At 38.9% G+C, this 71,677-nt stretch overlaps 1 protein-coding gene across 2 annotated transcripts; it reads right to left on the bottom strand.

Annotated features, from left to right (window-relative positions):
* Window positions 1-23,679: 23,679 nt before the first annotated feature.
* Window positions 23,680-59,778, bottom strand: PPP4R3A (protein phosphatase 4 regulatory subunit 3A). Of its 2 annotated transcripts, none has more exons than XM_059373507.1 (15): window positions 59,294-59,778; window positions 49,385-49,440; window positions 45,898-45,996; window positions 41,390-42,007; window positions 37,935-38,012; window positions 37,735-37,851; window positions 36,979-37,134; window positions 35,091-35,222; window positions 34,887-34,989; window positions 33,504-33,662; window positions 28,368-28,537; window positions 27,380-27,522; window positions 26,302-26,492; window positions 25,676-25,902; window positions 23,680-24,406 (listed from the first exon to the last, which is right to left on the bottom strand). In XM_059373507.1, exons 1-15 carry the CDS (start codon window positions 59,433-59,435, stop codon window positions 24,296-24,298), a joined length of 2,502 nt encoding a protein of 833 aa, XP_059229490.1. In that variant the 5' UTR covers window positions 59,436-59,778; the 3' UTR covers window positions 23,680-24,295. The 2 variants fall into 2 exon arrangements, with proteins under 2 accessions (XP_059229490.1, XP_059229491.1); XM_059373508.1 differs by having other exon boundaries at window positions 37,018-37,134.
* Between the last annotated feature and the right edge of the window lie 11,899 nt (window positions 59,779-71,677).

Raw genomic sequence — 71,677 nt, 5'->3', positions numbered from 1 at the left:
ATGGCCAACAGACACCTGAAAAAATGCTCCACATCACTCGGCATCAGGGAAATACAAATCAAAACCACAATGAGATACCACCTCACACCAGTCAGAATGGCTAAAATTAACAAGTCAGGAAATGACAGATGCTGGCGAGGATGCGGAGAAAGGGGAACCCTCCTATACTGTTGGTTGGAATGCAAACTGGTGCAACCACTCTGGGAAACAGCATGGAGGTTTCTCAAAAAGTTGAAAATAGAGCTACCCTATGACCCAGCAATTGCACTACTGATACAAATGTAGTGATCCAAAGGGACACATGCACCCGAATGTTTATAGCAGCAATGTCTACAATAGCCACACTATGGAAAGAACCTAGATGTCCACCAACAGATGAATGGATAAAGAAGATGTGGTATAGATACACAATGGAATACTATGCAGCCATCAAAAGAAATGAACTCTTGCCATTTGCGACAACATGGATGGAACTGGAGGGTATTATGCTTAGCGAAATAAGTCAATCGGAGAAAGACAACTATCATATGATCTTCCTGATATGAGGAAGTGGAGATGCAACATGGGGAGTTTGGGGGGTAGGAAAAGAATAAATGAAACAAGATGGGATTGGGAGGGAGACAAACCATAAGTGACTCTTAATCTCACAAAACAAACTGAGGGTTGGTGGGGGGAGGGGGCTTGGGAGAGGGAGATGAGATTATGGACATTGGGGAGGGTATGTGCTATAGTGAGTGCTGTGAAGTGTGTAAACCTGGCGATTCACAGACCTGTACCCCTGGGGATAAAAATATATGTTTATAAAAAAATTAAAAATTTTAAAAATCTTATAAATAGATAAATAAATAAAGAAATGTATGTTTGGTAAAATTCACCTGTGAAACCATCTTGTCCTGGGATTTTCTTCACTAGGAGACTTTTTATTACTCATCCAATCTTCTTGTTAGTGCTTGGTCTATTCAGATTTTCTTTCTTTCTGATTCAGTCTTAGTGGGTTGAATGTTTCTAAGAATTTTTCCATGATTCCTAGGTTGTCCAGTTTGTTAGTGTATAGTTTAAAGTGCATAGTAAGCCTTTTAACGAACTTTTATATATTTGTGGTATCAGTTATAATGTCTTCCTTTTTATTTATAATTTTGTTGATTGGGTCCTCTCTTTTGCTCAGTCTAGGTAAAGGCTTGTCAATTTTGTTTACCTTTGCAAAGAACTCTTAGTTTTGTAGCATAGTAGGTTTTGAAATCAGGAAATGTGAGTCCTCCCAATTTTGTCGTTCTTTTTCATACCTGTTTTGGCTACTCAGGGTCCCTTGAGATTTCATGTGGATTTTAGGATAAGTCTTTCTATTTCTGCAAAAAATGTCATTGGGATTTTGATAGGGATTACACTGGGTAAATTTAGTAAATTGCTTTGGGTTAAGTCTTCCAGTCCATGAACATGGGATGTGATTCCATTTATTAGTTACCTAATAAAACTTCCATTTATTAAAGTATTGTTAAAATACAATGTTATCGGGGCACCTGGGTGGCTCAGTGGGTTAAGCCTCTGCTTTCGGCTCAGGTCATGATCTCAGGGTCCTGGGATCGAGTCCCACATTGGGCTCTCTGCTCAGCGGGGAGCTTGCTTCCCCCTCTCTCTCTGCCAACCTGTGATCTCTGTCTGTCAAATAAATAAATAAAATTTTTAAAAAAATATGTTATCTTAGTTTCAGGTGTATGACATAGTGAATGGAGAATTCTGTGCATTATTAAACTGTGGTCACCACTGTTTTAAGTGTAGTGAACATCTGTCTCCATACAATGTTATTTATTAGAATATTATTGACTATATTTTATGCTGTACTTTTCATTTTCATCCCTGTGACTTATTTCTATGTAACTAGGTAGGACTCTTAATTTCCTTCTCCTATTTTGCACATCTCCCCAAAACCCTCTCCTCTGGCAACCACCAGCTCTCTGTATTTATGATTCTGTTGCATTTTTGTTTTGATTTTTAGGTTCCTCATATAAGTGATATCATATGGTATTTGTTTTTCTCTGTCTGACTTAACATAAAATACCCTCTACGTCCATCCATGCTGTCACAAATGGGAAGATATCTGGTTTTTTTTCTTTTCTTTTTTAAAAGATTTTATTTATTTGAGAGAGAGAGAGAGAGAGAGAGAGAACAAGGGGAAGGGGCAGAGGGAGAGGGAGAAGCAGTCTCCTCACAGAGCAGGGAGCCCAGTGTGGGGGGCTTAGTCCCAGGACTCTGGGATCATGACCTGAGCCGAAGGCAGATCCCCAGTCAACTGAGCAACCCCGGTACCCCTCCATTGTTTTTTTTATGGCTGAATATGATCCCATTGTGTATATAAAGCACATTGTTTTTATCCATTCATCAGTGGACTCAGGTTGCTTCCATATCTTGGCTGTTTTGTAAATAATGATGCAATAAACCTAGGGGGTGTGTCTTTCTGAATTGTATTTTTATTTATTTTTGGATAAATACCCGGTAGTGGAATTGTCAGATCATACAGTATTTCTATTTTTATTTTTAATTTTTAGAGGAACTTCCATATAGTTTTCTGCCATGGTTGCACCAATTTACATTCCTACCAACAGGGCAGGTGGGTTCCCCTTTCTCCACATTCTCGCTAACACTTATTTCTTGTCTCTTTCAAAATAGCCATTCTGACAAGTGTGAAGTGATATCTCATTGCAGTTTTGATTTACATTTCGCTAATGATGAGTGGTGTTGAGCATCTTTTCATGTGTCTGTTGGCAATCTGTTGTCTTTGGAGAAATGTCCATTCGGTTCTCTGCCCATTTTTTAATCAGATTATTTGTATTTAGGTGCTGAGTTATATAAGTTCTTTATGAATTTTAGATATTAACCCCCTATCAGTTATATCATTTGCAAGTATTTTCTTCTCTTCAGTAGGTGACCTTTTTGTTTTGTTGATGGTTTCTTCACTGTTCAAAGGTTTTAAATTTGGTGTGGTCCCAATAGTTTGTTTTTACTTTTGTGCTTCTTGCCAGAGGCAGCCCATCTAGAAGATTGTTAAGGCTGATGTCAAAAAGATCATTGTCTCTGTTTTCTTGAAGGAGATTTATGGTTTCTGTGATCTCACTCATATGTGGAATTTAAGAAACGAAACAGATGAATTTATGGGAGGGGGAAATAGAAGGAAAAGGAAATAAAACATAAGGGACTCTCTCTTATTTTTTTTTAAATTTTAGTTAACATACAGCGCAATATTGGTTTCTGGAGTAGAATTCAGTGATTCATCACTTACATACAACACCCAGTGCTCATCCCAACAAGTGCCCCCCTTCACGCCCATCTAGCCCATCTCCTGCCCATCTCCCTCCATCAACCCTGTTTGTTCTCTGTCGTTAAGAGTCTCTTATGGCGTGTTTCCCTCTCCTTTTTTTCTTTTCATTCTTCCCATATGTTCTTCTGTTTTCTTCCTTAAAATCCACGTATGAGTGAGATCATACAGTATTTGTCTTTCTCTATTTCTCTTAGCATAATACCCTCTAGTTCCAGCCACATCATTGCAAATGGCAAGATTTCATTCCTTTTTATGGTTAAGTAATAGTCCATTGCATATATGCACCACATCTTTATACATTCATCTGTCAGTTGGATACCTCAGTTGTTTAAACGTCTGCCTTTAGCTTAGGTCCCAGGATCCTGGGATCAAGACCTGCTTTGGCCTCCCAGCTTAGCAGGGAGTCTGCCTCTCTGTCTACCTTCTAATCCTGGTTCATGATTGATCTTTCTCTTTCTCTCTCATAAATAAAATCTTTAAAAAAATGTTAGCCACTCTGACCAGTGTGAGGTGGTATCACATTGTGGTTTTGATTTGTATTTCCCTGACAAGTGACGTGGAGCATCTTTTTTATGTATCAGCCATCTGGATCTTTTCTTTGGAAAAGTGTCTATTCATGTCCTGCCCATTTCTTCGCTGAATTTTGTTTTTGGGTGTGGAATTTGGAAAGTTCTCTATAGATTTTGGATACTAGCCCTATATGAGATGACGTCATTTGCAAATACCTTCTCCCATTCTATAGGCTGCATTTTAATTTTGTTGATGGTTTCCTTTGCTATACAGATGCTTTTCAATCTTGATAAATCCTAATAGTTCATTTTTTTCTTTTTCTCTTGCCCCTGGAGGTCTATCTAGTAAGAAGTTGCTATGACCAATGTCAAAGAGGTTGCTTCTTGTGTTCTCTAGGATTTTGATGGTTTCCTGTCTGACATTTAGGTATTCTATCCATTTTTAATTTATGTTCATGTCTGGTATAAGAAAGTGGTCCGGTTTCACTCTTCTACGTGTAGCTGTCCAGTTTTCCCAGCAGCATTTGTTGAAGAGACTGTCTTTTTTTTTTTTTTCCATTTGATATTCTTTGTTGAAGACTAGTGGACTGTATAGTTACAAGCCCATTTCTCAGTTCTCTGTTGTTCCATTGTTCTGTTTTTGTGCCAGTAGCATACTGTTTTGATGACCACAGCTTTGTAATATAGCTTGAAATCTGAATTGTGATACCTCTAGTTTTGTTTTTCTTTTTAGAATTGCTCTGGTTATTTGGACTCTTTCAGGGTTCTATACAGATTTTAAGATTCTATGTTCTAGCTCTGTGAAAAATGTGATATTTTGATAGGGATTGCATTAAATGTGTAGACTGTTAAAATGTCTATACTACCCAAAGCAATCTTTGTTCTTCCAATCCATGAGCATGTAATGTTTTTTCCATTTGTGTTGTCCTCAATTTCTTTTGTAAGTGTTCTGTAGTTTTCAGAGTACAGATTTTTTACCTCTTTAGGCTTACTTCTGGGTATCTAACTGTTTTTGGTGCAATTGCAAAAGGGATCGATTCCTTGATTTCTTTTTCTGCTGTTTTGTTATTGGTGTATAGAAATGCAACAGATTTCTACACATTGATTTTATACCCTGCAACTTTGCTAAATTCATGTATTAGTTCTATTGATTTTTTGGTGGAGTCTTTTGGGTTTTCTACCTAGAGTATCCTGTCATCCGCAAATAATGAAAGTCTGACTTCTTCCTTACCACTTTGGATGCCTTTTATTTCTTTTTGTTGTCTGATTGCTGAGGCTGAGACTTCTAGCGCCATGTTCAATAGTAATGGTGGAATTGGACACCCGTGTCTTGTTCTTGACTGTAGGGGAAAAGCTCTCTTTTTTCCCCATTGAAGATGATATCAGCTGTGGGTCTTTCATATATGGCCTTTATGATGTTGAGATATGATCCATTTAACCCTGCTTTGCTGAGGGTTTTTATCAAGAAAGGATATGGTATTATTGTGAAATGCTATTTCTGCATCTACTGACAGGATCATGTGGTTCTTATCCTTTCTTTTATAATGTGGTTTATCATGTTGATTGATTTGCGAATATTGAACCATCCCTGCAACCTAGGAATAAATCCCACTTGATTGTGGTAAATAGTTCTTGTAATGTCCTGTTGAATTCGATTTGTTAGTATTTTATTGAGAATTTTTACATCCGTATTCATCAGAGATATTGGCCTGTAATTCTTTTTAGTGGCGTCTTTGGTTTTGAAATCAAGGTAATGCTGGCTTTCTAGAATGAGTTTGGAAGCTTTGGAAGTTCTCCTCTTCCTTCCTCCCTCCCCGCTCCTCTTTCTTCCTCTTCTTTCCTTTTCTCCCTTTCTTTTCTTTCTTTCTTCCTTTCGTCCTTTCTTTCCAGTTTGAGAAGAGTAGGTTTGTTTTTTTTTTTAAAGATTTTATTTATTTATTTGACAGACAGAGATCACAAGTAGGCAGAGAGGCAGGCAGAGAGAGAGGAGGAAGCAGGCTCCCCGCCGAGCAGAGAGCCCGATGCGGGACTCCATCCCAGGACCCCAAGATCATGACCTGAGCCGAAGGCAGCGGCTTAACCCACTGAGCCACCCAGGTGCCCCGAGAAGAGTAGGTATTAACTCTTCTCTAAATATCGGGTAGAATTTTCCTGGGAAGTCATCTGGCCCAGAACTTTTTTCACTGGGATATTTCTGACTACTGATTTGATTTCTTTGCTGGTATGGGTCTGTTCAAATTTTCTCTGTCTTCCAGTTTCAGTTTTGATAGTCTGTAGGTTTCTAGGAATTTGTCCATTTCTTCCAGGTTGCCCAGTTTGTTGGGATATAATTTTTCCAAAGTATTGTCTTACAGTTGTTTGTATTTCTATGGTGTTGGTTGTGATTGCTTCTCTTTCATTTGTCTTTTCTTTTTGATAAACCTGGCTAGGGGTTTATCAATTTTATTCATTCTTTTGAAGAATCAGCTCTTAGTTTTGTTAATCCATTCTGTGTTTTGTTTGTTTTTAGATTATTTCTGCTCTAATATTTATTATTTCACTTCTTCTGGTTTTAGGCTTTATTTGCTGTTCCTTTTCTAACTCCTTCAGATATAAAATTAGGTCATATAGTTGAGATTTTTCTTGCTTCTTGAGGTAGGCCTATTATATTTCAATATACCTCTCTCTCAGGACTGCCTTTGCTGCATCCCACTGGTTTTGGACTGTTGTGTTTTCATTTTCACTTGCTTCCATGTATTTTTTATTTCTTTGACTTCCTTGTTAACCCATTCATTCTTGAGGAGTATATTTTTTAACCTCCATGTATGTGTGGTCTTTCCAAATTTTTTTCTTGTGGTTGATTTCAAGTTGCATGGCCCTGTGGTATGAAAATATGGATGCTATGATCCCAGTTTTTTTGTACTAGTTGAGGCCTCATTTGTGACCCAGTATGTGATCTATTCTGGAGACTATTCCTTGTGAACTTGAACGTGTATTCTACTGCTTTAGGATGAACTATTTTGAATATATCTGTTAAGTCCAGTGCGTCATTCAAAGTCATTGTTTCCTTGTTGATTTTCTGCTTAGATGATCTGTCCATTTCTGTGAGTGGTGTTTTGACATCCCCTATTATTGCATTATTATCAATGAGTTTCTTTATGTTTATTGTTAATTGATTTATATATTTAGGTGGTCCCAAGTTGGGGGCATGAATGTGTATAATTGTTAGATCTTCTTGATGAATAGACTCCTTAATTATGATATAATGCCCTTCTTCATTTCTTGTTACAGTCTTTGTTTTAAAATCTTGATTTTTGATGAAAGAATGGCTACTCTAGCCATTAATGTCCCTTAGCATGATAGGTGGTTCTCAATCCACTGACTTTCAATCTGCAGGTGTCTTTAGATCTAAAATGAATCTCTCCCTTTTAAAAAAAAATTCTATTTATTTATTTGACAGAGAGAGAGAGATCGCAAGTAGGCAGAGAGACATACAGAGGGAAAGGGGGAAGAAGACTCCCTGTTGAGTAGAGAGCCCCATGTGGGGCTCGATCCCAGGACCCTGAGATGATGACCTGAGCCAAAGGCAGAGGCCCAACTCACTGAGCCACCCAGGCCCCCCTAAAATAAATCTCTTATAGGCAGCATATAGATCTAATTTTTTTATACATATGTTGCCCTGTGTCTTTTGATTGGAATAATTAGTCCTTTTACACTCAAGATAATTACTTTTTTAAAAGATTTTATTTATTTATTTGACAGAGAGAGACATAGGGGGAACAGAAGCAGGGGGAGTGAGAGAGGGAGAAGCAGGCTTCCCGCTGAGCAGGGAACCCTCCGCCCCAATACCAGGCTCAATCCCAGAACCCTGAGATCATGACCTGAGCCGAAGGCAGATACCTAACGACTGAGCCACCCAGCCACCCCTACACTCGAGATAATTATTGAGAGAGATGAATTTAGTGCCATTGTGTTACCTGTACAGTTGGTGTTTCTGATGCTGTTCTCTGGTCCTCTCTAGTCTTTGTTGCTTTGGGTCTTTTTGTTGTTTTTTTTTTTTTTCCCCCTCTCCACTCAGAGATTCTCCTTTAAAATTTCTTGCCAGGCTGGCTTAGTGGTCATGAACTACCTTTAGTTTTTGTTTTGGAAACCCTCCCCTTCTATTATGAATAATAGCTTTGCTGGATAAAGAATTCCTGGCTGCAGGTTTTTTTTTCCCATTCAACACATTGAATATTTCCTGCCACTTCTTTCTGTGGACAGCTTTGATGTGAACCTGATCTGTCTTACCTTGTAGGTTAAGAACTTTTCCCCCTTACTGCTTTTAGGATTCTTTCCTTGTGTATGCATTTAGTGAATTGGACTATGATATGCCTTGGTAATGGTCAACTTTTGTTGAATTTAATGGTAGTTCTCTGTGCTGCTTTGATTTTGATGTCTGTGTCCTTCTGCAGATTAAGGATGTTTTCAGTTGTAATTTGTTCAAATAAGACTTCTGTCCCCTTTTTTCTCTTTATGTCTTCTGGGACTCCTATGATATGAATGTTAGGATATTTTAATAAGTCACTGAGTTCCCTAAGTCTACCTTCATGGTCCATTAGTTTTCTTTCCCTCTTCTTTTCAGATTCATAATTTTAAATAATTTTATCTTCTATATCACTGACTCACTCCTCTGCTTCATCCATCCTTGTTTTTATGGGCTTCATTTGGGATTCCATCTCAGTTGTAGCATTTTTAATTTTGACCTGACTAGATTTTAGTTCTTTTATCTCTGCAATAAGGCATTCTCTAGTGTCTCCTAAGCTTTTTTTCAAGCCCAGCTAGTATCCTTATAATCGTTTTTAAATTCTAGTTCAGATATCTTCTATCTGTATTGATTAAATTCCTGGCTGTGGGGCACCTGGGTGGCTCAGTGGATTAGGCCACTGCCTTCAGCTCAGGTCATGATCTCAGGGTCCTGGGATCGAGTCCCGCATCGGGTTCTCTGCTCGGCAGGGAGCCTGCTTGCCTCTCTCTCTGCCTGCCTCTCTGCCTATTTGTGATCTCTGTCAAATAAATAAATAAAATCTTTAAAAAAAAAAATTCCTGGCTGTGAGTTCTACCTCCTGTTCTTTCTTTTGGGGTAAATTTCTCCATCTTGTCATTTTGTCCAGAGAAGAAAGGAAGAAATAGGAAAACAAAACAAAACAAGCAAACAAACCCAAAAAACTAGATCCTGGGTGTGTTTTGGTCTGCTTGTTTAAAGAATCTATATCCCAAAAGAAAAACACAAAATAAAATGAAGTGAAAATAAAGAAATAAATATATATAAAGAATATGTATAAAAATAATTTTTCCTCTTTTTAAACTCAATTAACAAATAATGTATTATTGGTTTCATATGTAAAGTTCAGTCAGTTGCATACAACCCAGTGCTCATTCCATCAAGTGCCCTCCTTAATGCCCATCCCCAGTTACCACACATCCTCCCGCCCATCTCCCCTCCAGCAACCCCCAGTTTGTTTCCTCAGTTTGTCTCCCTCTCTGATTTTTGTCTTTTCTTTCTCCCCTCCCTTCTCCTATGATCTTCTGTCTTGTTTTTTTTAAGTTCCACATATGAGTGAAATATATAATTATCTTTCTCTGCTTGACTTATTTCGCTTAGCATAATATCCTCTAGTTTCATCCATGTCATTGTAAATGGAAAAACTTTATTTCTCTGATGACTGAGTAACATTCCATTGTATGGCCATCTGTCAGTGGCCATCTGGGCTCTTTCATAGTTTGGCTACTGTGGATATTGCTACTATAAACATTGGGGTGCGGGTACCCCTTCGGATTACTGTTTGCTTCCTTTGGGTAAATACCTAGTAGTACAATTGCTGGGTTGTAGCATAGTTCTATTTTTAATTTTGGAGGAACCTCCATACTGTTTTCCAGAGTGGTTGTACCAGCTTCCATTCCCACCACCAGTATAAGAGGGTTCCCCTTTCTCCACATCCTCACCAAAAATAAAAATGTTTTAAATGAAATATTGTAAGAATTGAAAAAAGTAAAAAAATAAATGAAAAAGAATAATAAATGAATAAAAGTACAATGAAAAGCTAGATACTATTTCCCCTAGTGCTATAGCTTTGTAGCACTCTATGATTAGTAGACTTTGTGTGAGCAAGTTATTTGCTGGTCTTCTGGGAAAGGGGTGTACTGCAGGGATTCTCTGGTGGATTTGCCCTAGTGGAACAGCGCCTCCAGTGCACAGGGAGGCAGGACCCTATATAAGCAGCTCTGGCCTCCACCAGGTAGTGATGTTTTATTCTTTGAAAGCTTGCAGTGCTAATGAGTGGGATGAATATGGCAGTGCCCTGCTCTCTAGCTGAGGAGCTGAAATTTCCCCCCAAAACATACACTCTTTAGTGAGCCCTCTCACAGAAGGTCAATCACTCTTGTGTCCCTGGTTTCTGTCACAACCCTGTTTTTGTTCACCCTGCCTCTCCCCACTGCCTTAACCACTGCTTGCTCGCTCTCTCTCAAGACCACTTCTGTACTTCCTACCTTCCAAAAAGTGGTCGCTTGTCTACTTGTAGACTTGCAGTTTTTGTTCTCTCACCTCTGATTGATTTCTTGGGGGTTAGAATGATTTGATAACTATCTAGCTGTGTTCAAGAGATGAGACAAGCTTAGGGTCCCTCTACTCCTCCGCCATCTTTTTTTTTTTTAAAGATTTTATTTATTTATTTGACAGAGATCATATGTAGGCAGAGAGGCAGGCAGATAGAGAGGGAAGCAGGCTCCCTGTGGAGCAAAGAGCCTGACGCGGGGCTCAATTCCAGGGCTCTGGGAATCACAACCTGAGCTGAAGGCAGAGGCTTCAACCCACTGAGCCACCTGGGTGCCCCCTCCTCCGCCATCTTAACTCTTCAACCATAAGAGACTTGATGATAGTGAACAAACCGCGGGTTGATGGAGGGAGAGGAGTGGGGGATGGGCTAGATGGATGATGGGTAATGAGGAGGGCACTTGTTAGGATGAGTCCTGGGTATTGTATATAAATCATGAATCTGAATTCTTCTGAAACCAATACTATACTGTGTGTTGACTAACTAGAATTTAAATAAAAATTTGAAGGAAAAATAAGTTTTATGGTTTCAATTCTCATATTTAGGTCTTTAATCCATTTTGAGTTTATTTTTATATAAGGTGTAAGAGAGTGGTCCTGTTTCATTATTTTGCATGTAGTTGTCCAGTTTTCCCAACATTATTTATTGAAGGGGCTGACTTTTCTCCTCATATGCGATATCTTAATTGAGCAGATTAGTTAGTTGGTTTATTTTTGGACACTATCCTGTTCCATCAGTCTTTGTGTCTATTTATGCCCATATCATGCTGTTTTGATTACTGTAGCTTTGAAATGTATCATGAAACTGGACTTGTGATACCTCCAGCTTCACACTTTTTACTTAAGATTGCTTTGGTTACTAGCGTCTTTTGTGATTCCATACAAATTTTAGTATTTGTTTTAATTCTGTGAAAAATACTCTTGGTAGGGTGCCTGGGTGACTCAGTCAGTTAAGCATCTGCCTTTGGCTCAGGTCATGATCCCAGGGTCCTGGGATCGAGTCCTGCATTGGGCTCCCTGCTCAGCAGGGAGTCTGCCTCTCCTTTTCCCTCTGTCCCTACCCCCTTATTGTGTTCTCCTTCACTCTTCATCTCTCTCTCTCTTAAAGTAAATTTAAAAAAATACTCTTGGTATTTTGGTAGGGAATGCATTGGTTCTTTGGATTCCATTGGGTATAAAAGACATTTCGAAATTATTAATTTTTCAAATCCATGAACATTGTATATCTTTCCATTTGTTCTCTTCAGTTTCCTTCATCAGCGTTTTATAGTTCCGAGAATACAGGTCTTTCATATCCTTGTTAAATTTATTCCTAGGCATTTTATTCTTTTTAGTACAATTTTAAATATAATTATCTTCTTTTTTTCCTGCTACTTCATTATTAGTGTGTAAAAATGCAACTGATTTCATTTTGTATCCTGCAAATTTACTGAATTTATTAGTTTCAGTAGTTTTTTTTGGTGGAGTCTTTAGGGTTTTCTAGATATAGTACAATATCCTCTGCAAATAGTGACAGTTTTACTACCTCCTTACCTATTTGGTTCTTTTATTTCTTGTCTGACTGCTAACACTTCCAGTATTATATTGAATAAAAGTGGTAATAGCTGGCATCCTTGGAGCACATGGAGGCATCCAACCCTTGATTTCAGCTCAGGTCATGATCTCAGGGTCCTGAGATTGAACACTCGGTGCAGTCTTCTTGTCTCTCTCTCTCTCTGCTCCTCCCCCTGCACTCACTTGCTTTCTTTTTCTCAAATAAAAATAAATAAATAAAATCTTTAAAAAAAAAAATGTTGGCATCTTTTTCTTGTTCCTGATCTTAGATTGAGTGTGGTGTTAGCTCTTTTGTTCCACATATATATAAAATCGTACTTTTTTGCGTAATTTGTATTTCTCAAACTTATTTCACTTAGCATAATACCCTCTGGGTCAATCCATGTTACTGCAAATGGGAGATTTCATTCTTTTTAAGGCTAGATATATTACCATTACAGTATATCATTGTGTGTTTGTAAATATGTGTCTCTGTGTGTGTACACACACACACACACACACAGCACCCTATCTCTTTTATTCATCTATTGATGAAAGTACCCTTAAGTTGCTTCCATATTTTGGCTATTGTAAATAATGCTGCTATAAGCATAGGGGTGCATGCATCTTTTTGAATTAGTGCTATTGTCTTTTTTGGGTAATACTCAGTAGTGGAACTGTAGTTCATATGCTAGTTCTGGGTTTAATGTTTTAAGGAACCTCCATACTGTTTTTCATCATGAAGGTGCCATTTTGCATTCCCACCAACAATATGGGTTCTCTTTTCTCCCTGTCTTTTCTAACCCTTGTTATTTGTCTTTTTTGATACTGGCCATTCTGACAGGTGTGAGTTGGTATCTCATTGAGGTTTCAATTTGCATTTCTGCAATGATTATTTGATGGAGATTACATTGAATCTTTTAGATTGCTTTGGATAGTGTAGACATTTTAACAATATTAATTGTCCCAATCCATGAGCATGCTATGTCTTCCATTAATTTGTATTCTCATCAGTTTCTTTCATTAATACCTTATAGTTTTCAGACTACAGGTCTTTCACTTTCACTAAATTTATTCCTAGATTTGTTTGATTTGTTTTTTGTTTTGATGCAGTTGTGAATGGTATTCTCTTAATTTCTCTTTGGGTAGTTTATTAGTGTGTAGAAATGAAACAGATTTCTGCATATTAATTTTTCATTATTTTGGGTTTTTTTATTTATTTGTCAGAGAGACAGAGATTGCACAAGCAGAGCAAATGGCAGGCAGAGGGAGAAGCAAGGCTCCCTGTTGAGCAAGGAGCCTGATGTGGGAGTCAATCCCAGGACCCTGGGATCATGACCTGAGCCGAAAGCAGTTGTTTAACTGAGCAATCGAGGCATCCCAGCACATTTCTTCTCGTTTCAGTCCTGGAAGCTTGTATGTTTCTATAAATTTATCCATTTCTTAAAGGTAATCCCATTTTTTGGCATATAATAGTTTCTAGTGGTCTCTTGTCCTTTGTTTCTGGGGTATTAGTTGTAACTTATGTTTAATTTCTGATTTTGAGTCCTTATTTTTCTTGATGACTTTGCCTAAATGCTTTTATTTTCAAAGAACTAGCTCTTAGTTTCACTGATAATTTCTATTTTTTCTTAGTCTTTATTTCTTTTATTTTCACTCTGCTCTGTATTATTTCCTTTCTTCTATTAAGTTTGGACTTTGCTTATTCTTTTTTTTTTTTAAGATTTTATTCATTTGAGAGGGAGAGAGAGAGAGAGAGGGCATAAGCCAGGGAATGGAGGGCAGAGGGAGAGGAAAAAGCAGACTCCCCACTGAGCAGGAAACTCAACATGCCAGATCCCAGGACCCCCTGGGATCATGGACTGAGCTGAAGGCAGGAAGATGCCTGACTGAGCCCCAGGACTTTGTTTATTCTTCTTTTTGGAGTTCTTAAGTATCAGGTTAGATTGTTTGAGACTTTTCTTTCTCCTTAAGGTGGGTCTGTATCACTGTAACCTTCCTTCTAAAGTGTTTTTGCTGCACCTCATAGATTTTGGACAACTGTGTTTCCATTTTCATTTGTGTGAAGGTATTGTTTTATTTCATCTTTGTTTTCTTCATTGACCCATGGGTTGTTTAATAGCATGTTGTTTAGCCTCACGAGTTTGTGCTTTCCCAGTTTTTTCCTTGAATTAGTTTCTGATTTCATGCTGTCATGGTCAGAAATGATGCTTGATATAATTTCAGTCTTCTTACATTTATTGAGACTTGTTACATAGCCTGCCATATGATCTATCCTGAAGAGTTTTCCATGTGCGCTTGAATCAGTATATATTCTGCTGTTTTTTGGATGGGATGTTCTGTAAATACCTGTTAAGTCCATTTAGCCTAAGGTGTCATTCAAAGCCACTGTTTCCTTATTGATTTTTCTGTTGGATGTTTTATCCATTGATACAAATGGATAGTCGCCTACTATTACTGCGTTATTGTCAGTTTCCCTTATTATGTTTGTATGAATGTTTGCTTTATATATTTATGTATATACATTTATATATTTAAGTATATATATATTCAGGTTTGCTCCTATGTTGGGTGCAGACATTTTTATAATTACTATGTTATTGTTGGATAGATCCCTTCATCATTACAGAATGACCTTATTGTCTCTTGGTGTGGTCTTTATTTTAAAGTTTTTTTTCTGATTTAAGTATTGCTAACCTGGCTTTCTTCCCTGCCCTCCCCCCCCCATTTCCATTTGTGCAGAATATCTTTCTCCATCCTTTTGCTTTCAATCGGTATTTGTCTTTAGGTCTGAAGGGAGTCTCTTGTAGGCAGTATGTAGATGGGTCCTGATTTTTGTGTTTTATCCATTCTGTCACCTTTAAAGTAATTATTAATAGGTATATATTATGGGTTGACATTTTATTATTTCCAGGCTGTTTTTCCCATGCTTCTCTGTTCCTTCTTTTCTTGCTTATTTATGATTTAATGACTTTCCTTAGCATTAAGCTTGGATTCCTTTAGCTGTTTTTTGTGTATATCTGAGTTTCTTGGTTTGTGGTTACCATGAGGTACATAGAGAACATCCTGCGTATATAGCCATTTATTTTAAGTTGATGGTCACTTACATTCGAGCACGTTCTGGAAGTACTACATTTGTCTTCCTCTCCCCTCCATGTTTTATGTGTGTGATGTCATAGTGCCCATTTTTATTGCGTGGATCCTTACCTAATTTTTGTAGATGTAATTGCTTTTATTACTTTTGTCTTCTTAAACTTTATACCAGCTTTCTAAGTGATTGATCTCTTACCTTCGTGTGTGCCTTTGTGAGATCTTTTTTCCTTTTATAATTTTCTTCTATTATGGCCTTTTCTTTTCCATTGAAAGAAGTCCCTTTAATATTACTTGTAAGGTTGGCTTAGTAGTGACTTAGTAGTGATGAACTTCTTTAATTTTTCTCTTATTTCTTCTTTAATTCTTTTTTTTTATTTTTTTAAAGATATTTCTTTATTTATTTGACAGACAGAGATCACAAGTAGGCAGAGAGGCAGGCAGAAAGAGGGGGAAGCAGGCTCCCTGCTTTGCAGAGAGCCTGATGTGGGGCTCAATCCAGGACCCTGAGATCATGACCTGAGCCGAAGGCAGAGGCTTAACCCAGTGAGCCACCCAGATGCCCCTCTTCTTTAATTCTGAATGATAACCTTGCCAGGTAGAGGATGCTTGCCTATTGGTTTTCCCCCTTTGAATATATCATACCACTCCCTTCTGCAAAGTTTCTACTAAAAAAAAGAAAATCAGTTTATAGCTTTATGGGTGGTTTCCCTTGTATATATCTAGTTACTTTTTCTCTTATTGTTTTTAAGATTCTTTTATCTTTAATTTTTGACATTTTGATTATTACCTGTTTTGGTGTGGACCTCTTTGGGCTTATCTGTGTTTCCTGGGTCTGATGTTCTTTTTTCCCCAGCTTAGGGAAGTTCCCATCTATTATTTCTTCAAATGAGTTTTTTGCCTCTCACTCTCCTCTTTTTCTGGGACCTCTATAATGTGATTGTTAGGATGCTTGATGTTGTCTTAGAGGTTCCTTAACCTATCCTCTTTTTTTAATGTTCTTTTCACTGTTCAGCCGGGATGATTCTCCCTACCCTGTCTTCAGGATCACTGGTCTGTTCTGTATCCTCTTTTCTGCTGTTGATCCTATCTGGTGTATTTTTTAAATTTGTTAATATATTTTTCAGGTCTGGTTGGTTCCCTTTTATATTTTCTGTTAGTTGAAGTTCTCACTGTGTTCATGTGTTCTTCATGAAGTTTACTGAGTATCCTTATGGCTGTTTTAACTCTTTATGAGGTCGATTGCTTATCTGTCTCCTTTCCTGAGGTTTTGTCTTGTTCTTTCATTTTGAACATATTCCTTGCACTCATTTTGCCCACTTCTCAGTATGATTTATGGAGTCGGTCAGTTATTTCCCCCACTTATTGAAGGAGTGGCTTTATGCAGAAGGTGTCCTTTGGGGTCCAGGAGCACCGACCTCCCTGGTCCCCTGAGCCAGGTGCCCTCAGAGTGTCCCCTATGTGGGCTGCAAGCTCCCTGCTGTCACGGCTGGGTCACTGTTGGTGCAGGCTCACTGGCGCGTGGGGCCGTCCTGCAGAGGGATTGCCTGTGAGGTCCCACAGCAGCTCGTCTTGCTTGGGTGTGCCAGGTGCAAGCTTGGCCTTGGCTTGCCTGCCTGAGTGGCCTGGCCACCACTGTTGCAGGCATGTTGCTGTGTGGGTTTGGGGTCTTTTGGAGGGCTCCAGTGCTGGCTGAGCCCACCCACCCCATGAGATGGGGCAGAGAGCCACTTGCAAGGGGCTCCAGGCCTATCCGGAGAGTCGGCAGAGCACGTTCTCAGGGGAACCTTGGGGAGGGGCGAGCAGAGTCAGCAGAGTAACTACAGACATTCCTGCTGGTACTGGGCTTCCAGGAGGAAGGTAAGTGTCCTGCCTCCCTGTCCCCCCCCCCCCAAAAAGGGTGCCCACCTGTTCTTACATTACCAGGGAACATTCTAGCGAATCCCTGCCCTTCCGGCAATGCCCTAAGGTAGTGAGTGGATTTCCTTCACACATAACCCAGGCACTTTCCACACTGCTGTGTCTGTGCTGGGGCTCAGAGTGAGAGAGATGTGGGGGTCCAGCCTTGGTTTCCCGCAGCTCTTCCCGGGCATGAAACCGCCAACGTTTGCAAAGCCGGGTGCTGTGGGGGCTCATCTTCCCAGGACAGGTCTCCAAGCCGTGGAGCCCTGATCTCTTGTTCTTCAGGAAGAACCTCTATCTTTGTGGAGTTGTAGGTCCTGACCAAACCACATCTCCACCCCTCCATCCTGTCGGTGACTTTTTCTTGTCTTTTTTTTTTGTCGGGTGTGATCTGTTCTGCTGGTCTTAGGTCCTCCCAGAAGTGGTGGCTCTGTCTGGAGCTGTAGAGTTCCGCGTGTCTTTGGGAGAGACCAAAGACACCTTCCTGAGCCCTCACTTCTCTGAGTTTGTCATTAGTGTGTAGAAATGCAACCGAATTTTATATGTTGATTTTGTATCCTGCATCTTTACTGAATTTACTTACGGCTTCTAACAAAACTTGCAGTGGAGCCTTTAGTTTCCTCTCTGTAATGTCCTGTCCTCTACAAACACTGACAATATTATTTCCTTTCTAACTGGATCTTTTGTTTTTCTTTGTGCCTAGTGTTTTCGGCCAGAACTCCCAGCACTCTACTGAACATCAGTGGCAAGAGTGAGCATCCTTGTCTTGTCCCTGATCTTAGAGGAAAACCTTTTAGCTTTTCACCATTGAGCACGATGTTACCTGAGGGCTTGTTATCCAGGGGGTTTATTATGTTGGGGTGTCTTCTCTCTGTATATACCTGTTTTTCTGAGAGTTTTAATCATCATCAGATGAATTTTGTCAAGTGCTGTTTCTGCATCCATGGAGATGATCCCATGATTTTTATCTTTCGCTTAATTGATGTATCACATTGATTGATTTGTGGATGTTGAAACATATCTACACATCTGGAATAAATCCCAAGTGATCATGGTGTATGATCCTTCTGATTATTGTTGCATTTGGTTTGATAATGTTTTTTGTTGATGATTTTTGTGTCTGTAGGCCCATCAGGGATATTAGCTTGTCATTTTCTTTTCTTGTGGTGTCCTTGCCTGACTTTGGTATCCGGGCAGTGCTGGTCTTATAACATGAAGGGGGAAGTGATCCTTCCTCTTCTGATCTGTGGAAGAACTTGATCATTGGTATTAATTATTCTTTATTTGGTAGAATTCACCGGTGAGGCCATCTGGTACTGGACTTTTGTTGGGAAGTTTTTGGTTACTGGTCTGCTCCGATTTCTGCCTGTTTCTTCTCGAGTTAACTTCAGTAGTTTGTGTCTTTCAGGAATCTGTCCATCTTATCTAAGTTACTCAATTTATTGGTATACAGTTACTCATAATGTTCCTTTATAATTGGAGTGCCTGGGTGGCTTAGTTGGTTAAGTGTCCCAGCTCTTGGTTGAGGCTCAGGTCATGATCTCATGGTCACAAGATCAAGCCCTGCATCAGGCTCCCTGCTCGCAGAGCCTGCTTCAGATTCTTTCTCCTTCTGCTTCTCCCTGCTTGCAAGCCCGCACCCACTCTCTAACATAAAAATAAAAAAATAAAAAAATCCTTTATATTTCTGTAAAGTTGGTAACAGTGACCCCAACCAAATGTCTTTCATTTCTCAGTTTAACAATTTGAGTCATCTTTTTCCCCCTTGGTCAAGCTACTGTTTCTGTGCACAACCAAGTGTGTGTGTGTTTTCCTGCCTTCTGAGTGGCCGCTTCCGGTTCTGAAAGCGTGTTCACACCGACCTGCACGGGTAGCAGGTTGAGCTGAGCGAGTTGGGGAGGGCGGGGAGGTGAGTAACCCCAGACCAAAATGTCACAGACTATTCACTGTTCTTACTAGGTATTTTTTTCTAAGATTAACTTATCTGAGGGTGGAGGGGTGACAGAGTTCATTCTGATAGTTTTACCCAGTTTTTAAATTGCTTTTTGAGGGAGGTTTGCCAGGCTACTTACTGTGCCATTTCTGGGTGTGCGCTCTTATCTGGTGCATTGTATACTGAGCCCCATGCCGCAGAATGCGAGTGACGTCTAAAAACAGGCCGTTTCGGGTTGTGAATGGTTCACAGCATAGCCACGTCCTTCCAGGTGTGGATGGTGTTAATATAACACATTAGCTACCATCCATCGAGTAGTTACCATTGGGAGAGTTGCTGTCGCTCTCTCCCTCTCTACACGCGCGCGCACACACACACACACACACACACACACACACATCTATTCTGTGGTCCTCACACTTGCGATGCTACTTCCATTAGAGATGGGGAAACCAAGGCTCAAGGAACTTGCCTAAAGTCTTAGTAGCAGAGTGAGAATTCAAACCCAGATCTTTCTATGTTGTCTATAATACTTGGTCTGTGTTCTCAACTTTTCACCAATTTCTACCAGGAAATCTAGACTGCACCGATCCGTCAGCATGCATGGATGTGACATTTCCCAAGCACTCCCTCAGCCTCTTGGGTTTATTCCATCCACCCCACCCAACTCCTCTTACCCTTCCAGAATAGGTTCTCCAAAGGCTTCAGTGGGGGCAGGGTGACTTTGGCTGAAATGTTTTCACTAATAGCAAGGCTCACATTCTCTGTCTAAACTTGTTGAAAGCCATCCTGGAATCCTAAAAGCAAAATTTTTCTGGGCTCGTGGTCTTGATGGGACTCCCACTTCACAGCGCAGACCCGAGAGAACCATTGTGGAGGTTGGTTAATGAGCGGTCTCATTACTGCCTTCTGTTCCTTGCAATCATGCTTTACAATTGAGGATGAGAAAAACTGAAGTAGCAATTTCCTTATAAATTACAGTAACATTAGGAGTAGGATTATTCCACTTTTCTCTGTAAGGCAACAGAAACACATTCCTGTAGAAAGATATTTAATGCTAAAATAAAGTGCTGTAATTTTTGAGTGACCACATTTTCCAGGCTCTTTACCATTCCTGTGACAAGTATCCATTGATTCCACACGGAACTTTGCCCAGCCTATCTACTATCTGTGCATCCTCCTGTCCTCTGTTATACTAACAGCCGCACGAAGAGAACTGCATACAGCGCGGTCTGCCTTCTAGGATCTCACATTCCAGGAATTATTCCAAGATGTGAAAGTTTAGTTAAGAGGATGAGATTTAATAAATGTCCGATCCCAAGAGATGCGTGTTCTGTGGACCGTAGCTCATGGCTAGGTCCAGTGATAAAAGGCAGGGGTCTGAACTTACAGATTGGCCTAAAAACCCAGTAAGAGACACAGTTAATGAGTTAAAAGTACTGGAGCCAGGGAAGAGACCAGGCAATCTTAAATAGAATTTTAGGAGTTGCTGAAATGACTCGATAAAGGGTAATTCTGTGAACTTAAAATTGTCCCTTGTTGGTATTACTAACCTAAGGCCCAAAGGTACAAAGGACAGGACAGAGGTTCTCAAGCCCTCCCTTTACATCTAGAGGGAATCTTATGGTCAAGAATGAGTCAGACTCTTGACTCTGTGAGGACATCAGCCAAAAGACTTTCCCAGTCGGTATATTCTCGTGTGCACATTACTCGGGCTTTTCTTCATGCACCCAGTAAACATTTTGCAGGGCCATCTATGGGCTGGGTATCATACTAGTGGATACCATGGAAACAAAGCTGAAAAGGATGTAGTGTCCTTTCCTTCCTCAAGGAAGGAACAGTGTCAGGCGTGTTTCCAAATGCTGGAAGATGAATAGATGTTTATCAGCAGGCGAGGCAGGAGAAAGCGCATTCACAGGAGCACATGACAGGTGAAGGCTGTCTTTTAGGGCACAGCACACATGACTGGGTCAGGGACATCCAAGTACGGGGCGCCATGGCTGGAGCTTAGGAAGATGAGCACCCAAGGTGAGGCGGTAAAGAATCCCAGCGTTTAAGGGGTGAAGAGGGAAGCTATCAGGGGATGGAAAGGCAGTATTTGTATAAGTATGTATTTAGTATGGACTTCTCCATACCTTGGCCTCTGTAACACCAGGTGCTTTAGGACTTCTTACCAAGTGTCAAGAAATGTAAGGTTGGAAAATGGTCCATTCAGTTTGTAGGTAGAATGTGATACACCAGATACATTTCTCTAAAATGGTGGGAGTGGAAGTTAAACCAAAACCCATTGAGCATCATGTTGGAGAAATCTGTATTCCAAGTCCACAGAAGAACTTACCTAGGACAGCAAAAAGGTCAAGGAAATTGGTCTCTCCAACCAGAGTATTTTAAGACCAAGACATCTGACTCCAAGAGGCATTCATCTATCTGAAGAGGAGTCCTACACGTAGTTTCCTTTTAATTATCATTCTCAAGAGCCAAGATAAAGCATTAAAGCCAAAGAAAGAGAAATCAAACTGGTTTACCACTGGGTGTCACAGTATACTACTGCCCCACTTCCTCATCTTCTCTGAGTCCCAGTGTAATGGCAGACAATAATCCATTCCATTAAAAACTCGTTTTTATAATCCTTTTGCTTGAAATGGATGTTAGGGCAGAAAAAGTTAATATAACCTTGTATATTAAAAATTTTGAAGGACCTACCTGAGTTTTCCTCCAGAAGTGATTTTGACAGTGCCAGTTTAAGCAATTACTTATGGTAAATACTAGAACTCTGTTGACTGAAGTATTCCACTTAAAAATATCTTCCAATTTAAACTGCTTGCTGCTCTAATCTAGCAAACTTTACAAAGGCTACTGCTTTAAATCAGTTAAGAGCAAGACTGTTCCCCCATTCCATGCCTCTTCTTCATTTCCAAATTGACAAAAACTAATTTCCAGAGAAAATTATAGACAGGATTTGAGTATAGTCAGGGAAATAAACAGTCAGGTTTTAATTCTATTTAAAGAAAAAAGCCAGGGTAGCTTTTCTGGACAAGACAGGACATCAAGGTGTTTCCTGTAGTTAATGTAAGTCTGTCTTTGTTAGAAGTTGTTGTTTCACATGGGAAGCGAAATCTTTTTTTTTTTTTCATTTTCAACATTGCAAAATGAGCAAAAGAACCAATACATATCATTAAAATGGAAAATAAGAGTTTTTAACTAACTGTTCACGCCGTGGTATTTACATCCGTTACCAAGACAGGCATCTGTCCAGCACTACAGACTTTTGAGTCAGGTGGACTTGTCAATCCAGTGTTGTTGTCTTTCTAGCAATTTATTGCTAAGTTCTTCCTCTATGAAATGACAAGCTGTTTTAAATCTAATTTCTGTTACAGCAACTTGTGTCAATTTGCTGCTTCAGTTACAATAATCACTAATGGCTAAGAACAAACAACTGTCCATCAGTGAAGGGGTATCACTTAACATGTTGAGGGCCGATAGTGAATAATTTTTTTTAAATACTGGATCATAATTTATGAAGGCACGGGATGCTCCTCCTGTCTTCTCAAGCACCGTCAGAATACCAGGACAAATAAGTGTTCCAAGAGCCTAGCCAGAAACGTCAGTAGAGTTAAGGCACAAAGGAAGACGTAATATAATTGAACTTCAGATCTTTCTTCTCTTTATTTTCAAGATAACTTGATTAACTTCAATTATTAATACCCACAACTTGGGACTCACAAGTAGCTCTGTACTGTAGTGAAATACACTTAAACTCTTATAATTAATTATGCACCTAAAATTTATGTTAAAAAAATACGTAGCCAACGATAAAACTCGTTTCGTGACTGTAGTAGCGAGTTGTCACTTTCTGATTTTCTACCCAGCTATTCAATATAACCTTGTTTTTGGTACCACACGTTAGAATTTATGGAGGACTAAACAAAAGAGAGAAGACAGAAGCACACGGTGCTTTGTCAGACACTCAGTTAAAGTAGAGGATACTTAAAATAGTATCTCTTCCTGGGTATGGATTTTTATTCACATTTGCAAACACATTCTTCAGTAAGTTCTAAAAGCTTATTAAAAAAAAGAGGGAATGTGACATTAAAGTATTTGTTTTCATTTCCTTAAAAGAATTTTAGCACACCTAAGACAATAAGAAGAACCTATTTAAAAATACTGTTGTAAGGAGGGAACAGCTAGCTGATGATTTATTTAGGAACCACCACTTTTACAACTGCAGCTGGTATTCCAAAGTGAGTGGTTAAAAAAAGAAAAAGAAAAAGAAAAAAACATACAACTAATACAATTTCTCTTACTCTTCACTTTTCTTTTTATTATTCAAAAGTCAAATGTTATTTTTAAATCATCCAGCCTCGATTTTGATTTAATGTACCGTCATTTTCCCAAGATATGAAATTTCAGAATCTCTTTGGAATACTAATTTCACGTTTCTAGGTTTAACAAAACTGTTGAAATTTTAAATTCCACTCTATTTCCCTGAATTCTCAAGACAGTTGCTGATGTAAATTTTAATATAAAATATTTAGTCACAAAATAGTATTGCTTTTGTATGCACATAGTTGTAAGATTACTTTGTTTTTGTCAATAAAAACTATACCATCTTTCATAAAACTCTAAACAAATTAAGAACTGTGATGTGAACAAAAATTACACATGGTAAAACAGGTACCAGCACAACGTTAGGTTATATTACATCAAAAAAAGTTTTAATGGTCCCAAATATATATACTCAACAACTAAGCATACACTCAGGGGAGAAAAAAAAAAATCAAAAACAAAATGAAACAAAAAAAATTATGACACAAATGACCACATCTAGAATTCCACTCAATCTTTAATCAAGTAGGGACAAATCCCCACTTAAAAAAAAAAAAAATCTGCAGTTTGAAGGGCAAAGGGAACAGATAAAAAAGAGGAAACTTTATATTCGCCCCTCCCCCAAAGAGGTTTTCCAAACCTGTTGTAGCTTGACTAAAATGTTCAGAATGTAGGATTTTAAAGGCAGGTCTCTTTATACAAAGAAACTGCTGGCATTCTTAACTAGTGAAGAATCATGGCACAAAAGCCCGTTCTTCTGAGTCTCAAACATGGTCCAAGAAAGCATATTCTGATTGTAGCAACTGACCAGTCAATCCAGAGTTCCACTTACAAAACCCCTGCCCTGTTGGCTTTTTGTTTCCATTTCCTTCCCTGAGAAAAGGGCAATGTGTGGTCCAAGCTGGAGAGCTCAAAGGCTTAAGTCTTTCCCCTAAATGTGTATTATCCCCTCCGACTGCTCCATTGAATTGGCACTTGATGAGCAGAAGTCAAGTTTGTGAGGCTGGTCTGGATCAGTCATTCACAAGAGACCACTGCTTTTCGTGGATTTTGTAGGGGGGAGGGGTGGAGAACCAGTTTTCTCAACAGGTGCTGATCAGAGGCAGTTGCCATTATTAGGACTCAAACTTTGCTTTCTTTGACAATGGCAGCGTGTCTTCCTTGTCTTCATCCTCGTCGTCATCTTCATCATCATCGGGATAATCTACCAGACCCACGAGGCCTCCCTGGTTCGGAAAGAAAAATGTAGCTTTTAAAAAACAAATCTTGGGGCACCTGGGTGGCTCAGTGGGTTAAAGCCTCTGCCTTCAGCTCAGGTCATGATCCCAGAGTTCTGGGATCAAGTCCCACATTGGACTCTCTGCTTGGCGGGGAGCCTGCTTCCTCCTCTCTCTCTCTGCCTGCCTCTCTATTTGTGAGCTCTGTCAAATAAATAAATTAAAAAAATAAAAAATAAAAAAAATAAAAAACAAATCTTAACACACAAATACCAGATAAAGGATACAGATGCTCAGCCCTCCTACCCCAAATAAACGAAGTGTAGCTATTTCTGGATAGTGAGATTACATGCAACTGAAAGTCACATTTTTCCTATATAAATTTAGCAAATGGCCAGGAGATAAAACCTTCTCAATTTAACAATTACTGTTTCTAAGATTTAACAGTGCATTACAAAATCCCGAAAACTACAACAGATAAACGGACTACTAGAAACGAGGGCTGACCAACTATCATAAGTTAGGTAGGCGATTCTGCTTTTTCTCCTGGCCTCCTTTTAGACCCCTGCTTTCGCCAGAAACCACTGCAGCTCTTCTCCACGGGTGGCTGTGGGAAAGTTCACCCTGCTCTGCCCTCAGCTGCACCTTCAGTTTAACATCGATTCACTTCTTAGTCCTCAAGGGTTCCATGCTCACGGCAGAATAAAGAACTGTGTACGGGGCGTTCTATTCCTGGTTTAGATCAACCCATCCCAAATACTCATCTGTGAACGGTTAGTCCAGGACAGCAGAGGTAGTGAACAGGACTGGTTTTTGTTCTGATATTATGTCTTGTCCACATTTTTGCTGTTAAAATTGTGATGCTTTCTTATGAAATGTGAATGATAGATGGCTAATTCTTTTTTATAAATTTTGCTTGACAGAACAATGTTTGAGTGTCCAGATGCTGCTCTTTCTTCCATACAAGTCTTTAGCTGGGTAGTAACCGGGAAAGTTGATAAAAGAATAACTAAAATTTCTGTAAATGTTCTGACACAAATCTGAACCCGAGTTCTAAAATGCAAATAACCAAAATAATTCATGCAGCCTTTTGTGTTGGTCATAAAATCCTCTGAGAAATTGCTCAGGTTTTTAATACATTCAGATGGTAGTGGGAGAATTATTCTTTCTTGTTCAGAAAGCTTAGACCGGTTCCAAAAGACAATAACCAAAGGAAATCTTCGTCACAATTACTGTTGAGAAAGGTGAAATGAGACAGGCCTGGAAGTCAGAACATACCTTGGTAGTAATAGCTGCCGTCTGAGATGTACTTTTAGGGACAGAGCCAGGAGAGCCTGGAGATCCTGGGGATCCCGGGGAGCCTGGGGAACCAGGCAGATTGGTTGCAGGTGACTGGCTGGTGAGAGAAGTCTTGGTTCCACTAGAGAGGGAAAGCTTGAAACTTGGGCTCTGCCGACCAGAAAGATTCGTTTTCAGAAGCACCTCTTTTTCCTCACTTTCTTTTACTAAAAATAAGAATATTGTTAATAGTTGTCACTCATCCTCCTCTTTTTTTAATCCCCCCCCCCCCCCCCCCATGAGGTGCTACTAAACCACAATTAACTGCTCACTCCTCTGCTAGGGAAAAACACAACTTCAATTCACTACTGAGAAGGAATGAGACCTTCAATATTCAGTATCCCCCCTGCCCCTTCCTGAAATAATGTATTTCTCCTGGGTCAAGTCAGATTAAGAAAATTTGGTCCCTACCTTCACCCACAGCTATTAATTCACATTCTAGAAAGCAAAAAAGTCTCTAAAATTTAGGTCATGACAAGGTAGATACTCCCCATTTTGTCAAGAAATACAGAATAAGCCTGGAGTTGGAAAGCCACTATTTCTCCTTGCCCAGTTTTTCAACATACATTTCTTCCTTTCCATGAATTTACTTATTGGATCCATAATATCATCATCATTTTTAGTTTTGTCAGACGGAGACACGACAGCTTCTCCATCTTCCATGTCATCTTCATCTGTGTTAAACCACATTTCCTCTTCATCTTCTAGTGTTCTGGCATCTCTTCGATATCTATGATTCCTCAAAATGGAACGCATACTAGGAGTAAAGAGAAGAAAGTACACAGACTCAGGGCACCTGGGTGGTTAACTGACATCAGTCAGTTAATAAGCATCTGCCTTCAGCTCCGGTGTGACCTCAGGAACCTGGGATCAAGTCCCACATGGGGTTCCTAGCTCAGTGCAGAGTCTGCTTCTGCCTCTTCCCAGCCCAGTGCTCTAATAAATAAAATCTTAAGGGACTCACCCAAAGTGAGTGAGATAATCTTCAAGTGGTGCTCCAAATTAGATCATTAGATCAAGGAGGTAACATATACGGAGAGGCTAATGAAGAGCCAGACTTTTCACAGAACTAAACACTCCACCCTATCAAGTGTTAACTAGTGCAAACTTATGGAAACTGTACTATCACGGATCAGTTGTTAAACCTGTTAACATCAGAAACTCACAAGTCCTAATTCATGGACTTTAAAACATACTGTTTTTTTTTTTTTTTTAAGATTTTATTTATTTATTTGACAGAGATCACAAGTAGGCAGAGAGGCAGGCAGAGAGAGAGAGAGGAGGAAGCAGGCTCCCTGCCGAGCAGAGCCCGATGTGGGACTGGATCCCAGGACCCTGAGATCATGTCCTGAGCCGAAGGCAGCGGCTTAACCCACTGAGCCACCCAGGCGCCCCTAAAACATACTGTTTTGATTTTGCTTTGGACACATGAAGCCCCACTACCATGTAAGCGATGGGGTTTTCTTTCTCATTAACTAGCTTAATATATACCCAAGGAAGAGTCTACAGATCCTACTAACACCACACACACCTTCAGAAAAACATTCATATTAGCCATTACAGAAAGCTGCAACCACCATTCATCCCCTGGCCAAGGCACCACCATACAACTTGAATGAATAGGTTAAAAATGTAGTAATTTACCTGTCAAGTTTGGGATTATCTTGCCTTTCTCTTTGTTGTTCAAATCTCAGTTTCAGTCCTTTAAATGTCTGTACATAATCTACATCTTCCAGTGCTTTCCAGTAATTTTCAATGACATGAGCAGTTAATGACTTTATATCTTCCTACAGACAAGGATTATAATGAAAAATACGATAGAAAAAATCTTCTTTTAGCAAGATAGACTTAACTATATTAAGTCATAAACCTGCCCAAAACAGTTTAACTTCATAAAATTATTAGCCAGTCTTAGAGATAACAAAACAATGAAAATGGGCACAAGTGGATATTCCACAGTCTCTGATTTTTGGTGTGTCTCTGAACTAACTATGGGTCTTCCTCAAGTAAATGCCCATGTCCCACCTAGATGACTCTTCAGTAAGTGTGGTGGTGGGGAGGGATCAGCACATCACAGGAAAGTGCTAGAGAGGGACAGTGGGGATAGCTGCACAACAGTGTGAGTGTATTAATGTCAAGGAACTGTACACTTAAAAAGGCAAGTTTTACATGGTAAACATTTTACCATAATTAAAAAACAAAAAACACACTACCGATAATTCTGACGCACACTTGTGGGAGAACCACAAGCCAACTACTATTAGTAAAGAATCGAGTTACAAAATTGTTCTTTAAAAATATAGAAGGCAAAATCCAAACCCAGAAAACCTCAGTTAAAACAAAATAAAATCACACCAAATACTTTCTATTAACTGTCATTCTACTTTTTAAAAATGAGTAGAGTATCATGACAGCATTAGATCAGTTTTTTTTTTTTTTTTTCCAAGCCATCCTATGAAGGACTCACAGCTGCTGAGAGAAGATTTTTTTGGTTTTTATTACTTTGAACTGACTTTCTACAAGCTTCTTTTAAAAATTTTCTTCAAATATAATCTCAAGCCAGAATACCAATAATACATATTCAATAATCTTAAATAACTAAAACCAACATTCTAACAAATACAGAACCTACCACTCTAATAAATTCAAACATCTCTATAATGGCAGAGTTCATCAGATTGTAGCGGGATCCATTGTTGAGAAATGCTTTGACTACTGGTTCAAACAAAAAACTTTTCATTATGTAGCGGTTGTAAAACTCATCTTTTAATCCAATAATCTTTCTCTTAAAACGAAGAGCACCTGAAACACAGAGGCATTATTGTTCAAATTACATACCACACTTCCATATTTTAGACTTTCTTTAAAAAGACCTGCTTAATATAATTCTTCGTGCAGTGATATATTACTGCTTCCAGAAGCATGAACCTAAAGATAAGGACTGCAAAATGGTTATCAGAAAAATGCACCCTAGAAGTAGTGTATGTCATTATAGAACACAAGTCTTGGAGAGCCAGAAAAACTCTGGAATTTACTAATGACCAAAATGTACTTTGCATCTAATGTAAGAGCTAAAATAGGGCTAACAAATTAACTTCATACTACTTAAGATGAAAATGCTAAATATATCCTTTATATTCACCTTAAAAACAACAGAAATACTGTTCTTTTATTAGGGCAATCCACTGTATAATTTGATCTTCATTATTTTTGGACACTCTTACTATTTTTCATTAGAGTTCTGGGTTTACACTGGTTGGTTTGTGGATGTGTCAGGATAACCATAAACCCACAAAATTCTGCATGACCCAAAACTTGCCTTCCCATAGTTTAGAAATAAATTTAGAGGCTGTTTTGTTTAAAATGTGGTCCTCTATGCTTATTGCAGCGAGTATGCTTTTTAATTTTTTTCCTGATTTTCCTTTTTACAATTAATTAGGCTTTAACTTACAGATTAAAAGGTATATTTACATCTTGAGGTATGGGGAGTTACTTAAGTCACCATTCGTCAAGATCCAAATATACTCAGACAGCTAGACAAAGCCCTCTTTACCTACATGGGAGTTTGTCAGTAAGTTAATGCCCCACTTATTGTAAACAGTTCAAAAAAGCATACTCACTTCATGCAGTCACATCGTCTTCGGTTGGCAAGATTAAATATTGTGTTTGTATTTTGGTTTCTTTGGAGATCATGGAAGTGGCTCGTTAAATTGCCAATTTGTTATTAATCAAGTCCTTCATGAGCAGGTAGCCAGGCAACCATGCTGACACGGTTTCTGGGTGGGAAGGCAGAGGAGTAAAGCAGCTCAATGTTTCTTTAGTTGGCAGAAAAGAGGTCCACAAGTGAATGCCCAATTAGGTACAGCTGGCTATAAACTGCCTTAACAATGCAACTTATTTAAGAGTGTCTCTCTCTAAAGTGACACTCTGGGCAGGGAGCTTCAAAATAATTTATAGAATAGTAACTGCATTTTTTGTAAACTACTGAATTATTTTCAAATACATAAGCATGGTGAAATAAGACATTTTAAACAGTAAGAGGCACCTGTTTAAGTCAAAGCCTAACAAGGGTCTGTCTTCCCAAAACAATGATTTTAAAGTTTGGTGTTTTGTAATGTCACTTGACAAAGGAACTAGTGAGGCCGTTCCATTTGTTAGAATAAAAATCAATACTTTAGAGCTCAGGCCAAATGTGAAGATTTTAGTAAATAAGGCAAGAGCTATTATTTTAAGAGTTTGTCCTCCAACTACGCAGGCTTCGTGGAGACTTGTGTCCTACCATAACACACACTAGCTGAACCCCGTGGGTTGCACGCAGTTCCTAGGTAAATGAAAAGAAACTCCCTTCCTAGAATTCACTAAGCCCAAGCTACGCAGTGCCACCATTTCAAGAGCAGTTCTGCCCAGAAACTGCTGGTACAGACAGAGGTGCTTCTAATGGTCTCTGTTTCGCTCATTTCCATTTGCTCTAATTTATTTAAATCCAGAACTGGGTTATTTCCATTCAGAGCCCTCCCCCAAAAGAAACCTGCATCAAGAACAGCAAACCACTACTTGCTGTTGAATAAGAGTTGCTTTCAAAAATGTACCAGCGAGCTCTATGAAGTCAAATTGCTCAAAGGAAATTAGAGAACACTTTTGGGATAGGTCCTATTGGCAGAACTGCAGACCTCCATATGTGAAGTACACTGGGTTTCCCTTCTTATCTATAACCTTCATTAACATGCCAGGAATCTCTGGTGCTTCATTTCAATCATCTTTAAAACAAATAATTCATCTTTACGTTAGCACATGAGCTTTCATGTCCCAAGATGACACTTTTTGCCTCATACGTAACTTATGATGGCTGAATAAAAGCATCTACGATAAAATTTTAATTTCATTCCTGTCATGGATTTCCATGTTTTTAACAAATGCTAGACAACATGAATCCTGAAAGGCCAAGGAAACAAGACAGTAAAACTGGTATATGTATATACCTAAACTTATGAAGACCTAGATTTTGAAAGGATTGTTGGTCTCACCTACACACCTGATTCGTTGTCTTTAAATAGGATAAAAACATTTAATAAGCAGCAGATAGAAAAAAATGAGAAGTTCTGTAAGTCCCCAAAGTGTTTACATTTAACCACTGATTATCTTCTGTCCTTACGACAGGGCATCTAAACTTAATCACTCCCTCAAACATTATACCTAGTATTTTCCATGTATAATCTTAGAAGACTGAAAATAACCTAAATCTCCCACTTAGCTCTTTTGGAAATCCTTGACCAGAAACTCCTACTATATAGTCTTCAAGCCAGTTCTAGAGTGCTCACTCCTAATGACTGGCATCTTCTTCCAGAAACTACTCATGTTCTCAATCTGGGAAGACAGTCACACGGGATCGTTTAAGAGTGCTCATTTTCCAAACTGAGTCATTGTTAAACCAAACAATACTAAAACAACTAAAAATCTGCTAACATGCTTAGTTTCCTATAATATAACCTTTCTTGTAATGTATCTCTTTGTAGTTCTCAAGCTGCTGAGAAAATTTCTTTGTAATACGGCAAGCAAAAGAAAGATGAACTGAACTGAAAGGCTTTTCTTTTCCTGCACTCTACCACTGGACTCGTATGTTCTACCCACAACAAACCATTGTCATGCTACACTTTCCCACATATGTACTTCAACTGTGCCTGCAACCAAGAAGGTCACGTTCTCCCAGGACCAAGACGCAACCCAATTTACCTCTCTTGCAAAATTTTCCTGATCTGACTCCTACATGTAAAATAAATTATTTCCACTCTGCTTCCAAACACACCTCAATATAGTACTTTTGACATTTTGATTTTTACATGACTATCTCTTCCTAATGAACTCAAAACCCGCTTGACAGCTGAGCCCAGGTCTTAACAGTCTGTGTTTTTCTTGTAATTTCCAGGTATCCACCATCTTCATCAAATCTAATATGCCCCAATTGCAAAAACCTTTCTCTACCACTAAGAAAACCAAATAAACAGAACTATCAGTCACAATGGCATGCCATTAATAGTTTAACTCACCTTGATTTGAGATGATAAATATCTAAAATGTGGAGCTTAAAACTGATAAAATATGGTGTTTAACACATTTATCAAACTAAAACTAATTAAGTTATTCATTTAGTTTTTCCATTCTGTCCTAACTTCCCTTTCCCACACTGGAACAAAACTTTCTATGTTGACATGAAAGAAAAGTTTGTTACAAACTCCCTCTCAACGTGGTCATGGGCTCTATTTTGCTGTAGTAGGTATGTAAGGAAAAGGAGTATAAGTTTAAAAGCTCTTCTTTTACAAATGCTAAGCTCATGGATATTAGTACTGCAGAACCAAAATAATTCATTTATTTTTGCTGTCCTTAGCAGTCTAGGTTAACGCCATAAAATGCTACCTTTAACTTTTGGCTGAAAAAGATTACTCAGGTAACATCAAAATTCCTGGAAAATCAAAAGAAAGTAACTTTACTAGATATCTGAAGGGTGGAAAATGAAAATATACCATGAATACAAGTATTCTCAGTCCATCCTGCAGTGTGTACATTAACCAGAAAAACTAAGGCAACTGTTACCCTGATGCCAAGTTTAATATTTTTAGGATACCAATTTCTAATACTATTTTAAAAATAAAATACTATAGAGCAAGTCAACGTCAGAAATATCCTTATAAACCATGTCTTTATAATTTTAGGATTTTTTAAAATTTTAGGATATTTTAAAAAAATCCATTAAGTAAAAAAATAATGAAGTTAAAAAAAAATAGCAAAAATGGATATATGTTTAGGCTTCTAATTAGTGAATGACTGTGATGCCATCAACCACCAAACAACCAAACTTACCTATAGACAACAAAAGACAGAAGTTACCAGCAGACATAACTTATTGAGCTTCTACAGTACCCCAAACTTAATCTGTCAACTTACCAAAGAAGGCTGGCTGCTGTGATCAAGAATATTCTTAAATAATCTATTTCCAGTTCTGGAACATGTTTTACTTTAACAAATTCGGGCCTTAAGAACACGGTTAAAGTTGCCGTCCTCGTAAATTTGGTTTACAAGTACACATTTTAGGCTTCACAGGCCACACATGGCCTCTGTAGTTGTTTTTTTTGTTTTTGTTTTTTCTCTTTAAACAACCCTTTAAGAAACCTAAAAACTGCTTTTTGGCTTGCAGATTGTGCAAAAATAGAGCACAGGCTGGATCTGATCACTTCTGAAGTTTGGCACCCTTGCTCAAAAATATCTGAAGTAACAAAGTGTTTTATGTTCAATATAGCTCAATAAGGCAGAGAAAAAAATATTTGTGCAATTAAAGAATGGACCATCTATAGACACTTGTGCTAGGCATTCTGTTAACTCGAAATGTGTTTTAGCAACTCGGTGCTATTAGCTATAGACTTTCCAAATTATAAAAACATTCTTCATGATTTAATGTTAAGATTCACAAGAATGCCTAATTTGTAATGAGGAAGGCAGTACTAAAAAATAACAGGGTAAAATTATCTTAGGTGCCATTTTAATAGTGGAATAAAATACTTTAACATATTTTGTGGATACATACTAAGCTCTTTGCTGTATACGGAGAAAGATGTGAAAGGAAAATTATCTCATGGCGAAACGACATAATTGGTGTAGTTTCCTGTTAAAAATCTATGTGTCTTGACATCAGTGATCTTTTCTTCTCAGGCAGTAAGACCCAAAGGTACCAACATGATAATCTACACGTCATAATTCTACCAGACGCAACACTTACACAATGCCAAGAAAGCGTGCTTCGAGGCCATCAGAACCAGCACTCTCCGGAGGATATCCTTATTGATAATGTAGTTTTTTATGTGGTACGTGTGGTGCTCCACACAGAATGTTAACAATTCCAGTACAAGTGCCAACAACTGGGCAGTCTGAAAATCATCTGAAAACGAAACACAATTCTATTCAATGACTAACATTCTTTCCTTTCTAAATATGAGTATCCAAATTACAAACAAGTAAAATCTTTTCTGTTGACCCCAAATTTTAAAGTTAAGAAAAAGGGAACAAACACTGAATCCCTACCATGTGCCTCAAGATCTGTGCTTTACATTTTCTTAACTCTGATGAATTAGTTTCACAAAACCCAAGTCTGAATGATAAGGCAGAGCTGGGACACAAATCTATTAGATCTGCTTTATTTGCAAGTGCAAGAATGCTCTTTTAAGATGTACACATAGCACAGGAGATCCAGAAGGATCCCACCAGCTCTTTGGTGGAATTACTCTCTCTGCTCCTATGATTCCAGTGTGTTTTGTGGCTCCTTTATTACACAGATGAACCCACACTGGATTATGATTATTGGCTTACCTTTCTTCCTCAGCAGGCAGCAAGCCTCTAGAAGTATTTTACTCCCTTTTTATTTCCCCCATTTAGCCCCTAAAGATTGTACTACAATGCCTTCCACACAGTGGGTTTTTAAATAAATGTTTGCAGAACTAAATATATGTGTTTGGAAAGAAGCCTCAAACTTTACCTAATATGAATAAAATAGACAGGAAAAATGATTATCAGGTTTCCAAGACATGATTTTAGAATCACAAAAAAGGATAAATTTAACATTTACTTTCTAAGTAGGGTTTAGTTATACTACACTGGTTAATTCATACGACAAAATAATAATCTTGAAATGTCAGTAAGGGATTTCCCACTGGAGACCCTAAACTACTTTCAGAATTAAACGCACACTATGCAAGCTAAAGGAATAAAACACAGAAATAAGTATCCTTAACCTTATGAATAATCCTCAGTGCAAATAAAAAGTTTAATAGTAAGCAGCTTTGCTCTATACATCCGGAGTGCAAATAACTTAAAATGATTTTTCCTAATTATTTCCTTCTATTTAGCCTATGAAAATATATTGCTTTAATAGAAAACTGTTTTTAAATTCTGACAGCAACAATTATCTCCTCTTGAACATTTTATTATCTCCAATTATAGCACTTTAAAGGAATTCTACCTTGAACACCTTTTTTGAAAATATATTACTACACCTCTCCTCTGTGTTAACCAAATGGCTGAACTTTAAAAGACTATTACTCTACATCAACTTTGAACTTCAGAAGTCAAGAACAAAGAACCTTACTACCAACCTGCATTATCTTACCTTTGCTAGGTTTATCCTCTGTTGTATTTGCCAGTAAGGGAGCAGTGAGGACATGCATACAGTGCTTGTAAAAGAAACCCAGAAATTCAGTCTTCTCTGTTTTCTAAGGAATCAAAAACACTTCCATGAATTTTAACTGCATTGGTTCCTACTAATAATAAATAACATACTAGTATGAAAAAGAGAAAAATGCCTGTGGCTTACATTGGCAGTAGCTAACATGTTTTCTGGGTCAACTAAAGTTCGAAGCAGGCCCATAAGTTGGACTGCTCCTCCAAGTTCAGGGTCTGTATCACAAATCATATGCTCTATAATGAGGTTGATGAGCAAAATATCCTGGTGAGAAAAGTACACACAGTAAGGATCACTTATTATGAGGATGGAAAAGCACATACTATGCATGTTACAGCATTGTATCTAGCTCTACATGTCTTGTTAACTGCAATCCAAATGATACGACTAACTAAACTAATAGGATATATGGCAGCGTTTCCCTCAAGTGTGGCATAAGGCACATTTATACTAAGTACTACAGAAAAGAAAGTTTCTTTATTAAGTTCTTTTGATTAAAGCAAAAACCAAACTTTGGCACTAAGAGATCTTTACACTTCTTGATAACAAAAATCTCCCTTCTGAAGGAAGCTAATGGGCATTCAGTTTAACATTTAGCCAGAATTTACACCATTGTTCTACTTCTACTGCATTTCTATAGATTCCTTCTATTTACAGCAAATGAGATCTGTATCTATTCTCCATTTATGTAAATGATACAACATTTCCATTTAAAGTAAATGTGCTTGGTACCCAAATGTGTGAAATTAGGGTAACAATACTATGCTATTTAGATAGCACAGAGAACAAGTCTGTTACATGGATTCCAAATGTCACTGAAAACTGATTACTAGTTTTCCTGAGGCTCTGTGACTGGTGTTCCTGGCCCAAGGAGTAACTAAAAACAGATGCAATGAGGAAATCTCTGCTCTTGTCTGTGTATGCAGTGGTAGGATGGACCTAAAGACAGACTGGGAATCAAGAGGCCTATTGCGTGTGCAGGAAGTACATCACTGTAGGTACATGTAGGTTTCAGAGCCAGCAAGAATAGTCTTTATTTTAAATTAATACAGGTATTTTGGCACTCTGGATAAGACTATTTTATTGAAGAAAAATGTGACACAATATTCAACAGTTCAAAGTGGTACTTTCCTACACCTACCCTGGCAATAAACAAAAACCACAAAACAAAACTCAACCTTAAACACAAAAGTCACCAGGCATTCTACTTCATTTTGACACAACACATTAAGATTTTTTTTAAGGTAGAAGTCTATTTTCTCATTTTGTAAAAATACAATAGGAATTGTGCATATAGATTTTTTCTCCCCCAAGAGGATGCTCCCCCTTTTAAGATGCAGTTGAGGGCAAAAAAAATATATCAGTTTATTCTTAAAAGTTACTTGTAAGATTTTGGGGGAAGGAGGAAAAAAAAAATTAGGATCATTGGTTTAATGATCTAAAAGTAAAACAGAAGAGCATACACATTTGGGGCTGCTGCATGTGCCATGTACTCCAGGAGCGCCCTTCATATTATCAGGATAGATTCCCTCACTCTCTAACAGGTGTGTGTGTGTGTGCATTTATGTGTGTGTGAACAAGACAACAGCTTGTTCTCCTTATGGTTAGGCAGTAAAACAAGTACCCTAAATACTTTTTCAAGGGACTGTGCTTCATTTCTTCATTCCTGGTAATTTTGAGAATCTATCCCTAACAAAGTCAATGTTTTCCTAGGGAAGTTACTTATAATTCCATATACAGAACAATTTATTGATTAAATGATTAAAACAAGACAATGTTAATGACAAAATTAAGAAACGTGATCTCAGAAATTTGAAGACATTTAAGTTGAGCATTAACAAGCAACTGCTTTAAGACAATCTGTAAACTGAGACAGGAGCCAATTTAGGGAAAAATAAGCCATTTCACATGCTGGCTACACTTTCCCAAATATCAGCTATTTAAATCTTTAAAATAAATAATAAGTACAGTTATAGCTCCCCATGTATAAATACTTACTGTTAGTGCAAATAATATTTACCTTGTTGGTTATTTTTTGCTCTGTTAACTTCTTACTTACATCATCATTCTGTTGTGCCTCCTGCATGACAAACTCTCGTACCATGGATGGATTATATTCAACCAAGTATGAGAATATATCAGTAGCAGCACTTCGCACCTGTGTATCATCCATGCCCTGCAGATAAAAAGCACTTATTTCTCCTATAATTATAAAAGTACCGACCTTCTAGCTATGTAAATCCAAAATCTAACAAATTATAAGAAAACCCTGCAATAAGAGAAGTCAAGGAAATTTGGCATATAAATTTGTTCTGTGCATAAAGTTCCTTTCTTTTACTCCTGTTTACTTTTCTTCTTTGACCTTTCAACAGGCTGCAAAATTAACGACTTATTAAAAATACAGAAAATTCCTCTGAATATTCTTGCAGTTGTATGTAAGGACTAATACTAGAATTTTACAGCTTTTTTACTTTATGTAATACACAGCTAATATTAAATACTGGCTATAGTCAAACACTTGCATGTTACAGAAAAATGTATTTTTGTGGATTAAAAATATAATGGTAATTGGGGGGCCTGGGTGGTCTCATGTGGTTAAGCAGCTGCCTTTGCCTCAGGTCAGGATCCCAGGGCCCTGCTCAGCAGGTGTCGGATTTTCCCTCTCCCCCTCTGCCTCTCCCCTGGCTCGTGCTCTCTCAAATAAAAATCTTAAAAAAAAAAAAAAAAAAAAAAAAATTATATAATGGTAATTAAGTGTAAGGAGAAATAAACTTACAAGGATGACTTCTAAAGCTGGTAATATGCCCATATTTGACAAAGTCTTGAAAAAAGCATCTCTGTTTTGAGGTTGTAGCGTTTGGGAAAACGCACAAAATTCTTTTAAAAAGTTAACCTAAAATAAGGAAAAGGACAAATAAATATATAAAAGATCTGTTGTTTTAGTCCTGTGTCTTTCATAAGTATCAAATGTCTTACCAATTCCTGTCTTTTTTCCTCATCTGTTGCTTCATCTGTTAGTTGTGCAAACAAATCTGTCAGAAATTTTTCATCCTCCTGTTAAATCAAAGGATAAACTTATGCTAATGATAAGAGTGTATTAAAACATCATTTTCAGATACTGTAGAATACAAATTGCACTAACTGGAAGAAGAAAAGATGGTATTGGCAACAGTATTTAAAACAGAAAAGGAAAAATGAAACTATTAAAGCATAAACTAGGGATTTATACAGGAAGGTTATTCTTTATATTCTGGCAAGGCCTTATTTCCTAAGTTTATTTAAGTATATAAGGCTTTGTGAACCATATGGTCCCTACAACTATACAACTGTTATTACAGTAGCAAACGTCCACAGATAATATGCAAATGAGTGTGGCTATGTTCAAATAAAACTTTATTTATAAAAACAGGTATGGGCCATACTTTCCAAACCCCTCACTGAGAGTTTTAAAATCTTACCTTTAGAGACTAAGGTTCTACAACCTCTCAAATGAAGGTAAAAATTAAGATAAGAGTTTTCACATTTTAAAGACATAGAAAGGGATTCAATTATTTAAAAAGCTAAATGCAGAGCTTTAAAAGATAGACCTATTATCTGATAATATCTCATACAGACAGACACACAGAATTTAATAAGCATTATTTTGAAAAAGATTAAAGAGGTACTCTCCTAGGATACTAATCTGGGTTAAGTCAATAAAAAACTTGGAAAGAACCTCAGATGTTACTTTACCTCATTGTATAATTGAGACAGATTTAAGAAATTTACCCAAAGACCAACCACAGGAGGTGGCAGAGACCTTCCTGATAACCTATTCAAATTTCTTCCATCACTAATTCTAACCAAGACTGTGTTCTACTTTAATTCCATACTATCTTAGCTAGTACTCGATTCAGCACTACTTCAGCCCTATAGACATGCCTAAGTCTAAATATATCCTCATATGTATAGATGTATATGTGTGTATGTAATCTCTCACTAGATTATAAACTCTGTAGTCACTGTTGCAGATTCTTTGGAAGTATTTTCTGTTATAGTAAAATGGTTATTTCTATTTTTACTTTTTCTAAAATGTACAAATAGGCCATAATTCAAATGGCAAGCAATTTCAAGATGCATCCCAGATCTAATATATCCCATCAACTGGAAATCAAACTACTGAAAAAGAGTCTTTGAACTGCTGCATTTGGGGTACAGAAGTTGAGAGAACAAGAACGTTAAAAAAAAAAAAAAGGATGTTTAACAGTATTACGTACAGAGCAGTTAACTTAAGTAAAGGGAGGGTATGATTGTGTATGCAAGGGGTAAGAACCTGCTTTAAATTACATCTCCATCACCCGCTGTCACCAAATTTATAAAATTCTCTCTCCTTCCTAGCAGCACTTTGGAAAGAAGTACCTGTATCAAGAAAACAGAAGTACAGCAAGGACAGCCAGAATATTACAAAGCATAATGTAGGGAAACAAAGACTTGAAATTATTCATACTTAATGAGTAAAACTGGCAGTTCACAGGTATGCAGACCAAGAGAACAAACAAGTGACAAGTCCCTGCACAACAAAAGGGGAATCTTGTGGCACTGAAGGACCAGACACACTCAGAACTATCCAAGGACACTGGGAATCAAAAGTGGACTGGAACAAAGGCTCACTAGGGTAGCCAGTAAAAACAAGATTCTTATCAAAGAATAACAATTAGTACCAAAACCTTTTCCCTCTTCCATTATCAATCACAATACACTGACTGTATAGAGATACTACTGTCCTTACTAGATTGTATTGCCTATAGGATTAGTTTACATGCCTGTCTTAAATAAATAGGAAAAGCACATCAAATTGGTCAACATGAACTGGAATTATTCCTAGCTTCAGGACAGCAGTGTTAGTAAAATGGTCTTTCTTTTTAAACATTTTAATTTTATTTTTCATGTTCCAAGATTCATTGTTTATGCACCACATCCCGTGCTCCATGCAATATGTGCTTTTCTATCTGAATTCATGTTTTGTTTATGTTTTAAGATGTCAAAGGCAGGGACTCTGAAAATACAGCAACTTTCTAAAAAAGAACAGCCATACAAGTTAAGCTTACTGCTTTATTCATAATGTGCTACCAAACAGCTCATACTGACATTTATTTGCCTCCTTTAATAAATCTAGGTTTCAAATAATTACTTTTATTTATAGATCTGAGGAAAGGTGTCCCAAGTCATATCTATCTGTTATTCTTCGGTGGGCATCAAAGAAATAAAAAACATGGGGGGTGCATTCACAAATCTTTACACTACACCAACTCTAAAGTTCTAGTTAGAACAAACTAATTCCTACATTATGGGATAATATACTGAGAGGTCCTCTGACTTTGGTGGGGAAGAGGGGGTGTCTTACAAACAGACTACTGGCCAGCTATAGATTTTTTGTTTTGTGCAGAATCCAGGGAACAATACACCCTGGCAATTCTGATACAAGCACCCAAAACACTAGACCTAAGAGACTCAGCATACTATAGAAAGAAAATCTAGAGTTTAATATAGCAATTACAACAGGTATTTTGAAATAACGCTTGGAGTGCCTGGGTGGCTCAGTAGGTTAAGCACCCGACTCTTGATTCTGGCTCAGATCATAATCTCAAGGTTGTGAGATCAAGCCTGCCTTCAGCCCTGAGTCAGGCTCTTTCCACCTGCCCCTCTCACCACCTGCATGCTCTAAAAAAAAATAAATACTCGAGTGCTGCATAATGTTCATGCATGATCTTTAATCTTCAGATGACTTTATAGAGTTGGTACTAATAGCACCATCCTTCAAATCAGAGAAATGAAGTTTTAAGAAGTTAAGAAAGTTGCCCAAGTAGCACATAGCTGTTGTGACAGGTGGAACTATAACTCATATTCACATCCAACTTCTCCATACTCTCCTCTGGTACAAAAGCATACCTTTTGGCAAGGAGACCTTCAACTATAATTTGCCAGTATCTAATATATTCCCTTGACCCTAACACTAGGCCTTTAATATATAATGATCTGGCAGTGCTATCAATTCTACAGAATTTATATTCTATGTTTAATGACATACTTCTTGGCTTCTTCATTTTATCTTCCCTTTGAATCTGTTCTATGCATAACTGAAAAATTAATGTATCTAAAATTCTACATTCAATCATTTTGTTAAGACCATTCATTCCCCTGTAATTTCGTCAAGCTAGACTTCTCACATTTATGTTCCCTGATGGAAACAAAACAACCTTCTGGTCCCACAGTATTATATAATGGAATCTTTTCTAATATCAACCAAATACATACATAACTTTAGACATAAATCGAAACTCAAATTAGGAACTTAAAAGGAATGAAATTAATTCTGCTGAATCAATTAACAGTTTAAATGGCATCAATCAATAAGGTATCTTTGTAAGTACGGAAAAATTGATCTAACTCACCTGTAACATACCAACAATTTCTACCTTATTGAAAAAGATAAAGGAGTGAAGTGTTGATAACATGTTTTCTTCAAAGACTGAAGGGGTAGGTAGAACCATATCTTGGATATACTGAACTCTGTATGTCTGATGAATTTTTTGTTTCAGCTCAGGATCTGATATGGGAATCACTTCTTTAAACTTGGCTGTTTTTGTTAGAAATTCCCTGTGTTTTCGTGGCTGTGATAAAGCAGGATCATATTCTAAGCATCCAATGACGTCCATTATACATTCCTCAGAGAACATAACTTCAAAAAGAGCAGTTCGATTCAAGAGGAAGATGCCTTTGATAATTTCATACAAGTGGTGCAGTCCTTCAATATTTTCCAAATCCTCACACACATGAAAAAGCTCTAAGAGCTTTTTAATATAACCCTCATTTTCCAGTGCTAGTGCAAGTTTTTCACGACGCAGGGGGGAAGGTAAAGATGATGCCACAAGTTCTGCAATTTCCTCAAGGCGACTTAATTCACAAGATGGCAATTCTAAACCTGGTGATGACATATCATCAAAACGCTCCTCTTCAGATTCATCTACAAGGTCCTGAGTGATGTCCACTGAAGGGTCCTTTCCTTGAACCTATTAAATAAGATTTATGATAGCTGACAGAATATAATCAAGCAAATCTAAATGATATTCTTAGATGAATATGAGAGATGTTATAAGAATCCCAGTGTCATATTCCAGGATAGCCACCACCAAACCCTTCAAAATTTTAAGTAAAATTCAAATAAATATTAAACATCATAATGTTGTGGTCACAGAATATACATGTAATTTTAAGCAACAAGGAAAATTTTAACATCAGTTCCAGAAAGCAAGGCCCAAAGAATATGCACAAACTGCTTCTGGACCAAAGTGGGTCACTGATGTGTTGTGAATGCTGGCCGGTGGCCCAAAAACACAAGTAAGAAAACTGTGGGAAATAAGTGTCCTCACACAAAAATGAAACCATATAAAAATTAATTGCAACATACACGTAGCAGAGCATAATACAGTAAATTCCCCAAGAAAATCTACCCAAAGTAACCAAACCATAGTTTTCCCTTCTGTTCACCCAAACCTGTAGCTTTCATCCCCCCCAGAAGCTCTAGAAATTTGTCATAAACCTCAACTTTATGTCAGGACAGGGACTCTAATGATAAAAACAGAACTTAGAAGTCTTCACAAATACATTTTGAGATAGAAGAATAGTTTTACCCAAAAGTCAAGGACTTATTCTGAAATAAAATCAGTTTTTCTATGTTGGCCTATAATTTGAGACTGTCTAAAACAGGCCAAGGTGAATGCTAAAGAAATGGAAAATGGAAAAATTAGATGTACATGAAATGGCCAAGAAACTTAAATTGCTTAGCATGATTAAGAGAGACTGTTAATGGATACGGGAAGGGAAGAAGCCTGGAATAGTTCTTGAAATATGTTGCAAGTTGATAGTGTCTTGACCTTAACCCAGTGGGCAGTACCACCGAAAGGCAACTAGGCACATTCACAGATTGTACCTGGCATGGTCTCAGGCTGGCTCTGAATCTGTTAATGATATAAATTCTCAATGCAGCTTTAGATTCCTGGAACTCAATCTATGGCTTTACCTAAAGAAATGTGATAGCATTTGATTAAAAAGCCAAGTATAAAGGGACAAGAGCCCTTACCGTAATGAAAATGCTATCTTTTAAAAAAAAAAAAAAAAGCTATCTTTTTTTTTTTTTTTTTTTAAGCTTATTTGCAAATAGGAAGGCTAAGAAAGTCATCAAAAAGGCCTGTGGTTAGGATTTTCTTGGAATCTGATATGCTCAGAGAATTAAGGTGGAATTGTAATGATTTGACAAATACATTTCAGCCTTACTGAATGGAGCAACAGAAGAATGAAAACAAAAGGTAGAATAAGCTAGAAGAGAGTCTTCCTTAAGAGAAAGGTTAGTAAAGGGACACCTGGGTGGCTCAGTTGGTTAAGTAGCTGCCTTCGGCTCAGGTCATGATCCCAGCGTCCTGGGATCGAGTCCCACATCAGGCTCCTTGCCACACAGGGAGCCTGCCTCTCCCTCTGACTCTGCCTGCCACTCTGCCTGTGTGCTCGCTCGCTCGCTCTCTCTCTCTGACAAATTAAAAAAAAAAAAAAAAAAAAAAATCTTTAAAAAAGAAAAGAAAAAAAAAAGAGAAAGGTTAATAAGTCTTAGCAGTCTGTCTGGACAGATATGAAGAAAATGAGAAGGTGAAGGCCATGAAAGGTCTATAAAAGAAAAAAGATACACCCAGACCTAGTAACTACTATCAAGGAAGATATTGGAAAATGGAGACACTTTCTGCTGTTTCTAGATCAAAAAACGACGAGTAGCGTTCAAGAAATAAAAAGACGTTAAGACCTCAAAGAGCAAAATGTAATGAATTCTCTAGAACAAGACAGGATCTAAAAATTGCTAAGTACAGATGGGATCATGGAAGACTGGTAGAAAACAACATCTTGAATATAAAGTGTGCACAAGTAAGATTAGATAGAAAATAACAAAACAGACAGTGATTCCTAGTTAAGTTACTCTAGAGAAAGTAGAGAACTACTACTACCTGTGCCCCAAGTGTAAATGAAGAACTACAGACTAAGGAAAAGTATAGTAAAGATCTGACAATTTGCTAAAGGAGAGCCAGGCCTGACAGCAATGCACTGAGTCCAGGTGTGAGTTAAATATTGGCTAAACAGAAGACTGTGTCCAGGGTGGGATTGTTCGACTCAGAGAAGTGAAGGAGAACAAGATCTATATGAGCAATGGGTGCTGTTAGCATACCCAAGCTCCTCAATCTCTTCTCTTTCTATGGGAGAACTCCACAGGACACAAATCTAGAGGCAGGCTGTGAATACAACCGTATGGGAAAGCAAGCAAAAAACAAGTATGAAGAGGCATTCAGGTACAAACCTAATTCTTCATAGCAGAAGGAAAGGGAAGTTCGACAGGCAGGTTACTATATGAAAAATACAGCTGAGTAGATGATCTAGCAGAAATAAATTCTACGAGGTAAGGAACACTGTGCCTCAAGGACACAAAGCTTTATTAAGGCCGTGGCTCTCAAGCTTCAGGGTGCATGAGAATCAGCTAAAGCAGGAATTGACAAACTAGAGCCAAACATGGCCCACCACCAATTTTCATAAGTAAAATTTTACTGGAAGAGAACCATGACTGTTTATTTATGTGTTATGTATGGCTACTTTCGTAATACAATAGCAGAGTTGAACAGCTATTCAGCTGTGTGGCCCACAAGGCCTAAAATTATTTACTATCTCACCTTCTACAAAGAAGTCTGACCTAGAGGGCTTGTTCAAGTATAATTCAAATACAATTACTGGGACCTACTCACAGAATTTCTGATTCAGTAGATCCAGGATGGGGGTCCCAGAATTTCCATTTCTGTCAGTTCCCAGGTCACGTTGCTGGTCTGAGAACCAGTGAATTAAAGAATCTGCTGAAGGGGGCACCTGGGTGGCTCAGTCGTTGGAGGTCCGACTCCTCGGATTTGATGTGGGATTCAGCTGTGGGTTTGGCCCATGTCAGGCTCCATGCTCAGTGGAGAGTCTGCCTGAGATTCTCTCCCCCACCCCTCCCCTCTCTCATGTGTACACTCACTCTCTCAAATCTTAAAAGAGAAAAAAAATCTGAAGATTATTCTCTAATTAGAATAAATGTGAAGACAGATCCTTAGAAGACATTGATTTAAATTAGTCTGTAACAAGAGCCAATGGCTTTAGCATATAATAAATGCAGAGTGCATAATAAATGCATAACCAACAAGACTGTGGAGATTATGTCACTAGTCCAAGGTACTAGAGACACTAGGAAATTCTAGAATCAACTGAGAACATGCAAGATGAAGCTGAAGAGATAGTCGAGTCACAAGAAGTTACTGAATAAAGTGGATATTTAAAAATTGGCATTTTTAAAAAGATTCTCTATCTGTGGTATGGATTTGGGAAGACCAGTCAAGATGAAAGAAATAAACCAGGCCAAGAAATGATGGTGGCTTAGTAAACTGTGTTAGCAGTGAAAACAAGATTAAGTGAATAAATTTAAGATTTATAAAACTGAAGGACTGAATGGATTAATTGATGAAGGAAGGATAAATAAAACCTCCAAGTTTCTGGTTTCAGCAACTGGATGACACTGACAGATGAGAAAGATGGGAGAATGAACAGATGTAGGGGAGATTAAGTTTGGTTCTGGACTACTGAATCTGAGATACCACTGACCACTTATGACGGAGCTCTCAAAGGCCGCTAGATACAGAAGTTCAGCAAAGGTCGTGGCTGGACAGTCTGGTGTCAGTAAATTGTACTTTCCTATAAATCAACTTTTCACAGACAATAATGAATTTAAGAGATCAATATGAAATGCTATTTATTTAAACTCTTGGGCATCAGCTAAAAAGCACAGCAAAAAACCCAAAATACTTAGATAGCATATTGATTTTCTAGTTTTTAAAATTACCTGACATATTTTCTCCCAAATTTCATCACATCCAGCTTTTTCTTGAAAGCTAAGAGCCAAGTCATAATTTTCTGCTTCAGACCACACAATCAAAGTGTCCTTGAGAGGGGAAAAATAATAAAAAAAAAGGTCTGATTAACATCCATTAACTATCACAAACTTCTTCAAAGTACAAGGCAAATGAAAAAAGCAACAAAAAACTGAGAACAGTACTAAGCAACATTGATACTGTGATTGACAATGCCTTTTCACACCTAGCTCTGTTCACCCTATAAAATGAAAACATTGTTTTCCTTAAGGAGAAGTTAACCAGAATATGAAAAGCACTACAAAGTAACCAATCTAAATGTACTGAAAGATACAAACTAAGCAAGTATCAATTCTTTGCTTGCATATTAGATTACATGTTATGCTCTAGGCAAATTGCCCAGAGAGGAAGTCTGAGCATACAATAACCAGGGCATGTCAGGAATGTGGGATTAATAACTAAAACCCCTTTTCTTATCTGTTATCCACATTGAATGTTGTTTACCTGAAACAGATGAGGCCCATGAAATTATTTGCTAAATCTGTAATATATGAGATTTACCTGAGTAACAGTTTTTTTTTTAACTTTCACCAAAGTGCTATGGTTGAAGAAGCAAGATGCTCCTGCCACCACAGCCCCTTTACTCCTGTTCAGAGAGACTTTTATTTAATGATAGTAAGTGTAATGAACAGTTCAACAGTTTTTATTAACATTTAATCTCTGCAAGACACTACACTTACAGTACTGACACCATTTTATATTTCCTGTAGTACAGTCTGTATACTACAATATGCATCATTACCACAAAAATATTTACAGGATCTAAGGTATCTTCTTAAACTTACTGACAGTAAGATAAACATATATACTGTTTCAGAGCCATCAACCATTTCAAAAAAGAGCCCACTCATTGAGAGGGGTTTGTGAATCATCTTCTATGTGAAATACTGAGTGGTACTGGGTAGAGTTACATTTTAAAAAAAGAAGTCTGGGGCTCGCCTGGGTGGTGGAGTCAGTAAGGTATCTGACTCCTGGTTTCGGCTTAGGTCATGAGCTCAGGGGCGTGAAAATAAGCCCTTCGTCAGGCTCTGCACTCAGTGCATAACATGCCTGAGATTTCTTTTCCTCTCCTTCTGCCCCTGAAGCTCCTGTGCACGCATGCTCTCAAATAAATAAATATTAAAAAAAAAATAAAAGAAGCCAAACATAACAATGATCATATAGCAGTTTTTCAGGCAGGTCCAAAGAGAAGAACTAGGAGAAGTCAGAGTTAGAGGGATGATGAGTACAGTATAAAGGAAAAATAATTCAATCTAATAAGTAACTGAAAGGAGCCAGGCAAACTCTAGGTGAGCATCTATAGGGATGATAAAAGTTCCTACACATTAAGAAGGAAACAGGACTAGACCAGCTTTAAGGTACTTTAAAAAAATATGTCTACATGGAGGCAGTTTCCAATAAGATACCTCTTATGGATCCCCTGATGTTGTTTGCTAAACTGCGTATTAATTCTTTTTAATTACATAACTGTCAACAATGAGGACGAGTAGTCTCTCATTGAACTAAAAGGGGTATCAGCTGAAAGTAAATAAATGATCATTTGACTGGGCTGTACAGCATTACTAACAGAATAAATCCACAATTTTTATTCAGAATTTTAAACACGAGATCAAAGACCCTGTTTACTATCTTCATGAACTTCTAGAGATCATGGATAGCAGGCACCCATTCTACAGTGACTAAGCAGCTGTTCAAACTCAAAATAATTTACATTAACACTGTAAGATCAAGGGATGCTTAGGTAGCTCAGTCAATTAAACTCTAACAAATAAAATCTTAAAGAACAACAACAACATAAAACATTGTTAAGATCAACACTCAAGAAATGAGTCAGCTGTGTAGCCTCCCTGAGTCTGTTTCTTCATCTTTAAACTGGGTATAATACATACAGTTGTGAAAACTGGTGATAAAGACCCATTGAAACGAAAACCAGTATCACCTTGGTTTAAGTTAGATTTAAAACAATTATAAGCAATTAATGCTGGTACAATGTAAATTCAGAATCATCTGTAGGCTTAAAACAGGGCACAATTAGATATAAACTCTTAAATGCTCATTTGACAAATTTAGAATTTTGAAAATTTTAGGAACTGCTCTTCTGTTTTCCCTAAGGATTCTAATTTTCACCAAAGCATCCTATTTACCATCCAACAACCTACAGCTTAAGACACATGGATTTCTTCATTCATTCTCAAAAGAAACTTGATCTTTTCTTTTTCTTTGGATGGGCTTTTACTCTTCAACTGACTGAAGCCTCAAAACACGAATTTATGTATTTAAGTATAGAATATCAAAGACAAAATACTCTAGAGTCTCCAGCCATTCCAATCAAACCAAACAGTTTTCTTAAGAACACTACATGCAAAGTATTAGTAGACCCAAAGTACTATCAAGAAAATATTTCTATTGTACCAAATGTTTTTTGGACAAGCAAATCAGCATTAAGCAGATTTAGTGGAGTTAGTAACAGCTTTCCTATTTACTATCTGTGTGACCTGAAGCTAGTCACAATCTTTAGGGATCATCTAATGTACAAAATAAATGCAACACTAACTTCCTTATAGTAGTATTTTAATTGTCAATGATAAAGCAAAGCACTTTATAATTTATTTATAGAGTAACAGTAATATATGCATATAAATGTGCTAGTAATATTCTTTATTCTAAATTTATTTCTGTAACTTCAGGGCACTGGGGGGACTGATACTGCCTTCACCAGCTTGATACAGCACTCAGTATCTCTGTGTGTGTGTGTGTGTGTGTGTATGTTCTGAAAAAATACCTTTTGATGATAGTGCTAGTTGCCCTACTAAGTAGAGAAAGATTTACTTTCAGATATTGCTTGTTCATGCGTAGGGTACAAGAAAGAGTGTACGAAAACTGAAAGATGCCTTAATAAACTGCATCATTAGCCTATCATCATATTATTATAAGGTCCTATTCAGGCTACGTAACAAATCAGATTTTTACCTACACTGGGTTGCTGTATAGGGACAGAAATGTCCCTTCTGCACTAGCATCTACAATAGCAAAGGAAGTAGTTTCTACCACTTTGTTGTGTTAATAGCTGATTATTACATCAGTGGTCACTTTTTATTCTTTTAGTAGAAACAAGAAAACTTGTTCTAGTTTTAACTTTTGAGAATTGAATTTTGGTTTTAAAAGTATCTGGAGCAAAAACTTAGCTTAAATTGAAGCAATTTTTTTAAAGTTTAAAATAAAATGATTGCTTTATACACCACAGAGATGGGCTAAAATCACATTTTAGAATCAGGCTGGGAAAGTATGTTGTAACCCATTTTAAATTTTTCACTGTTAAGGAATTGGTGGCAAATTTTCATTTAATCACCCAACTGAGAGGATAATATACAAAGTAAAACAACATCTTCAAAATTTTACCTGTTGTTTCTGATATGCAGTGTTAGGATTTATTTTGGATTCTAAGAGTAGAGAACCTGGGAAACAGAAAAACAAAAACATTCCATTATGCCATTGCAAAGCAGCATTACATTCCACCATACACACACACACTTCCACCTTTCTTGACCACTCGATACACACTAACTTCAGTTAAGGAAACAGTATGTTTAAAAACACACTTAAATATAATAAAACTTGTAACCCAAGAAATGCTTGCTTTATGCAGTTTACTTTTAACAAAGACACGATCATCTGAAGAGTAAAGGACTGGATGGTAATAGAGATCCAACAACTTACGGGCAGCACAGGGTAGTAAAAGGGCACTGCAGAAAGCCAGGTGACCTGAGTTTAAATCCCTGACATACATTATGATTTGGATACAATCCATCACCCCAGTACATCCAAATATTACACTTCACCTTCAAAAAGTCTCTTTTGTCTGTTCCAGAATTATCACACTTCATCTTCAAATAATCAATTTTTTCCCCATAGTCTGCTAATTTTATTTTGCATATTTTTGTCTTTTCCCTGGCAGTAAGACTTGTGATATTCAGAAAATAACTACTGCTTTATAACAAAGTGCAAATCTTAAGACCAGCTTTTATGCCTCTCCCCTCACTCTAGTTCCAGTTTATCCCCAAAGTACTATCTAAAGACAAGAACTGGCCTGAAATGCTTAAGAAGCAGCGACTTTCTCTGCAGCTGTCCTTCATCCAAATCTTTCATTTCTTTTCCTACTACATGTCACGATTACTTTCCAATTCAAATAGCGGGCTAGGCAGCTCAGAAAAGTGGGCTTCTTTACATTCCCAAATTAGTTTGCTTCTGTTAAAATTCATTTACTAATCTAATGATACCGTCTCAGCTGGCGATTTACTGACCATTCTACTCCTCTGTGCTCAGAACAGTGCTAAGTGATACCGAATGCAATACAGTTTCAGCCATTTACCAAGATGTAAGGACTTAATTTGGGAACACCCTCCCACTTCACTCAAATCCTCCTCAAGCACAGGTAAAATAATTCCAAATCTGTCTTTTATTCTAGTCTACTTTGGTTACTTAAGGTAACCAAACAGTCTCCATATGTTTCCCACCTATACCCCCCCACGCCCCATTTCTTTCAGGCCTTTTTTTTTTTTTTAAACGATTTTTTAAAACTATTTTTAAACTTTTTTTTTAAACTATTGCTGGCTCACTCAGACAAGTATCCTCATATTCTAGAGGAAATTTGTTTTAATCTTCCTCCTCTTCTCCCAACCTTTGCCTTATTAATTAAAAACAAATTTCCAGTGCTTCAATTTTCTTTATGCACTACTAATGGATTTTTTTTCTTTTGGTAATTATCAAGAGTTGTCCAGTGATGCAGTCATAACAAGAAAAAGCAACAAGCAAATGAACTCAATGTCTAGAGTCTCTCAAAGGATTAAGTCTCCAACTTTCTGCATGAATATCCTTCCAGTTTTTTCTATATACAAGAACAGAAATTGCAATCATTTCCCAGTGAAATCAGAATATGTTAGTTACATTAAGATCAAACTTACTTTTTGTGGCATACATTCAATATGTGGTTTCTAGGAGAAAATACATCTCAAAAAAACCACTTTGAAATATATCACACCCTGAAAAACAATCCATCTTTAGAAAACTACAAAAACAGTAAAATGAAACAACTGGATTACTTTGCAACATTCAGAAGATGCAAAAGGTCTAGCGTCCTAGAACCAAACTAAGTAAGTCTTTTTAGAAGTGAAACTTTACAAAAGCAAACCTACCCAAAAGAAAATACTGGACATCACTGATAAATGATAAATGGATATGTTCAAAGTCAAAATCTATGCTACAAATAATACCACTGAGAGTGTGAAAAGACAACCCACAGAATGGGAGAAAGTATTTGTAAATCACGTATCTGTTAAGGAATTTGTATACAGAACTCTAACAACTTAAAAAGACAACCAAATTTAAAAATGGGCAATAGATCTGAACAGATATTTCTTCACCGAAGACACACAAATGGATGACGAACATATGAAAAGATGCTCAATATCATTAGTTGTCAAGGAAATACGAATCAAAACCACAAATAAGATACCATTTAACACCTGCTAAGAAGCTTACAATCAAAGACAGTGCTGCCAATAATAAGTGTTGCCAACCACATGGAGAAATTGGAAACCTCATACATTTTGCTTGTGGGTATATAAAAAGGCATCCACTCTGGAAAACAGTTTGGCAGTTACTCAATTGCTAGTTACCAGCAATTCCACTCCTAGGTGTATACCCAAGAGAAATGAAAACATACGCTCACAAAAATATGGGTACATGTTCTTAGCAGCATTTCTAATAGCAAAGAAGTGCAAATAATCCAAATGTCCAAAACCTAATGAAAACTATTCAGCTACACAAAAAGAAGTACATGCTGGATGAACTTTGAAAACATTACAAGTGAAAGAAGCCAGTCACAAAAGACTATGTATAATATGACTGTTTTTATATAAAATGTACAGTGTGCAAATAGAGAAGATGTATTGATTAGTGGTTGTTTGGGGAGGAAAGGAGGAGTGAATGGGTAGTGACTGCTTATGGGTACATGATTTCTTTCAGAGAGAACAAAGTATTCTAAAATTAGATTGTGGTGGGGTGCCTGGCTGGCTCAGCCAATAGAACATACAACTCTTGATCTCAGGGTTGTTAAGTCTGAGCCCCATGCTGGGTGTAGAGATTACTTAAAAAATTAAAAAATTGGAGTGATAGCTGCATGACCCTGTGAATATACTAAAAAACAATGAATTATACACTTTGAATGAATTATATATAGCATGTGAGAAACATTAATTTAAAAAGGTGTAAATATTCATACAGTGGAATACCATATTATAAATATTAATGAATGAACCAAATACATGAATGCAACATGAATGCAAGAAACCGCAAAGAAAAATATATACCATGTAATTCTATTTACATAAACTTCAAAGGGTAGCAAAAATTAATCTATGGTGCTAGCAGGCAGGGGGAGATAGTGACTGTGAAGGGACATGAAGAAGACTTCCAGAGTGCTGGTTATTTTGTGAAAATTCACCAAGTTGAATACTTACCATTTGCGTAATTTCTTGATCTATTAACACTTCAAAACTATTTTTTTAAATAAGTAGGGGTAAACAACATAAGGCACAGGGGTGAAGTGATAACTTCAAATTGTACTTTCAAGAAACATATCTCAAACACTGTGTGTCAACTATACTCCAATTAAAAGAGAAAAGGACAGAGTGCCTGGGTGGCTCTGTCTGGGTGGCTGGTTGGTTAAGCATGAACCCTTGACCTCATCTCATGTCTTGGTCTCAAGGTCAAGAATTCAAACCCCACACTGGGCTCTATGCTGGGTGCAGAGCATACTTAAAAAAAGGAAAGAAAAACACATACCTAACTTGGCTGCTACTAAAACAAAACAAAGACCAGCAGGGGAATTAACTATTATTTTTCAAGTACCAATCCCTTTGCATTTGCTTCAAAACTCTCCATAAAGTTACAGGGTCAGAGTAATTAGAAAGGAAAAATCCGTAACTGAAAGCTTGGGAAGTGTGCCCTCCCAAAGCCCTAGCTAAAACAAGAAATAAGTAGATAACTGGAAGCTTCTGGTGTTGGTGAGTTTTTCTTTACTGGGTCATTCAAGATGTTAAGAGGAAGTATCTCTCCTGAAACACAGGACAGACCAAAGGCACCACCTTAGAAGTCCAGCTCTGGTCCCCAAATACCATGCTCCCTAAGAAATTGGTGGGCTGGAGCATGAAAAACTGCCTTTTAGTTTGGGGGCTAGAAAAATAATAAAGACATATTTCTAGTTTTATTTCTATGCCATCTACTAGGTTCCCTTTCCCCATTTCTTAGTTTCTACTGGATCAAGTTATCAGTGCTTTACCAATCAATGGAAGAAGATCCAGCTGAGTGTTAATATGAACTTTTTGAGGCCATTTTATCCTTCTCTATCAGCTTTTAAAATAGTCCCCTTTGGTCCAACAGTTCTGGGAAATTAGCCTACATCTCACAGTGCCAAGTATATGAACAAATAAGTCACTGGCAGTGTAATGGTAAAAAATCTAGAAACAATCTCTATGCCAAGCTGTTCTCAACGTGTGGGACCTCAGGGAGTCTGGAAAATCAAAACTATTTTCAAATTATTACTACTAAAAGGTTATTTGCTTTTTCCACCCTTGTTTTTTCTCAGCGTCTATACTGTGTTATTACAAACAACTGAATGCAGAGGGTTAAGAATCCTTTTTTAAAAAAATTAAACCAGACATTAAAGAGATTTGTAAAAATGTAAAACAGTAACACTCTTCTCACTAAATGCTGATATAATAGCTTTTTAAAGAATTAAAGTCTAATGTGGCAATATCAGTAGATACAAGCCACATAAATAAAAGCTTTTCAGAATCCCCAATTCTAAGAGTATAAAGGTATCCTGAGGAAGGTTTCAGAAATAATGCTACAACAGTGTACTGTGTGAATTAAATGTGTACAATGAAATACTGTGCTACTCTTAGATGACAGATCTGTGTATCCTCACATAGATAGATGCCCCAAATAGACAAAAAGGAAGTCTGTATACTCAGAAAGTGGGGGAACAACGGTACAGGAGGGAAAATGGCACTCAAAACATCGCCAAGACAATTGCAAGTAGAAGTTGTCAAACCTGGATAAGCAAGAAAGATGGACAATAAAACATTTAGTACAACTACGAGTATACACGATTTTTGGTCATTAAAATTGTTCCTTCCCTGCTTTACCACATGTTTGTTCTTCCTGTAAAATGAAACAGGAAAGCTCTTCTTGTATTCTGTTGCGAATCCCCAACACACCTCTATCAAAACAAACACCTCCAGGGAGTGGGGTGCTAAGTAGCTGGTAGTCCTGAGTGAAGTTATCATTCCAAAAGTGTTTAAATCCGAGAACTGCAAATAGTGCCTGCAGCCTGGATCCCGCCGACAGACAGTTTATTTGAGTTGTAGTCTTAACACACATACTCATATGCTGAATTTGTGCAAATATTTTAAAAAATGGAAAGAATGTACATTAAAAAAAAAAAAAACCAAAAACCAAAAACCTAGATTTCTGGCTGAGTGCAGGAAAAAAAAGACCACAGAACTACCCAATCAAATTATCAATACATGAAGACAAGGTTAGAAAAAAATAACACCTCACAGGGTTGCTACATTAACTAAAAATTCATATTAAACTCCCTATCCCAGCACCTACTATATAACCAGCACTCAATACTTGTTTCTCTTAGAGCATGGACAAAATAGCATTTCACAAGCATCACTGTGCTGTTAAACAGTAGAGAAATTAGTAATGATAATAATCCAGAAACCCATTAGAATGAAAAACTAACAGTTCTACTACACTGCTTAAGAAAAACATTTTAGTATATATATTTAGGAAACATTCCAAAAAAACAATGTTAAGATTTTTAATCTTTCTGATATAGTGTTTTTTAGCAAGAAATTTCACTTGTTTAGAAGATATCACTCCCTTTCACTGGAGAAATGAGAAACGGAGTTTCTATAACTTTTATGGTTCTATGTCCAATATCAACCTACTAACCAATCAGATTCAAGTAGTTAAAAAAACATAGGTCCTAATCTTAGTTTAGATTTGGATAAATACTTAAGGATTTCAGAAGGACTAGGTCCAGCTCTGTCACAATATCTAGACATCGCTGGTATATCATCCTTATTAATGCTCAAAATAAGGGCAGCAACCCAAGTACTGTGCTTCATTAATGGGAAGAAAAGAATCATCAAAAATGAATTAATCGAAGTCCAAAATATCATCTGGACAGTACACAAGGGTAGGCTTTAAAACTAGTCCGTATTCACTCTCTCCTAATTTTGTGGCTCACGATTACACACAGCATTTAAAAACTGAAATGAAGGCTCAGAGTGGGGGGAGGGGGGATAGCCCTACATTAAAAGATCCCGTGCCTGCGTCAGGCCTTCACTACACTCAGGCCCTATCACCTATACCCAGAGTGCCTGATGGACTTCAAAACGTCAGAAGTTACCACACACAGAAGATGGTAAGTAAGGGTTTGCTTACCCTAGGCCTAGTAATTTTCTACAAAGCAGGTCTACATGAAGGAAAAAAAAAGGGGGGGGTTTAAATGAACTTTTCGAAGTCAAGTGTTTCTCCCAGTACTGACACTGAGCTCCTCTTAGTAGCTAAATCTGGAATGCTTACTGTATGCAAGGTTCTATACTGCTTAGTAATTTGTAAGAGGAAAAAAAAAATCGCTGATACTTATCTCTGCTCATTTCTTTCTCCACAACAGCCCAAACAAAGCGAAACAAACCAGGCTTTCCACCTAAAGTGTTCTGACCTCCTTTTCTAATTATAGTGGGGGTGAGGCACTACCTACAACCAAGTTCTATAAGAGGCAGAGGTAGAGGATTCTAGTTTTTACCATTAGCTAGCAGTGTTAACTTGAACAAAAATATTTCCCCATGCCTCATTTTCTTCATGCCTCAAATAACACTGAAAATTTAACCTTTTAAACTTGGAAACAGGCAACTCAGATAATACATGAAACTATCTGAAATATAAAAATAACTTTATAAAACTTAAGGTAAAAACCAAATACAAGAACACTACTCTTGATGCCTGGCAAGTAAACCAGAATAAAGAGTATGGATATGATTTTATGTTAAAAAGACATCCTTCAGTGTGTGGAGAAATTCTTAAGTCTTTATCAATTCTAAAATTGGAAGGTAGAAGTGATAAAAACCATAATGCAATAGTAGAATGATTTGAACATAAAGTGACAAAGCAAGTAAGGGATGACATTATTACCCTTCGTGCAACTTAACAGGCACATTATAAACTGAAAGAAAAAAACAATACCAAGTAATTTTTTGGGGGGAAGATAGAACTTTGCAGGTAGCTGGCTATGACAAAATCTTGAGAAATGAGGTAATCTATCTTCATTAAAGAAAGGGCTATGTTCCTAACAATACACTTTTGCCAGTAGGAACCTACTAAATAAGGATGCAACCTATGGGCTCAGTTGCTTGCAAGAACATCTCTTTCCTCCAAGGCAAGGTGGGCTACAGATATGCCAAACCAACCAGTTCAGAGGAGAAAAGGCACACTTACTCAGAAAGATGTGCCCTATTATTGGGGATGCCACAAGCACTTCCATTCAGAAACTGCCTTTCTGATTTTCGATTTAGTGTCTAAGCACCTCTAACAAGACAAATGACCCACTTTATGGAAAATCAGAAATACTTTCCACTTTGCTCACCACAATAAAAAGAAAATTCTCAATTATTCTATAATGGAGAATGGGAGAAGCATCAAATAAGGAACGACCCAAACTAGCAGTCCATACAAAAACTCCATGTGGCTTTAAGATATACTGTAATTTTAAGTATCTTTAGGCTAAAAATTATTTTCATGTTCTTTGAGATAAACTTTGAGCCTTTAAGTATAAAGTAGCAAACTCAAGTGGACAGCAGTAAGGGAGTTTAAAACACACTGTAAATAGTTAATGATACCAATTAATAACAATCTCACCCATAGGCTGTCTGAACTTGTTTCCCCATCTGCAAAATATGGCCAATAACAGTACCTCTATCAGCATATACAAGTAAAGAGTCTCTAGCACAGTAGACACTCGATAAATTTTGATTATCATTCCTATCTGGAGTTTTCCTGTTAGAAAAAAAAATTTATTATCAAACTAGCGATCATTTATGACAGTACTTCATCTAAGTATGCTGCAACCTTCTAAGCCCACTCTCTGGATTTAGTTTTCCTTATATCTTAAATTAACAAGGTCACATCAGTTACATTTATTTCATCTTTCTCTATTAATAAGTAAAAATAAATAAAATTAATAGATAAAATTGAAGGCCTTTTGCTTTTACCATTCAACCTATTTCATTGCAGAGTCCCAAACTTTCCCAAGGGAAGGTGGGAGTTTAGGGGCTATTTCCAAAGTGGTAAAAACAAAAATGGGGGGGAACTCCAGATCCCAACATTAGTAGGTTATTAGAGTAGGATTCCCTAGATTATGACATCAAAACTTCATGCTTAAAAATACTGTAAACAATGGACTCTGTATAATGAGTCCAATTAAATGTGATCTGACAGTTATTTGTGTTACGAGATTTCAAAGAACTGATCTCAAACCTACACATACTTTCATCTGAAAGTTAACTGAACCTACAAAGCCCATACTTTTCACTCATTATGTAAAAAGTTTTCCAAACATGCAAAGGAGGATATATATGGGAGAGTAGCTGGTGATATGTGATAGAAACATACGAAAGCACCTGACACATTCAAGCTTGTATTTTTAAGAAGCAATAGGCCTCAGAAAAATATACTCAGTGTATTCAAAATCCTTTAAATTCCCCTGAGAGGAAATAATTTATCTCCAATTAAGTTATATGGGGGTAGCCTTATAAAGATAACCTGTGGACAATATAACTCTAAATTACAACTTTTCAATTCAAATTGAAAATCGATGTCCCCAGAGTCTCTAATTACAGAAAAGTGAGTCTTGTTTGTTTTTCATGGAAATCGGAGTTCTGGATTAAAAATACACTTAAAATTCATTGAGAGGAGGGATGCCTGCCTGGGTGTCTCCTTTGGCTCAAGTCAGGATCCCAGTGTCCTGGGATCCAGTCTCCCCCCCCCTTGTCCTGGGATCCAGTCCCCCCACTGGGCTCCTTGCTCAGCAGGGAGCCTGCTTCTCCCTCTGCTTGTGCTCTCACTCTCTCTCTGACAAATAAATAAAGCCTTAAAAAAACTCCTTGAGTTGTAATTAATTCAGATACAGAATAAATACAATTGTAATAAACTGAAATAGCTAGCGTGAAATTAGAGACTAATTTAACAAGACAGATTTTTCAATTCAGAAGAAACAATTCTCAAATACTTTCACATGATGTGAACATTTTAAGCAAAATCCAAGGTATGTCACAGAGGGAAGTGACAAACCCTAAACAAAGTTTGGAAAAATCTGAAACACATAATTTTCAAACAACTGGGTCTTTTGAACTTTGAGGCTATTTCAAAATACGTGAAGCACTGGTACTATGGCAGATAAAGATTTTAAAGTTATCTGCCAACTTCTCCCCCCCACCTGTTAACTGAACCAAATTGTGATTATACATTTAAGTAATCAAAAAAGCTCGCATAAAATAGTTCCACAGTTGCAAGCCGTTTACACCAACTCAACACAAAATTCTGCATTATTAGTGAAAAAGACAACACTGGGAAACACAAATCTATCCTCTCAAGGCAAAGAAGCATTTACTCTGCCGAATGCAGTTGCCAGATCCATGAACCGGTGTTGCCAACCTGCGACAGGACCAAAAAGATGTACCAGAAAAATAGTCTAAAGGGGCGGCGCGGGGGTGGGGGCACAGCAAAACGTTCACCAAAGAGTGAAACACCTAAGAACTTTCTTCGCTGCGAGAAAGTTTCACGCCTGCTTTACAGATGAGTGAACTAAGGCAGATCGGATTAATCAGTGCCTTTCTCAAGGTCACTCTAGTGCAAAAGAACAGCACGGTCCGGGCTCCCGATCCCAGGCCCCCGACCTCTCCACACGCCCAGGCAGCACAGCTCAAAAGTGCTGGGCTCCCCTCGTCCCCGCAACTGCTACCAGGCGCTGGGAAGAAAGACATTTCGAGCGCTCTCCGTGCAGCTAGTTCCGAGAGAACTGGGGTGCTGGTGGCCCGCCCTCCCCCACGGCGGCAGCCAGCCCAGTCCAGTCGCCCCCGCCGTTCTCTTAGCGGGCCACTAGCCCTCAACAACCAGGGATGTGGCCCGGGAGCCGTGGAGGAAGGCAAGGGACCCACCCCAAGGGGCTTCACTTACCATCGCTCTCGGCCCTGACAAGCAGGGACATGCCCTTCAGCCGCTCCACGTAGCCGGACGACACATGCCCGGTGCCCCGGTCGTCCCACTGCCGGTCCTCATTGAGCGTGTAAACCTTCACCCGCCGCCGGGTGTCGGTCATCGTGCCGCCCGGGGACCGGGGCAAAGGCCCCGCTGGAGTCGCCCAGGAAGCGGGCCGGGACACGCGGGGGCCAAGGCGGGAGGACGCCCGCAAGCGGAGAACTCCTGGGCCTCACTGCCGCCGCTGGCCGTCGCGGGGCCGCGGGGCCGCCCGCATGGCCCGCTCCCGGGCCCGAGCTCTGGGCCCCGGTCTTTCCTCGCCTCCGACTCCTCGGCGCTATTGTCCAAACCGGGCGAGCCCGACCGCCCCGAAAGGGGCGCGCAGCGCTTCACAGCTTCCGGCCCGATGCGGTAGCAACTCGGGGCGCTTGTCACTGCCCTGCTCCCGCCTCCGCCATGATCTCCACGAAGCCGTTTCCCGCGCCGCCGCCGCCTCCTCAGGCCGCCGCCGCCATGTTTTCCTTCCTTATACCTGGCCCTGCCACCGCAGCCAGTGGCTCCGCTCTGCTCGCCTGCTTCAAATGCCCCAAGCCGAGGGGCGCCTGCTCCTGTTGCAACTGCTGCCAATGGGCGGGAGACTGGGAGGGCCCCCAGGCGCACAAGCGCTCCAGCCTCCTGGAAGTCCCTTTTCCTTCGCCGCTGCCGCCGCCTCTTCCGTCTTCCTCACACAGCCAAAGCCGCCGCCATCTTGGTTCGCCCCTCAATAGCGGCGCGCGGGGCCACCCAGGCAGCAGCTGCAGGGGCGGCCCGTTGGCCCCACCATTTAAAGAGACAGGAGCGAGGCCCGGAGCCTCGCTGCGGCGGAGGCCTCGGACGGAGGCGGGAGGCGGGCGCCGAGTTGCCGAGGTGGCGGGAGCGCAGGGAGCGGAGGAGGCGGAACGCTGGTCGCGCCGGTGACGGCCCGGGGCTCCCTCGCGCTCCCTGCACGCACCGTCGTGCGAGCGCGGGGCAGCGTGTGCGCCGTCGCGCCCTGTGTTCGTCATCAGCCCCGCTCGGTGATTCGAAAGGGGCGTGGAGCCCGCCCCCGGCCTCAGCGCGCCTGCCCGCCGCGCGCCTGGCGTCTTCTCTCGCAGTCCGGTGGCCGCAGCCTCTGTCTGCGTTCGGGACGCCGGGCCGCGTCCGGGTGGGGCTCTCCCGCGGCGGCTCCCCTTCCCTGTCCGCGAGTGTTCTCTCCCAGACCTGGGGCGCACTGCCGGGGAGGCACCAGAGCCTCGCGGACTTCAGATGTTTCTCCTTTGGGGAGAAACGGAAAAGCTTCCGGGAAGGGCCACAGGTTGGCCTGGCGAGGGCAGCCGCAGGGCCTGGGAGCCGCCGTGGGGCACGCGCCGGTGTGGCGAGTCTAGAAACGGGACGGCTGGCGCCAAGCCCGAAGGAACGAGACTAAAAGCTCAGTTTACAGTCTAGCTGCTACCACCAGTCCTTTATTCTTTACCAGAACTGTTTTTTCCTAGTCCTCCATGTTGCAAAAAGGAACTTGAAGGGCTCACGAGACTAGTTCAGGATATGATATTGTATAATCAGGATGAGTAATTCTCAACGTGAGATGTTAAGCACTGCTAATCTTCACAAAGGAACCCGTCTCATTCCAGATTCTTCTCCTCACGCAAGTAAGAGCCGCCGTTAAGGGGGTTTTTACTGTTGGCCAGGCCGTCGAGGTCATTGCTGTCCACTAGAAATAAATTGAGCCACATGTAATCTAAAATTTTGCAGGAGCCAATATTTGAAAAAGTACAAAGAAACTGCTGAAGTTTGTGTTTTAATGTCGTATTTTCTTGAATGCAGTATCTTAAAAAACAATCATCAATATAAAATCAATATTTCTTACATTCCCTTTTTTGGTTCTAAATTCAAGATGCAATGGGCGTTTTACTCCTGGTGTAAATTTCTACTTGGAAGCGAAGTGTTCATTGGAAATGCCTAATCTGTATTTAGAGTTTATTAAATTTACAATTGCAAAAGTAAATTTACATATTCAAGTTATTTCAAAGTTTTTTTAATATTAATTTTTAAATATAAATTTTAAAGTTTTATATTCAGTTTCTTATTTGCACTAGGCACATTGCAAGTGTTCGGTAGCTCCATGTGTCTAGTGGCCACCATTATGGCAAGTTTAGGTGCTTATCATCACCAGGACTCTCATCTCAAACCTGGAAATGCAGTTTGAGTTACACCCATCTATTAGGAAAAGCACCTGACCAGTACTGAGGGGTTTCCCAGGATGTGAGATTTTTCTGTCTTAAAATCAGAAGTTGGGAACTTCCTTCCTCACTGCCGAATACAAAGAGGTGCTTACAAAGAATAGGCGGAAAATTTTATCTTTTGCAAACAAAAGGAACATTATAAAAATAAAACCATTTTCTCTGAAAAGCAAAACGCAATAATTTCAAGTCTCCAGGCATGACAGCAATTTTGTCCACTTTTGAGGTGGTAAGACATCATTAAATTTATTTACAGTATTACTTACTTGATCTGCAAACCAAACATGAAATAATTTATGGAAAAAAAATCAATTGGATTCATTGCCATCACTCTTACCTCCCTTCTAAAACTCTACGTAATAGCTGGTGGTGCTGTTGTCGAAGTAAGGAACTCTCCGAAATGTTTTTATTTCTACTTTTTGCATTTTTTCCCTTCTCTAAGTAAGAAAAAGAGCTTGAGCCACTGAGAGAAAACCCCTCTCCTGAAAATCAGCCCTTGCAATGAAGGCAGGTGTTGGTAGGAGGGGACTGTGGAGTCGAACACTATAAAACTGGTGTCGAGGGGCACCTGGGTGGCCCAGTCAGTTCAGCATCTGCCTTGGGCTCAGGTCATGATCCCAAGGTCCTAGGATGGGGCTCCACGTTGGGCTTCCTGCTTAGCAGGGAGTTTGCTTCTCCCTCTCCCTCTTCCCCTCCCTCTCCACACGTTCACTCATGTTCTCTCTCTTGCTCTGCTCTCTCAAATAAATAATCATAAAATAAAACTGGTGTCTATTCAGGAGGCAGTTGCTGCTATGATGTTCAATAGGCTCCTTGAGTGGGTTCTTTCATAGCCAAGCCAACTTCCCAGGTAAGAACAAACCAAGCACTTAAAAAAAAAGAGGCCTAGAATGTACTAAATCGTGGCCTAAAAAGGAGTATTAATGTCCTAACACTCACCATGCAAATCTGTCTTGAAAAAGAAGACCACAGCTCCTGAGACTGCTTTCAATCTGAGGGAGGGAAATCAGGTCGTGGAGAGAGGAGAGGTGACCGATACCAATACAGCCTTTCCTTGTTCTCTACCACAGCTGCCAAGTCTCCTCTCTCACACTTTTTCAAGATTGGTGTCAAAGAATGCTTCTTTTGGTTGAGATGCACAGTTGGTTAATGAAGATTTGAAATGAGGTATCTGCAAAACAAGTCAGTCCAGAGCCATTTTGTAATACTTGAGATGAAAAGTTGGGTCATTTTGACTTTTCTCCCTCTACCTTTGTACTTAGTCCCTCGAGAGGCCTGCTAACTCTTCTCTTTCATATCCCCTGGATTTGACTCTACTGTTTAATTTCTTTGGTTATCACCATAGGATTTGTCATACCTGAAATTCTCCAACTCAGTTAACAAAAGGTGACTCCAGAAACTGTTGAGACTCCAAAATGGAATGGCTCAGAGCCCTGTGAAGAACGCTTCCAGGCACTAGCAGAATATGGCAGCATTAGCATCAGCATTCATATTAGTTTTCAGGACAATGAAGAACCCAGAGACTTTTTTTTAAAGATTTTATTTGACATACAGAGATCACAAGTAGGCAGAGAGGCAGGCAGAGAGAGAGAGAGAGAGAGGAGGAAGCAAGCCTGATATGGGGCTCTGAGATCATGACCTGAGCTAAAGGCAGAGGCTTTACCCACTGAGCCACCCAGGCACCTCCCCAGAGACTTCTTTCAGTGAGCCTGCTACCAAGAGAGTCTCCCGCCTATCTCATGCAGGACATTCCATGCACCCAGAAGTAAAAGCAAGTATACCCGAAGACAGGCCAACGGAAGTATTTATAGCAATAAAGAGAAAGAGGAAATTGGGTATTGGAATTACCCATGGGAAGTTTCAATGTACACATGCTTTCTCGGTTTTGTACATTTTCCTCAGCTAGGCGTTCCTCTTCCATTTCCTCTTGCTAGGTGTTCGGATAGCTCTACGTCTGCACATTATTCAGGTGATGGGGCAGTTGTGAGAATATGCCTCACACACCTCTTTTTTTTTTTTTTTTTTAAAGATTTTATTTATGTGACACAGCATGAGCAGAGGGAGTGGCAGAGGGACAAGCAAACTGATGTGGGGTTAAATCCCAAGACCCTGTGATCATGACCTGAGCCGAAGTCAGACGCTTAACTGAGCCACCTGGGTGCACCCCTTACAGACCTCTTTTTATAAGGAACATAATTCACCCAGGGCCCCAGCTGCTGCACTCTGAAATGTATCACTGTACACATGAACGCATACCTCCCATAGGCTGCTCCCCACCAATGAGTAGATACAGCAGGATACTAAGGCAGATATTCCTAGGAAACACCTCTTTTTTTTTTTTTTGACAGATCACAAATAGGCAGAGAGGCAGGTAGAGAGAGAGGTGAAAGCAGGCTCCCTGCGGAGCAGAGAGCCCGATGTGGGGCTCTATCCCACAACCCTGGGATTATGACCTGAGCCGAAGGCGGAGGCTTCACCCCACTGAGCCACCCAGGCGCCCCGGAAATAGGTCTTCTGCAGGATGACTTGGGCTCAAGACTCCTTCAGCAGCTTTGTCAAACCTTCCTTAGGGTGCACTACATTCTAGAATGCCTCCATCCAACATTCTCTCCCCCTTACTTCACTCAGAATTGGACTCAAGCTGCTCCCAGCCATGCTGGCTTTCTATTTCCTGTTACATAAGTGTTTCCTCTAATAAAATCCTTACATGCTTAATCCCATCTTAGTGTGTGGTTTTTGGAAGCCCCAGACTAGTGCTAAATTCAGCTCTTAGGCACAGTAAATCTTAAAGCGTAAAAAGAGATAAATCTTGATTTATCCACAATTAAGATTTTAACTGGAAATGAGAAAACTAAAATGAATACACATAACTACACTGTTGAGGCCTGCTGGATTATATACTGAGAGTTAACATGTAGGTTCTTAATGTATTTGATTTTTATAACGTCTGGTAAAGTTCCACACAATGAGGAGAATGTTCTGATACAACTATCACTTTGTTCTTTCTCAGATTTTTCCTAAGAATTCTGATTTTTCTCTAATACAGAAGGTTTGCAATACAAAAAGAGATTCTCTTTTTTCAAATTTACATCTGTTTGCGTTTTGAGAAGGACTTCAGGATGAAAAGATGATGTATATCCTCCCTATTCTCATCTGAGTAGACCAGATTCTTCTTAGATCATGTCAAATCTGGATTTTTTTTTTTAATGTCTGACACTTTAGTCATCCCCAAAGGGACCGAGTTGTGTTAGTTTCATATTTTTGGTGACCAGATCACAAGGGCTTCTTATTTGTAGGATGTGTTTCATGACAGATAATTTTTTTCAGGACTATTTGGCAGAGAAGAAATGATATATTTTGAGTGTAAAAATGCTTCCATACATTCCTTATTCCCAATTTGTTTTCCCACCTTTTGATAACCAGAAAGGTAGTGTAGGTGGCCAAGGATGATGGTATCAACAAGAAAGCATGAAAGTTACTTATTTAGCTATATTTAAATCAGAAATCAAATGTTTGTGTCTTAGTTTTTGTCATTCCAAATATTCTAACTTTGTATTTGAGAATTATATGGTTATACTTAGTGATGCAAAAATTCTGTACCTTATCTCTTGGCCATAGTGGTTAAGTTAGTTCTTGACAAAAGCCAGGACAATCAAAATGTCGCCAGGATTTTTCAGACTATCACTGGGTGAGAAATGTTCTTATCTCCCGAACATGACAGCTAGAAGGGTGCAGTATAGGGCTGCCTATCCCCAGGGGTTCCCTGCCTCCCTACCCCACCCCCAATTGTGGGCCAATATGTCCACATCAGAAAGAATAAAGCAGAGCATTCTTTTCGGGAGTACAGTTATCTCCCAAGCCGGACCTGGTCTCCTGATGTTCTGATGTCTGTTAAGAAGTGAGATGAACACAGCTTGCCTGACTGGCTCTAACTCAGTTAGAGCCTGAGTTATGCCTCTAACTCTTGATTTCAGCACAGGTTGTGATCTCAGGCTTGTGAGTCAGGCTCCATGCTCGAGTCTGCTGCAGATTCTCTCTCTCTCTCTCTCTCCCTCTCTCGCTCTCGCTCTCTCCCTCTGACCCACTCCTCTGCTCTCTTGCTCTCTCTCTTAAAATAATGTATTTCATATATATTTATATGTGTGTGTAAATATGTATGTGTATATATATATGTGTATGTATATATATATACGTACACACATATATATATTTTTTTGTAAAAGTGAGATGAACTTGTCCTTTCATCTATACCCTGCCTTGGTCTTTGAAACTTATCTTTTATTATTGGTCATAAATGCAATCTCTTTCCTTAGCGCTCCATGAGTAAACATCATCTAACGTCCTTAAAAAACTTGCTCTCAAGTTCTTTGACATTTTCCCCCCACTGAAAATGGAGTCTCTGTCTCTTCCTTTTAAATCTGGGCTGGGCTTCATGACATGTCTGTCATAAAGAAAATGAAGCAGAAGTGATACTGCAACGTTGGAAGCTAGACAACATCTGCCTGTTTTGTGTATGTGTGTGTGTGTGTGTGTTTAAGATTTATTTATTTGAGGGAGAGAGAGACTGAGCATGAGCGGGAAGGCAGAGGGAGAGGGAGAGAGGGTCTCAGCAGACTCTTTGCTCATGGGGCTCGATCTCACAACCCTGAGATCCTGACCTGAAGAAACAAGAGTCAGACGTTTAACTGACCATTCTGCCCAGGCACCCCTCACTGGTTTTCTTGGAATGCTTTCTGTGCTGCCAGGTAAGAAGTTCAACTCCCCAGTGAGGCCACACGTAGCTGCTCTGGTAGACAGTCTTGGCTGAGCTCCCAGGTGACCGGCAGTATCAACTGACTATCAGCTGCTCATGGCTTGGTGAATGCTTCATTTCAGACAACCACGGGCCCACCGAACTCTTGGAGGACAGCGACACAACTCTCTGACTTGCAACAGCATGACAATGGTCAAGAAAACTGCCCAGCCAAACCCTTCCCCAATTCCTGACCTGCGAGAGCAGGAAAAAATGGCTACTTTAAAACCACGAACTGTTGAGGTCATTGGGTAATTTGTTCTGACCTCAAAGAGATGCCATAGTACATTTTCCAAGGGTGGGATCTAAATAGTTTTGTATTTTTTAAAAAATATTTTATTTATTTATTTGTCAGAGAGAGAGTACATACAAGTAGGCAGAGAGGCAGGCAGAGGCAGCCAGAGAAGCAGGCTCCCTGCCGAGCAAGGAGCCCAATGCAGTACTCGATCCCAGGACCCTGGGATCATGACCTGCGCCCAACGTGGCGGCTTAACCAACTGAGCCATCCAGGCATCCCAATAGTTTTGTATTTAAAAAAAAAAACTTTCTTCTGATATGTTCCTGACCTCTCAGAGAACCTGAATTAGATACAATGACTGGGTGAATGGATTTTTGAGCACAGTCTGGATCTCTAACTGTTGACTCTGGTTCCAAAATATAATTTGGGACATAGATCAGATCTTGTTAAGTCAACCTTATGGGAACTGTATGGGTATTTTGTAATACTGAAATTCCGTAGTTTCACTTTTTGTTGTTGTTGTTGTTGATTTTAACATAGATGCCCTTGACGTATTTGTTTCATTAAACTGAACTTTTACTTATATTGTGATTTCCAGCTGAAGTTGGATCAGAGGAGAAAACAGATGAAGGGGGGAGATGATGATAAAAGGGGGGGGCAGGACCTTCTTTCCGTCAGTGATGATGGGAACACTGTGTCTTCTCTGAGAGGCAGTTAAAGGTCCGTATTCCTTTCTCAGGACTGATTAAAACTGAGAACGTGGGCTTGTAAGATTAGCGTGGGAAAGGAGAGAATTGAAGGGTAGCCAAAGCTGGGCGTATCCCAGAAAGCAGAGCCTGAGACAAAGTGTGAACCCTGGAAAAAAGCAAGGAAGCGAGGAACAGGGATACGAGGCAGAGGAGGAGGAACAATACAGAGAGCCACCACCAGAGCTGAATGAGTCTTTGGTTCCACAGAACCATTAATCTGCAGGGAGAAGTGGGAAGAATTTATCCTTAGCTCCCATGTCCCTCAGTCAGAAGTTTGCGTCAGGAACACCTGGGTGGCTCAGTTGGTTAAATGTCTGCCTTGGGCTCAGGTCATGATCCCAGGATTCTGGGATGGAGTCCCACATTGGGGTCCTTGCTCAGTGGGGATCCTGCTTTTCCCTCTGCCTGCAGCTCCCTGCTTGTGCTCTCTTTCCCTCTCTTTGACAAATAAGTAAATCTTTAAATAAATAAAAAAAAGTTTGCCCCAGGCAGACTTACTTCCCCGCATTTCTGGGTTCTGTACAATTGGACATGGAACAGTTTCTCACGGGACCCCACACTCCAGCTCAGGAAAAGCCCTGGAGAGGGAAGGGAGAAGCATGTGGTGGTACATGGCTATGGGGAGGCCATTAGGTCACACCTGTATGAATCCAGTCTCTATCACAAAGATCTAACATTCATGTTATTAGAGACTCAAAATGAGGGTACAAAGGAGACAGGGCTAAAAAAGTACTCAAGGGAACAGTGACTGAAAACTCCCCCAGTATGGCAAAATACCGTAAAACCTACAGATTCGGGAAGCTGAGTCTACTCCAAACAGGGTAAACCACACCATTTACATGAGAGTCAGGCTTCTGAAAACCACAAAGTCTTGAAAGCAGGGAGAGAGAAACACTGCCTTAAAGAGAGGAGGAAAACAATTTGAATGACAGCAAACACACAGAGAGCAGCCACTAAAAAGCTATACAAACAGACACACTTAAAACACCACAGATACATCAAAATAGAATTCTAAAAAATACTCAAGAAACCCCACAGAATAGCAGGAAAAACAAAGAAAACAGAGAACTGAAAACAAACAAACAAACCAAGAAATAACAGACTTAAGCCCCAGCACATCAATAATTATAGAATATAAATGGTCTAAATACGCCAATTGAAAGACAGAGATTGGCAGAGTGGGTTAAAAATAGTCCCACCACAGCCCCACCAATGTATGTACAACAATCTCCCTTTATTATTTTTTTAAAGGATTTTATTTATTTATTTTTGCAAGAGCAAGAGAGAGAGCGTGCAAGCACAAGTGTGGGCAGGGGTGAGGGAAGGAAGAAGCCGACTCCCCATGGAGCAGGGAGTCCTGATCTGAGACTTGATCCCTGGACCCCAGGCTCATGGCCTGAGCTGAAGGCAGATGCTTAACTGACTGAGCCACCCAGGCACCCAAGAATCTCCCTTTAATTATAACAACATAGGCACCTCAAGGGTAGGAGGGGAGAAGAACAACATTTATTGTGCAAACAATCAAAAGAAAGCTGCAGTGGTTACAGATCAGAGAGATGACTCAGAACAAAGAAAATTTCCAGAGACAGAGAGTGACTTGATATCATGATACAAGGGTCAGTCCATCAAGAAGACACAGGAATCTTAAATGTGTATGATCCAAACAACAGAGCTCTGAATGAATGGCTAGAACTGAAAGGAGAAATAAACAACCCCCTGAAAACCTCTGGAAACCCCAACACCCCTCTCAGAATTGACAAAACAACTGGACAGGAAATCAGCAAGGCTGTAGAAGGACTGAACAATACCATCAACCCACAGGATCCATTTGATGCTTAGAGAATTTCACCCAACAAAGCACAATAAACTTTCTTTTCCAGTGCCCACAAGATATACCTACGTAGACCATATCCTAGGTCCTAAAATAAAACTTGATAAATTTAAAAGAATATAAATCACGGAATGTGTCCTGCAATCACAACGGACGCAAGCTAGAAATTGATAGCAAAAAAGAGAACAGGTATGTCTCCAGCAAATGGAAACTAGCATTTATAAATAACCATGTATTAAAGAGAAAGTCTCAAGGGAAATTTAAGAAATTGAATTGAAGGACAATAAAAATACATTATTTAATGTAACGATAAAAATGAGCTGAGTGAAAATTAAAACACAAATTTCCATAGCGTATTATGGTTTGCAGGACACAGCTGAGGCAGAGTGGAGGGTAAATTTATAGTTATGCATAAGTTAGAAAAGTGGGAAAATTCTCAGATCGATCATCTAACCTCCCACCTCAAGACCTTAGTAAAAGAAGAACAAAATAAATCCACAGCATGCAGGAAAGAGGAAGGAATAGAGATTAGAGCAGAAGTCAGTGAAATTGAAAACAAAAATAATAGAGGAAAATCGATGAAAAAAAAAAAGCTGATTCTTTGAAAAGATTAAAAAAGTTGACAAACCTCTGAAAAGACTGACAAAGGTGGGAAAAGGACACAAAGGATCAATATCAGGAATGAAATGGGATATCATTACAGACCCAGTGGGCACCGGAAGGGTAATAAGGGAATTCTATGAACAACTCTATATACCTACACCTGACAACTTAGATGCAATGGACCAATTTTTTGAAAAGCACAAACTACCACAGCTTACCCAGTATGAAATAGATCATTTGAATAGCTCTGGGATTGCTAACCTTATGCATATGTAATTAAAAATCAGGGGTGCCTGGGTGGCTCAGTGGGTTAAAGCCTCTGCCTTCGGCTCAGCTCATGGTCCCAGGGTCCTGGGATTGAGCCCCACATCGGGCTCTCTGCTCAGCAGGGAGCCTGCTTCCTCCTCTTTCTCTCTGCCTGCCTTTCTGCCTACCTGTGATCTCTATCTGTCAAGTAAATAAATAAAATCTTTAAAAAAAAAAAAAAAAAGATCCCTGAAAGAAATCTTCAGGCCCAGATGGTCTCACTGGAAACTTTCTGTCAAGATCCTTACCTTAATCACAGTTTTTTCCTTTAATGGTAATATTACTCTTTTGCCACCTAAGGGATATTTTTAGGTTCTAGGGATTAGGTTGTGATCATATCTTTTTGGGGACCACCATTCAACCTACTACATATAGCCACAGTAATCAAGATTGTGTGGTGAAGAGTTAGACAAAGAGGTGAATCAAAATATACATGTAGATAATGGACACACATAAACATGTTCAACTGATGGATTTTTTTTTTAATTGATGGATTTTATTTAAGTGCAAAAATAATTCAGTGGAGGCAAGATAGCCTTTTCAACAAATCGTGCTGGAGCATTAGGACATCCATGAACAAAAACACCAAAAAAACCCACCAAACTTTAATTTCACACCTTACAAAAAATTAGCTAAAAATGGATCTTGTCTTTAAATGTAAAATGTAAAGCTGTAAAACTTTTAGCAAAAGACATATGAGAAATTCCTTGGGAACTAGGAGAAGGAAAAAAATTCTTGGACTCAAAACCAAAAACAGCAATCTGTAAGAAGAAAAAAAAAATCAATAAATAGGATTTCATCAAAATTAGAAACTTCCTCTGTGGCAGATTCTAGATAAAGAGATAAGGTACAAACTGGAGAATTCATTTGCAAACCACAATATCAGATTTTTTCTAAAGATTTCTAAATTTTTTTTCTAAAATATATCAAGAACACTCAAAACAGTAAAAATCTGAAACAAAACAAAACAAAAACAAAAACATCCCTAAACTGCACAATCCAACTAGAAAGTAACCAAAAACACAAGCAGGTATTTCAACAAAGAAGATGTACAGATGGGAAATACATAGGAGATGTTCACTATCATTAACCATTAAGGAAATGCACATTAAACCTACAATGAGATATTTCTATATATGCAATGGCTAAGATGAAAAAGCAGTGACAACACCAAATGTTGGTACATGCAGAGAAATCAGACCACTCATATATTACTTCTGGAAAGCAGCTCATTATTTTCTTAAAAACAAAACTAATTATGAACCAGCAATTGCACTCCTGGACATCCGTAGAGAACCGAAAACTTACAATTTTTAAAAAAGATTTTATTTATTTGTTTGACAGAGAGAGATTATGAGTAGGAAGAGAGGCAGGCAGAGAGAGAAGCAGGCTCCCTGCTGAGCAGAGGGCCCAATGTGGGGCTCGATGCAGGGCTCGATCCCAGGATCCCTAGGATCATGACCTGAGCCGAAGGCAGAGGCTTAACCCACTGAGACACCCAGGCGCCCTGAAAACTTACATTTACATTAAAACCTGTACATAGTGGGCGCCTGGGTGGCTCAGTGGGTTAAGCCACTGCCTTCGGC

This window comes from Mustela nigripes, chromosome 13, assembly GCF_022355385.1.
Source record: "Mustela nigripes isolate SB6536 chromosome 13, MUSNIG.SB6536, whole genome shotgun sequence".
In the NCBI taxonomy this organism is placed as follows: Eukaryota; Metazoa; Chordata; class Mammalia; order Carnivora; family Mustelidae; genus Mustela; species Mustela nigripes.
Note: the sequence above shows the minus strand (reverse complement) of the source record. Positions and strands in the feature narration are given on the sequence as shown.

Coding starts and splice junctions, on each gene's coding strand:
- PPP4R3A (XM_059373507.1), bottom strand. CDS start 59,435: ATGACCGACACCCGGCGGCGGGTGAAGGTTTACACGCTCAATGAGGAC. Junction 38,013..41,389: donor AAATTGTTGGTATGTTACAG/GTGAGTTAGATC, acceptor TTGATTTAACAG/GAGGATGAAAAATTTCTGAC. Junction 24,407..25,675: donor CGGCAGCTATTACTACCAAG/GTATGTTCTGAC, acceptor TTTCCGAACCAG/GGAGGCCTCGTGGGTCTGGT.